This window comes from Symphalangus syndactylus, chromosome 17 (genome assembly GCF_028878055.3).
Source record: "Symphalangus syndactylus isolate Jambi chromosome 17, NHGRI_mSymSyn1-v2.1_pri, whole genome shotgun sequence".
Classification (NCBI taxonomy): domain Eukaryota; kingdom Metazoa; phylum Chordata; class Mammalia; order Primates; family Hylobatidae; genus Symphalangus; species Symphalangus syndactylus.
Window position 1 is genome coordinate 36,872,681 of NC_072439.2, and position 61,490 is coordinate 36,934,170.

Sequence of the window (61,490 nt, forward strand, 5' to 3'; positions counted from 1 at the left end):
TTTAGTAGAGACAGGGTTTCTCCATGTTGGTCAGGCTGGTCTTAAATTCCTGACCTCAGGTGATCTGCCTGCCGTGGGCTCCCAAAGTGCTGGGATTATAGGTGTGAGCCACCGCGCCTGGCCACCATCTGTTTTTAGGAGTGTGGCTTCAGCATGCCATGTAGTAACTGCTCTTCTTCCACATGAGTGACCACCAGAAGGGACCACATATCAGTCTTTTCCCTGAGAACTCCATAGAATGAGGGCCAGCACCAGCTTGAGACACACAACCAATAGTCACGGGGTAAGAGCCATTCCCCTGAGCTTAGCATCAGTCCCAGTTTATGCTGGAATCAAGAAATACAATTCAATATGGGACATACAGATAGGTCTGGGCTGAGGAATATGATCCAGGGCCTCCTTAAGAGGGCCCCCAAGCCCATACTCATGTCCTTAAATGCCAATTTTTGAAACTTCTGACTTGGGTCAATTAAATCTATAACAGAGGCTCAGCAGAACTCAGCAAATGCAGTGCAAAGCAACACAGCTCAAAGTGCAAGTTTGCCAGCAGGCAGCAACACAACTCAAAGAGCCCCCAGAGCCCCCTAGTCAGCACAGAGCAGCCCAGAGCAAGACAGCAGAGCCAGACTGGAAGCCAAACAAGAAAGAAAAGACTCTGGTGGTAGCAGTCATCATCTAGACATCTAGCAGGCTCACAGTGCTGATTGTCATGATCACTTTCCAGAGGCAAGATGGACAGCCACACAAAATTTCATTTAGCTATTGAGACTGACGACATCACACACACACACACACACACACACACACACACACACACACACACACACTCCAAGAGGGGATGAATGGATATTTAACTCAAATAATAAGGCTTTCTGAGGAAAGCAAGGCAGGACTTCCAAGCTGGTCCAAAAGTGGCTTGAGTGAGCAGGATTTTTTATGGCATCAGGTTTTTATGGTAATTAGGGGTGGGGCCTGCATGTGGTTTGAAGTTGGAAGTTGCTATCAGTGCCAAAGGAAGGAACACCTCAGTTTTCATATCAGTTTTCCCAGATATGAGCATAATAGGAAAGGGAGGCAAGGGGTTTGCTTAGAAGTTGTCAGCAGTCAAGCATCAGTGCAGTCAAGATGATTTAATGTTTAAAAAATCATGTAATACACAAAATGAATAGAATAAAGGGAGATAAATCAAATGGCCGCCCAAAAAAAACAAAAAATATTATACTTAAATAGTAAATGAAACTTTTCCATTGAGCAATAAGGGGGTAAGGATAACTATTATCACCACAATTATTCAACTTTATACTGGAGATCTTAGCCATTGCAATAAGACAAGACAAAGAAATAAGCATCTTCAGGATCAGAAGAAAAGCAAACTGCAGGTGATCACATATGACATAATTGTATATATAGAAAATCAAAATATTCTACAAACTACTAGAATTAATAAGTGAATTTATCAAGGTCACCAGAAAATCAATATACAAATATCAATTATACTTTTGTACACTAGAAAACAACAATTAGAAAACGAAATTTGAAAGATATTTTTAGTAGCATAAAAAATCTAATACCTAGAAATAAACTTAACCAAAGATGTGTAAGACAAAAACTAAAATGATCCTATTGAAAATTTTAAAGAAGACCTAATAAACAAAGGTATATGATACCTTCATGGATTGGAAAACTTAATATTGTAAATACATCAATTTCTCCAAATTGAACTATGGGTTTAATGCAATTTCAATCAAATTTTAGCAGATATTTTGTGGAAATTGATAAATCTATTCTAAAATTTGCGTTGAAATGCTATGATTTGAATTTATTGCCTCCAAAATTTGGATGTTGCCAATGTAATTATATTTAGAAATGGGGCCTTTCAGAGTTCAGAGGCTTCACACAGGATTCAGTTAGGTTGCTCTTCTGCTCTTCTGCCAGGTGAGGAGATAGCATTCCTCCCCTCCAGAGAATGTAGCCCTCATTAGACAACCAAACCTGTCAGTATCTTGATCCTGGACTTCCCAGCCTCCCGAACTGTGAGAAAAAAATTTTTGTTTTTTTTAAACTACCCAGACTCAGCTATTCCATTATAGCAGCACAAAATGAACTAAGACAGGAAATGAAAAGGAGCTAAAATAGTCAAAAAAACCTTAAAAAAGAAGAACCCGCTTTTACGCTGTTGGTGGGAATGTAAATTAGTTCAACCATTGTGGAAGACAGTGTGATGAGTCTTCAAAGATCTAGAACCAAAAATACCATTTGACCCAGGAATCCCATTACTGGGTATATACCCAAAGGAATAGAAATTATTCTATTATAAACATACATGCACATGTATGTTTACTGCAGCACTATTCACAATAGCAAAGACATGAAACCAACACAAATGCCCATCAACGATAGACTGGAAAAAGAAAATGTGATACGTATACACCACAGAATACTATGCAGCCATAAAAAGAAACGAAATCATGTCCTTTGCAGGGACATGGATGGAGCTGGAAGCCATTATCCTCAGCAAACTAATGCAGGAACAGAAAACCAAACACCACATGTTCCCACTTATAAGTGGGAGCTGAACAGTGAGAACACATGGAGACAGGGAGGGGAACAACACATGCTGGGGCCTATCAAAGGGGTTGGGGAAGGGAGAGCATCAGGATAAACAGCTAATGCATGCGGGGCTTAAAACCTAGGTGATGGGTTGATAGATGCAGTAAACCACCACGGCACATGTTTACCTATGTAACAAACTGGCAGATCCTGCACATGTACCCTGGAACTTAAAATTAAATTAAATTTTAAAAAATGATGAATAAAGTTGGAAGTCTTATAGTTCCAGATACTGAAACTTATTATAAAGTTGCAGTAATTAAGAAAGTATGGTACTGGGAAAATGATTGACAAACGGACCTATGAGATAGTATATAGAATCTAGAAGCAAACTACATATTGACTCAATTGATTTACAACAAAGGTACTATTACAGTGCAATAGAGAAAGGATAGTCTTTTCAATAAATGGTGCAAGGTTAGTTGGCTGTCTATATGGGAAAGATATATTATGATTTCTACTTCATCCCATAGATAAAAATCAATTTCAGTTGTATTATAGTCCTATATGTGAAAGGTAAAACAATAATTCATTCAGAAGAAAACAGAAGATATCTTTATGGAGTGAGGATAGACAAAAATTTCTTAAATTAAATAGGATAGAAAAAAAGCTTACCTTAAAAAATTGATAAACTTTGTTCATAAAACAACATGAAGAGAGCAAAACAGTAAGCCACAGCCCTGGAAAATTTTGAATATATATAAATATTATATATATATACATAATTTTTATATATATGTGAAATTGTATTCAGAATATACAAAGAACTACAAAACAGTACCCACAACAACATTCTTCTCAAGTGTACTTAGGACTTTCACAAAGATAAGTAATATGCTAAGCCACAAAACAGTCTCAATACACTTCAAAATATTGAAAACATATTGACTATGTTCCATGATCATGGCATATTAAATTAGAAATTAGTAACGAAATATATCTCAAACAATTCAAAAATATTTAGAAACAACAAAACTTCTAAGCAACCTATGGGTTAGTTAATGGGGATGATTTGGAGGAAGGGTCTTAAGCTTGGTCCTTGTCTATTGTCTGCCCCTTACAGGAGAAATCCAAAGCAGTAGCCCAACAAACAACCTGTGCCCTTGTCTGTGATTCCATATAAAGGCAGGATGACCTCATAGGCAGGGTTGCCAGATTTAGCAAACAAAAATACAGGATGTGCCATTCAGATTGAATTTCAGATAAACAATAAATAATTTTTTTTAGTATAAGTATGTTCCATGCAACATGTGGAACGTACTTACTCTATATTTTTTGTTGTTTATCTGAAATTTAAATTTAACTGGGCATTCTCTATTTTGTCTGAACAATCTTATTCACAAGTGACTGGGATGGCAATGCCTGCTCCAAGTTTCAAGACAACTGGCATCTATTTGGCCTCTCAGAGCTGGGTAAGGGTCTGGCGTTTACTCGAGGCTGGTGAGGTACCCTGCCAGTAGCCTGCTGTCCCAGAGCTTTTCAGCTGGGGAAAGACTTTGCCTGGCACACCGGGAACTTGTCCTAATAGCTTTTGGGGCTTATACAACATTGGTGATCATCCACCCAGAGTGTCCTACAGAATCACTGACTGACAGAGTAGGGTGTGGAGCATGGTGGGTTGTCGGTGTGGAGAGGGGCAGTTCCTCAAAGATGAGGAATGTTTGTGGGATGAGAATGTTTCTAAACCAGCACATGGTCAGCAAGGCAATCTAACAGAAAAGTTCGTATTCTCAATCTTCTTTATTCAACAGAACAAAAGAAGGCAAAGAGAGCAAAGAAAAGCAGTGCAGAAATGCAGACTGCATCAGAAGGTACATTACACACTATTCAGGGACACTGCAAGGGAAGATAAGGACAACTTATTTGTCAGATGGGAACTCCTGAGTGTAGTTATGATGGGCAGGACTGTTGGGAATTGAAGAGAGGACTGCTCCTCTGCAGCTGAACCCAGATTGAGCTTCAGTTTTTAGTGGGGCACATATGTCATTTTCATCTCAGAATTATGGCAGACTAATGTATCTGTAATAAGATGGAAGCATGAGAAGGATGTTTGCATGTCTGTGTGATAATGACCGTTGATCTTTTGATGGTGATCAGTGGGAGTTCAGTGGAGCAGGTATCAGCAGAGAGGGGAAACAAAGGGTAGAAAACCTCAGCTCTGATTTAAAGAGCAAGAGAGACCAGAGGGACTTTTAGTTTGGGGTTTGGCACATCAAGAGGTTGAAAGTCATCACTACATTCTAACAAAAAGTAAAAAACGGAACAAATGAAAAGCAACAACTCTTCTTCATCTGTCAGAGAACTGAGATTACAGGGCAAACCATCGCCTTCCAACTGGAGAGTTAAAGAGGCAATTACAGAGAATCCCAACTTACCAGAGTAGTAAACCATGAGCAGAAATCTCCACAGGAACCAGTATTTGGGTAGAAAACCCTGAGCCGTAATTGGTAAATTGCAGGAGGCTCCGTGTGGATAAGTTTGAGTGTTGAAAATTCCTGGGGAGCCCACTCTTAGAGGGGCTTCACCAGGTCCTCACAGAGAAAATGTGAGAAAAATCTCATGCTTCCAGTAGGGGGAGCAGACAAAGAACCATTTTGAAATAGACAGAGCAATCTGTTCTTAAAGCAGTCTGCCGTCAGTCAGGAACAACTATTTAACCACAGCCAGCCCTGCTGAGGTTTTATCAGAGCCTGGTCTAGCTGTAGAAAGGGAAATACCCAACCCCAGCTCCCTCCAGCTATGCTGGCCCTACTTAAAGAGGTGAAAAAAACCTCAGAAGCACTTGTGAAGTTCACAGCCAAGGGGCACAGGCTCACTAAGAGACAGACCTAATCCTAACATAGGTCTATAGAATACCTCCCCTCACCTCATACCTCATCACTACATTACTAAAGGCTTATTTATCAGTTTCTTCCATCCATTTTCAACAAAAAAATTACAAAGCACACTTAAAGGTAGAAAACAGTTTGAAAAGACAGAGCAAGTACCAGAACCACACTCAGATATGGCAGGGATGTTGGAATTATTAGATCGGGAATTTAAGACAACCATGATTAGCAAGCTAAGAGCACGAATGAGCAAAGTAGACAACATGCAAGAAGAGATGGGTAATGAAAGCAGAGTGATAGAAATTCTAATAATAAAAAATAAATGCTATAGATAAAAAACATTATAACAGAAATGACAAACGCCTTTTGTGGGCTCATTAGTAGACTAGACACAGCTGATATTAGAATCTGAGCTTGAGGGTATATCAATAGAACTGTTTTTTCAGTTCTTTCAAAACTGAAAAGCAAAAATAAAAAAAAACTGAGAAAAAAAGAACAGAATATGCAAGAACCGTGGGGAAACTACGAAAGATGTAACTTGTGTAAAAGGAATACTAGAACAAGAAATAGAGAAAGCAACATAATAAATATTGGAGGGAGTAATGACAGAATTTCCAAAAATTAGTGTCAGACATAAAAAAACCCTGTGTATATTATATTCAAACTGTAGAAAATGAAGGATAAACAACAAAAAATATTGAAAGAAGCCATGGGGGGGAAAACAGCTTATCTATAGCGGAACAAAGATAAGAATTAAATTCACTTCCTCACAGAAACCTTGCAAGCAAGAAAAGACTGGAATGAAATATTTACTGTTGGGTGAGAAAACACCAATACAGAATTCTATATCTTGCTAAATTATCCTTCAAAAGTGAAGAAAAAATAAAGACTTTCTCAAGAGAAACAAAAATGAAGAGAATTTGTTGCCAGTAGTCCTGCCTTGCAAGAAATGTTAAAAGAAGCTCTTCACCGAGAAGGAAAATTATATAGATCAGAAACTCGGATCTACATAAAGAAAGGAAAAACATTAGAGAAGAAATAAGATCTAACCGATAAATGTTCATTCAAAATATTAATAGCAACAATGTCTTCAATGTCTATACTTTATGTGTAAGTGAAATGAATGACAGCATTGATACAAAGGATGGGAGGGAGGAATTAGCGATATGGTCACCCCTTGGTATATGCCAAGGATTGATTCCAAGACCCTGCACATATACCAAAATCCTGGCATACTCAAGTCCCACTGTTAGCCCCATAGGACCCTCTACATGAAAAAAAAAGTTGACCCTTCGTAATACTTGGATATTGCATCTTGTTAATTCTACATATATGTGGATCCATGAAGTTCAAACCCATGTTGTTCAAGGGTCAACTGTACTTGATTATTACAAAGAACTTGCAATACCCATAAAGCAGTATAGTGTTATTTGAAAGTAGACTTGGATTAGTTGTAAATGTATATTGCAAACTCTAGGGCAACCACTGAAAGAGGTAAAAAAAAAATAGCATAACCGATATACTAAAAAGGAGAGAAAATGGAATCATATAAAATGCCCAGTTAAAACCACAAAAGATGAAAAAAGAGTGGGAGACAAAAAAGGAACAAAGAACAAGGGCAATAACTAGAAAACAGTAAGAAATATGGTAGATATTAATCCAACTATATCAATAATAACTTTAAATGGTGATGGTCTAAATGCACCAACTTAAAGATAGAGATTGTCAGAATGGATCAGAAAACAAAACCCAACTGTATGCTGTCTAAAAGAAACCCATTTTTAAATATAAAGACATATATGATTAAAAGTAAAGGGATGGAGAAAAAACATACCATGCTAACGCTAATTAAAAAAAAGCTGAAGTAGCTGTATTAATTTGGGACAGGACAGACTTCATAGCAAGGAAAATTATCAGTAAGAAAAAGGGGCATTACCTAATGATAAAAGTGTCAATAACAATCCTTAATTCCAAGATATAACTATCCTTAATGTGTACATGCTTAACAACAGAGCATCAAAATACGTGAGGCAAAAACCAATAGAATGGGGTGGAGAAACAGATGAATCCACTATTCTAATCAGAGACTTCAACACTATTTTATATTAGAAAATATTTATATTGTTTTTATTAGAAAATGAGTAAAGACATAGTTGAACTCAAAAACACCATCAATCACCTCAATATAATTGACATCTTTAGAACACTTCACCAAACAAGAGCAGAATACACATTCTTCTCAAGCTCACATAGAACATTCACATTCTGGCCATAAAACATACCTTAAAAATTTTTTAAAAATATAAATCATACAATGTATGCTCTCAGACCACAATAGAAGTAAGCTAGAAATCAATAACAGAAAGACAGTTTAAAAATCCCCAAATACAGCCAGGCATGGTGGCTCACACCTGTAATCCCAGCACTTTGGGAGGCTGAGATGGGCGGATCACAAGATCAGGAGTGAGAGACCAGCCTGACCAACATGGTGCAACCCCATCTCTACTAAAAATACAAAAATTAGCTGCGCGTGGTGGCACATGCCTGTAATCCCAGCTACTCAGGAGGCTGAGGCAGGAGAATTGCTTGAACCTAGGAGGCAGAGGTTGCAGTGAGCTGAGATTGCGCCACTGCACTCCAGTCTGGGGGACAGAGTGAGACCATCTCAAAAAAAAAAAAAAATCCCCAAATACATGGAGATTAAACAAGACACTTATGAATAACACATGGGACAAGGAAGAAATCTGAACATACATTTTTAAATATTTTGAACTAAATAAAAATGAAAATATGACACCAAAATTTATGGGATGCAATAAAAATAGTGTTCAGAGAGAAATTTATATTGAATGCATATATTAGAAAAGAAGATCTAAAATCAATAATCTAAGCTTCCACCTTAGAAACCTAGAAAAAAAGGAGGAAATTAAATTTGAAATAAGTAGAAGAAAAAAGTAATACAGATTAGAGCAGAAATCAATGAAATTAAAAGCAGGAAATTAATAGAGAAAATTAATGGAACCAAAAATGATTTCTTTGAAAATACCAATAAAATTGATAAGCTTCTAGCCAGGCTAAGAAAACAATAGAAAGGACACAAAGTTACTAATATCAGAAATTAATAAATCGACATCACTATATATTCCATGGGCATTGAAAGGGTAATGAAGAAATATTATAAACAACTCTACATCCTCAAATATGATAACCTAAATTAAATGAACCAATTTTTTGAAAGACGTGATCTGCTAAATTCACACAAGATAAAATAGACTAAAGAAATTGAACCAAAAATAAATAACTTTCCAAAAGTTATTTATTTACCCATCCAGGCCTGGATGGGTTCACAGGTGGATTCTACCAAACATTGACAGGAGAAATCGTGCCAATTCTCTACAATCTCTTTCCAAAGATAGAAACACAGAGAACATTTTCTGACTCATTCTATGAAGCCAGCATCACCTTAATACCAAAACAAGACAAAGATATTGCAAGAACAGAAAACCGTAGAGCATTATCTCTCATAAGCATAGCTGTAAAAATCCCCCATAAAATATTAGCAAATCAAATCCAACAATGCATAAAAAGAATTATAAAAGAATTATACACCATGACCAAGTGACATTTATTCCAGATATGTCAGACTGGTTCAACATTCGAAAATCAATTAATGTAATCAATCACAACAATAGGCTGTAGAAAAAAAATCACATGATTATATCAATAGGTGTATTGTGAAAAAACAATTTCACAAAATCCAACACCATTTATAATGCAAACTCTTAGCAAGCTTTGAGGACAGGGGAACTTTTACAACTTGATAAAGAACATTTACAGAAAACCTGTGCTAAGATTATACTTAATGGTGAGAAACTAGAAGCTTTCCTGCTAAGATCAGGAACAAGGCAAGGATTTCCCCTCTCATCACTACTTTTCAAAATAATTGGAAGTCCTAGTTAATGAAATAAGACAAGAAAAGGAAATGAAAGTTATACAAATTGGGCGGGAACAAATAAAACTTTGATCACATGACATAACTGTCTACGTAGAAAAAAAGATGCAATGAAAAACTACCCAAACTTACAAGTGGTTATAGCAAAGTTGCATGATACGAGGCTAATATAAAAAGTCAATCATTTTCCAATGTACTAGCAAAGAACAATTGGAATTTGAAATAAAAGACATGACACTATGTATATTAGCACCTCCAAAAATGAAATAATAGGTATAAATCTAACAAAATATATACATATCTACATAAGGAAAACTACAAACTCTGATGAAAGACATCAAAGAACCAAATAAATTGAGAGATATTACACGTTCATGGATAAGAAGATTCAATATTGTCAAGATGTCAGTTCTTCCCAACTTGATCTACAGATTCAGTGCAATCCCAACCAAAATCTCAGCAAGTTATTTTGTGTAGACCAAAAAATGGATTCTAAAGTTTTATGAAGAAGCAAAAGATCTAAAATGGCCCAACACAATATTGAAGAACAAAGTCAGAGGACTGTCAATACTTAACTTCAAGACTTACAGTGAATGTACAGTAATAAAGACCATGTTGTGTTGGTGAACGAGTTGACAAATAGGTCAATGGAACATGATAGAAAGGCCAGAACTAGACCCACACAAATATAGTTAACTGGTCCTTGACAAAGAAACAACGGCAATATGAGGGAGCAAAGACAAATGCTATTGGAATAATTGAATACCCCACATGCAAATGAATCTCAACAGATACTTTCCACTTTACACAAAATTAACTCAAAATGCATCACAGCCCTAAATGTAAAATGCAAAGCTATGAAACTCCTAGAAGATAACATAGGAGAAAACCTAGATGACCTTGGGTATGGTGATGACTTTTAAGATACAACACCAAAGCCATGATCCATGAAAGGAATAATTGATAAGCTGGACCTCATTAAAATCAAAATTTCTGCTCTGCAAAACACACTGCCAAAAGAATGAGAAGCCACGCCACAGACTGGAAGAAAATATTAGCAAAAGACATATCTGATAAAGGACTCTTATTCAAACTACAATGTATTAGATAACTCTTAAAATTAACTATAAGAAACAACCTGATTATAAAATGGACCAAAGTCTTTAACAGACACATCACCAATGCAGATAATACAAATAGTAAGTAAGCATATGAAAGATTTTCAACATCATAGGTCATCAGAGAAATACAAATTAAAACAACAATGAAGTATCACTACATGCCTATTAGAATAGCCAAAATCCAGAACACTGACAATGCCAGGTGCTGGCGAAAATATGCAGCAATGGAAACACTTACTCATTACTGATGGGAATGCAAAATGGTATAGCCACTTTGGAAGACAGTTTGGTAGTTTTGTACAAAAGTAAACATACTTGGCTGGGCACAGTGACTCACTCCTGTAATCCCAGCACTTTGGGAGGCAGAGGTGGGCGGATCACGAGGGCAGGAGTTTGAGACCAGCCTGACCAACATGGTGAAACCCTATCTCTACTAAAAATACAAAAATCAGCCACATATGGTGGCACACGCCTGTAATCCCAGCTACTCAGGAGGCTGAAGCAGGAGAATCGCGTGAACCCGGGAGGCAGAAGTTGCAGTGAGCTGAGATCACGCCACTGCACTCCAGCCTGGGTGACAGAGAGAGACTCTGTCTCAAAAAAAAAAAAAAAAAGTAAACATACTTTTGCCATACAATCCAGCACTTTCACTGCTTCATATTTACCCAAAGAAATGGAAAACTAACGCCCACATAGAAACTTGCACACATATATTAATAGCAACTTTATTCCTAATTTTCAAAACTTAGAAGCAACCAAGATAGGTGCTTAAATAGACAACTGGCTGAATAAATAGACAATTTGTGGTATATCCATACAATAGAATTTCATTATTCAGCACTAAAAAGAAATGAGCTATCAAGCCATGAACAGGCATAGAGGAGCCTTAAATGCATATTGCTAAGTGAAAGAGGCCAATCTGAAAAGGCTACATACGTGTGATTCCAACTACATGACATTTTGAAAAAGGCAAAACTATGGAGACCATAAAAAGCCCAGTGGCTGCTTACGGGGGAAGAAAGAATGAATAAGTGGAACAGGAGGATTTTTAGGGCAGTGAAACTATTGTGTATGATACTATAATGGTGGATTGTTGCAGGCCGAAAGAGTGAGGGTCGTGATCAACTCAGTATACCACTCATGGCTGTATGAGTAAACAGCAAACTAGTCTCATGAATGCAGGTTGTTGGCAAACTGACAAAACTGCATCTGCCACTTGAAGGAATGCTGAGGGCAGTCACGCTGGCAGTGTTTCTTGTGATTAAGCATAATTGACACCTGTTAACAGTAATGTGAACCTGTGATCAATTAAGCAGCTGACCAATCATTACCTCCTCCTCCCTGCTTTTTCTACACAATAAATACGAAGGGCTGTGGAAGCTCAGTGGGCTGCCTTTGCTCACTAGAAGCACGGAGCTCTCTTCTTCCCCGGACTCCTTCTTTAAAACAGTTTCTTTTGTCTTAAGTTTTCATTTCTACATTCGTCCCCCTTTGTTCAGTCCCATGGTAACCGTGGCAAACTGCCACAGTGGATATATGTTGTTATACATTTTTAAAAGACCCATAGAATGTACAAAACCAAAAGTAACCCTAATGTAAGCTATGACCTTTGAATAACAATGGCACATCAGTGTAGATTCACCAACTGTAACCAATGTGCCACTCTGGTGGGGGATGTGGATAATGAGAAAGCTATGCATGTGTGTGTGTAGGTGTGCAGTTTATATGAGAACTCTTTGTACTCCCTGTTAAATTTTGCTATGAACCTGAAGTTGTTCATAAAGTCTATTTTTAAAAATTGTACAATTAATTTGGAAAGCTAATACACGTTGACCCTTGATGTCACAATTCAATTTCTAGGTATTTATTTAAGCAAAATGAAAACATTTGCCCACAGAAATATTCACAAATATGTTCATAACTGCTTTATTCACAGTAACCCCAAACTGGAAATATCCCAGGAACTCATTTGTAGGAATGAGTAAGGAAACTGTGGTATATTCATACAGCAACACACCACTTAGCTGTAAAAAAGCATGAACTACTGATATGAACAACAACCTGGATGAATCTCAAAAACATTTTGTTGAGTGAAAAAAGCCAGACACATACAGCATGTATATAAATGGCACATGTGCAGTATGTATACACCCTATTATTCTTTGGTGGAAAAATCAAAACAGTATTTGCTTGGTGCAGTGGGATTCATAGGGAAGGTGCACAAAAGAGTTTTCTGGAGTAATGGGAATATTCTATACCTTGATAGGGTGTCACTTATAGAGGTGCATGGATTTTTCAAAATAGATTGAACTCTATACTTAAGAGCTGTACATTTCACTGTATGTAAATTCTACCTCAATAAACAAAACTGTTTTCTTAAAAAGAGAAAGTGGTTGGGCATGGTGGAACTTCCCTTTAATCCTAGCACTTTGGGAGGCTAAGGCCAGAGGATCACTTGAGCCCAGGAGTTGGAGGCCGCAGTGAGCTATGACCGTGCCACTGCACTTCAAGCCAAGCTGTGGAACAGGAAAAGACCTCCATCTCTAAAAAATGAAATAAAATGATATGCAATAAAATAAAAATAAAGAGAGAAAGAAGATTTCACTTTTCCTCTTTCTATAGTGGAGATAGGAAAGAAAGATGTGTGTTAGGAATGGAACCTCCTTGTGGATGGATTAGCCAATCTACAGTTTCTGCCACAAGGTCCAGGCTTTCCTAGTCATGTTGTGTGTTCTTCTGCGCCTATCTGGAAAAATTCAGGCTATTTCCCTGAAACAGCTGGGGGAAGGGAAGAGGAAAAAGAGAAGGAAATTAAATATATCAGATCCCCCCTGAGGCCTCACTTGCAACATGAGTCCCACAGACTTCTGCCAGAATATCAATGATCTGTCGCTAATCCTGCCCCTAGGCTTAAAGTGATATTATACAAGATTAACAGATGGAAGCAGCCAGGAAATTCCAGGAAATCTCAGAGGAGACTGGCTTGCTTTCTAGGGTATTTTGTACTCTAAGAGTAAAATGATTTGAAATTAAGTTTTATAGGTGGGAATTACTCCAGATCATTCCAAATGTGGAGGAATTACCTATTACCTCATAATTAATCAGACATTTTCCCTGAAATATTTTCCTGAATTAACCAAATATTTTCCTGAAATAAAGCGTGTTTGACCAGAAGGCCAATGGAGTGAGACACTCCTCTGTAAGAATGCACTTCATCCTATCTTTTACATTATTTAAGCCAGGCCCTGGGTATGTCACTGGGGGATAGTTGAAATATTTTTTCCCAAGTATACTTAAAAAAAATTACGCTGTATGGTGAAGGGAGCCCTGCAGCGGTGAGGAAGTAGAAACCAGAGTTCAAAGTGAAGATGGGATAAGAAGGGAGATGGGAACTGGGGAAGGCAGTGGAGAGAAAAGGAAACCAGTCCACTGGAAACTCTTCTTGGAGTTTTTACTGGTCTCTCTGGAAGGCTGGCAGGGCTCCCTCCAACCCTGTTCTTATCAAGGACCTCAGCCACGTGACAGAAGGAGAGCCTGGTCCCTCACCTGCACACTATCCCCTGCTCACAGAGGAGGGTCCCTGACTTGTCCTGTCGTGCAGCCTGTCCCTTTCTCGCCTTCTCATCTTCCCAAAAGCACTTCTCTGCACTTCCAACCTCCCTTCTTGCCTCCCATCATCAAAATGCCTCATTCATAAGACACACACTGCTCTTCCTCCTCTAGTGTCCCCACACGGATCAGGAAAGCCAAAGGTTGTCCCCTTCTTCCAAATATGCCCGTCAGTGCCCAGCCCAGTTGTGCGCTTTCCAGTGATGTAAACATCCATGTGCACCTACTTACCCAGTACCAGCATGCACAGGGTGAGTCAAGACGGATTGGACACATGCAAAATATGTCACTCAGTAACTACATTTTATATGAGCATGCGTCAAACTCAATGTGTAGGGAGCCATCAGAGTCATTTCTGTCATTGTACAAACACTCAATATTTGCCCACTCGAAGCACAGAACATGCATCAGTCCTGTAGGCTAATGATTGTTTCCAGTTCACTCCAGGCTCCTTGTCAAAATCCACCATTTTTTTTTTTTTTTTTTGACACAGGGTTTTGCTCTGTTGCCCAGGCTGGAGTGCAGTGGCCTGGTCACAGCTCACTGCAACCTCTGGTTCCCGGGCTCGAGCAATTCTCCTACATCAGCCTCCCAAGCAGCTGGGATTACAGGTGTGCACCACCATCCCCCACTAATTTTTGTACTTTTTGTAGAGAGTAGAGATGTGGTCTCACTATGTTGCCCAGGCTGCTCTCAAACTCCTAGACTCAAGTAATCTACCTGCCTCAACCTCCCAAAGTGCTGGGATTACAGGCGTGAGCCACCGTTCCCGGCATATAATCTACTTTTGATGGTTGAAGTGGCAGCTACAATGCTTCCCTCCATCCCTCAAGTCTGTGAGGAAGAGGTTCTTGATGTATGCTCAACGGGAAAGTCACATGGAGTGACATCTGGGGATTTAGGAACCACACTTTTAAGGGCAGGATGGCCTGTGCAAAATGTTATTCCATTGACCTCTGGACTCCACAACTGACCTGAGGTAGAGCCCTATCCCGCTGGAAAATGGAGTTGTGAGACTTCCTGCAGCTGTAGAGAAAGCCACTCATGGATCATATTCAGATAGGCAATGCTGTCAGTGTTCTCTGCAAAAAAAAAAAAAAAAAAAAAAATACACGGACCGTGTATGTGAAAATTGAGAAACAGAAGGGAAGCTCCAGAGCTAGGTGCATACTGAGTATTCATAAACAACATGATTACTAAGTAAAACAATTTTGAGGGTTTCAAGACTTTCTGAACCACTAGGTCTACCATAGAAGGCTGCACGTCTCACACTAGCCTTCGTGCTTCTGTCTATGTTGCTTACACATGTGGCTGCCGGTATTTCTCTTTCAGTGGGTGCTTCCTAGGGACAGGCCTGGCTCGCTGGGATTCCCTCTGAGCAGCATCATCCTAAATTGTGGCTTGCAGGATTAGGCACTGAGTCTTAAAGCTTTTGATGATGATGACAATAGCCTCTCCCTCATTCTCATCTGCCAACTCCACCCTGGGAGGCAGAACGCCTAGGCAAATCCTCTTTGAGGCAGACTTTCCATGAGCTCAGGCTTCAAGAGGTCCCTCCTGCCCTCCCTCCACACTGGGAACAACTCAGGAGTGCAGGTTAATCCCCGGGCCTGGAACAAAGGCATTCTGCATTGCAAGGCAATCAGAGACAGCTCCCACCTGAAGGGAGGCTCTCCCGGCAGAGGGAAGAGGCTGGGTTCAGCTGTCCCCTGGGGAGGAGGCTGGCTGTCATCCTGCTTACTCGTACTGCGTGCTTTGGTTTCTCTCACATAGTTGCCTGAACCATCACCCTTTGTTCTAATCTTCTTATGAAGGTTGTGCCTTCCCCACTCGGCTCTCTAGGGAAACAGAACACCTCTGGGCACCACCATGGGACATGAGCCTTGGTCACCAGAGAGGTTTCACCTGAGAATAACCATCCAGGGTAAATGGGGTGGCCTGCCTATGAACATGACCCTCTCCTGGGAGAGGTGGGAGCTGGCAGAGGTAGACTCAGAGGTAGAGAGGGCTGGACTCACAGGAGAGAAAAGAAACAGGGCCTAGCCTAGGGCAGCTGTCTGAAAGCAGGCCAGGAACAATAGCCACCTCCCACAACAGGACAAAGAAAGACATAGACAATCAATGGCAAATGAGCCAGGTGCAAACTTGCCCTTTTAGGGGTGGTGGGGGCTGGGAAGAAGTTGAATCAGAAATAGATCTTCCAGGGGCAGCAGGATTCCCTCCTCTCTAACTCCCCCTCCACTGTCTTAGAAGCCCCTCGTCACCTCTCATGAGTCCTTCCAGCTGACCTTACTCTATGGGGTCACTGGACTTGGTTCCCAGAGCATGCCTGGCAGGTGGGAATGGGAATTTTTTTAAAAAACCTCTTAGTAGATATATAAGAGAATGTCATATAAATCTAGCAAAAGGAGATAAACTTGTGTCAGGAAATTAAACATGGCACTTTATATTGCTGGTGCTGTCTGATGCACATGCCAAGCCTGGGACTGAATAAGATGTTGAAGCTAAACCATCTACTGATAGACTAAATGAATTACACTACATATTTTATTCAGGGATGAGTTCACCCCCACACTTAAAAAGACAGGAACTCATTAGTGAAAAAGGAACTGATGCAGTTGGCACTGCTGGTTAATAGCAGCTGCCCCTGTGTGCGTACCCCAGAGAATAGCCTGAGACCCAGAGGATGGGCGGAGGAACCTGACTCCAGAAGAGGGAGAGCAGCCTTCTGGGCTCCTGCCAAGAACTCAGAGGTTGGATCCTCTCTCCAACCACGTTTCCTTCCAATCACTCAGGCAACATGCTGCCTCCCCCACCAGGCAGAGCTCTGTCTGCCCCATGCTGCTGCTCAGCGGAGTGGCTGCAAGCTCGCAAATTGCTCTTCTGATCTTGTTGCTCTTCTGCCTTCTTTTTTTTTTTTTTGAGACGGAGTCTCGCTCTGCCGCCCAGGCTGGAGTGCAGTGGCGCGATCTCGGCTCACTGTAAGCTCTGCCTCCCAGGTTCACGCCATTCTCCTGCCTCAGCCTCTCCGAGTAGCTGGGACTACAGGCGCCCGCCACCACGCCCGGCTAATTTTTTGTATTTTTTTAGTAGAGACGGAGTTTCACCGTGGTCTCGATCTCCTGACCTCGTGATTCACCCGCCTCGGCCTCCCAAAGTGCTGGGATTACAAGCGTGAGCCACCGCGCCCGGCCTGCTCTTCTGCCTTCTGCGGCTCTGTGTGGCCTCTGGGAGCAGGGCAAACCTCTATACATGGCTTCCTAAGTCCTTACTAACTTGGCACAAGCCTGCAACATTGGTTTCACTTCCTTACCAGTCTCTAAACCACCCTCCTCCCCCACACACTTACCCTGCACTTGTGTCCCTGTTCTTGATGCTTCTTGTGGGCCTCTACATACAAAATGTCTTCATACTTCCCTATGATATTAGCTCACCTTCGGTGAGAAATTGTATGCCAGATGCCTTGCTAAGACCTTCAGTTAATTATCTCACTGAAGCCTCACAGTAGCACTCTGAGGCCAGTGCTATGTTCACTCCCAGTTTACAGGTGTAAAAACAAGGCACAAAGGGGTTAAGAAAGTGCATAGGGACACCCAGGTGCTTGGTCATGGACCTGAGCCCTCTGTCTCCAGAGTTCATGCTCTTAACCAGGGGTTGGCAAATGTTTTCTTTAAAGGGACAAATAGTGACTATTTTAGGCTTTGCAGGGCATACAATCTCTGTTGCAACTACTTAGCTCTGTCTTTGTAGTGTGAAAGCAGCCGTGGACATTGGACATTGACACAGACATAGCACACTGGGTAAATGCATATAGCTCCCACCTGACTTGCCAACCCTTCTTACCCATCCTAGCATCATTCATGCCAAGCCTAAAGCCTCTATCCCAAAAGAGTAGAGTGGGTCAGAGCACATACCAGAAGGAACACTTCTTTCCCAGAACTGGGTGGAAGCACATTCTTGGTCAACCATTGTGCAACCAGGGTGGAGGGAGGGGAGCTGCTTCCGTTGTCTTGAGAAGGTATCTCGTTCTTGCCAGACGCTGAGTTAGCACCTCCTTTAGACAGGGAACACCCTGTTCTCCTGGATGCTGTGTCCCCCCCTCCAAATGTTGGAGAAATGGGACTGCTTTTAAAATAGTAACAAGAGCTTTCCTGAGGCTTTTCTTAGTGTGGGAGTTTGTTCTTCCTCCTACGATTGCTCATTCATCCATAGGTTCTCACAGAACAAGATTGCCCAGGATTGCTCTCCATTCTCCTCATACACACTGCTTAGTGCATGGACTGGAAAAGTGAAGCTCATTCCTCTTTAAACCAAACACACTCACCTTTGACAGTCTGCCCCCCCTCCCAGAAGGTGTATATGGATTTGAGATTTCAAGCACTGAGATCAGAAATTAAAATGTGGAATTGACATGTTACATCATCACACTTGTAAGGGCACAGTTTTATGATTCACTGCTTCCATATGCCCCTCGACTTTCCCTACACACCCAACTGTCTGACTCTTGATTCTTAAGAAATGTCAAAATCTGTGGGAATAAAAATCCAGTGAATTCCTTAATGATTTTTATTCCACTCAATTTCAGTTGTTTAAATTAAGCTCTATGTAAATGCTCCAAAACAGCAGGGAGAATGTGTCTATGAATTTCAACTGGAAAGGCAGATTTACATGAGACTAAGCGCAATAGGAAAGCAAGCACTAGAGAGAGAGGTGCAGATATGGAAAGAAACTCCTGGCAGAAGTCAGGTGTCTGAGCACCCTGGGCAATGTCTGCTCCCATCATCTTAGGTAAACGCCATGTTGGCAGGAGATCACACAGCACACAGAACAAATGTTGCTCCTACAGTGTAAAGACTCAACTCCTCTGTCCCTCTTGCCTGACAAAGGAGGGTTAGATCCCCAAAGTAGACCCCGTTCCTATGTCCAGGACATAAGGGAGGACAGCCAGGAGCTCCAGAAGAACTGTTCCAAATGCAGTGGAAAAAACACAACAGGCTACTTCTTGCTCAGGCCATCAGGCAAATGCCCATACGCCCTCAGGAAGGATCCCACTCAGAGGGTGAGGCTGGTGCCAGTGGAGTTGAAAACCTGTGTGGGAAGGGGGCACACAGGGAGTGTCTGATGAAGAAGAAGGAGGAGACAATTATCACAGATCAGCTCCTTGTCTCCTTTGTTTGAGGACATGACTAACTCATGACTTCAGTGAATGTATGCCCAGGCTTATTGTGTTAGGATCAAGTCAAGGCTGCAAGGCAGGAGAATTTCTCTATGACTAAAGGAAGCCAAAAAGCAATCTTCATATTTCATACCTTTCTAGAAACTGGGTGTGATCTCACTGTTGGTAAAGCCCAGCCCTTCCCAACCTGCAAGCTCACCTTCCAGGACTGGGCCCAGCCCATGCTCTCCATATATAAGCTGCTGCCCCGAGCCTGATTCCTAGTCCTGCTTCTCCTCCCTCTCACCTCCAGCCTCTCACACTCTCCTCAGCTCTCTCATCTCCTGGAACCATGGCCAGCACATCCACCACCATCAGGAGCCACAGCAGCAGCCGCCGGGGTTTCAGTGCCAGCTCAGCCAGGCTCCCTGGGGTCAGCCGCTCTGGCTTCAGCAGCGTCTCCGTGTCCCGCTCCAGGGGCAGTGGTGGCCTGGGTGGCCCCTGTGGAGGAGCTGGCTTTGGTAGCCGCAGCCTGTATGGCCTGGGGGGCTCCAAGAGGATCTCCATTGGAGGGGGCAGCTGTGCCATCAGTGGCGGCTATGGCAGCAGAGCCGGAGGCAGCTATGGCTTTGGTGGCGCCGGGAGTGGATTTGGTTTCGGTGGTGGAGCTGGCATTGGCTTTGGTCTGGGTGGTGGAGCCGGCCTTGCTGGTGGCTTTGGGGGCCCTGGCTTCCCTGTGTGCCCCCCTGGAGGCATCCAAGAGGTCACCGTCAACCAGAGTCTCCTGACTCCCCTCAACCTGCAAATCGATCCCACCATCCAGCGGGTGCGGGCTGAGGAGCGTGAGCAGATCAAGACCCTCAACAACAAGTTTGCCTCCTTCATCGACAAGGTGAGCCAGGACCATGCCCTCCATGGGGCACTTCAGGGTCCCCAGACCAGAAGAGTAACACCTTCTTGCCAGGGAGACCTAGGAGAGAGGGAGAAGGGGACTCAGCCCAGCTCTGCAGAGAGTGCAGATGGCTGCTGTTGCCCAGCAGGCAGCAGGGATGGGCATCACTCCCCCATGGGATCTCTGGAGTGGCCCTCACTCCTGGCTAGGGAGAGCCGTAACTTTTCATAACCCTGAAGCACAGATGAGGCCATCAGAGAATGGAGTAGGTTAACTCTTCCCTTTGAAGCGTCAAAGAAAATGCCAGGAGTACACTGGCTGGTAAATTACACTCTGGGGTCTGGATAAGAGGAAAAAAATATTGGAAACAAAATAAAGGATATTTTGGCTAGATTAAGGAAAAAGAGACTTAAAACGTTTACACGTTATGTGGAAATGTTAATTAATCCTCAAAACGAAGAATGACCATAACATCAGGATGTTTTAGAAGAGAGACTTGCACAAATGGGAAATGAGACAGGAATTGAATCATTGGGCAACATTCAACATCTCTTCTAACTGAGGTCCTATCAGTAATAAAAGCTGTGTAAAATTTATCAGATGAATACTATTTTATAACTATGTTTGTAATTGTGGCTGGGAAAAGAAGGAAAAGACATGTTGAAACTCATTAATATGTTCAATAACTTAGAGAGTGAGAACACCTCAATGGTCTGTGGGACAATTTCTCTAGTGAGATTGGTGGGGTGCAAAGGAGAAAGGGTTGGGGGAGCAGAGCCCAGCCTGAGCCTTTCTACATGCACTGTAGTAGCCCAGCACCATGGCAACCTCCCGGACCTGCTAGGAAACCGGATACCAGACACTTTTTCTTCCTTCTTTTGCCTGGAAAATGATCATCTTGTCTCTCTTTCAGGTGCGGTTCCTGGAGCAGCAGAACAAGGTTCTGGAAACCAAGTGGACCCTGCTGCAGGAGCAGGGCACCAAGACCGTGAGGCAGAACCTGGAGCCATTGTTTGAGCAGTACATCAACAACCTCAGGAGGCAGCTGGACAGCATCGTCGGGGAACGGGGCCGCCTGGACTCGGAGCTCAGAGGCATGCAGGACCTGGTGGAGGACTTCAAGAACAAGTGAGTTAAACAGGAGAAATGGACTCAGTTTCCGGCAGCACAGACTTCAAGACTATTGGGTGAGCAGGGCCAGAAGGGGGTAAGATTCCTAACAACCCATGTCCATGGAAATGCAGAGCACAAATTAGTCCCTAGGAGCAAAACTGCAAGAACCACAGATGGTTATGGGAGGATGGGGAGATTAAAGAAGTGGCAAATTTAGTAGAAGCAAAAATAGTCTCTTAGGCTCTCTGTGGCAGGAAAGCCCAATTAGAATATATTCCATTCAGGAAAATGTTGAATCCCAGGCTGCTTTTCTGTTTCATCCTACCCACTGGCTCAAATACGTCCCATGCCTTTCTTCCCGTAGATATGAGGACGAAATCAACAAGCGCACAGCAGCAGAGAATGAATTTGTGACTCTGAAGAAGGTGAGCAGATGAAGCCAGGGGTTCAAATTCATTTAGAAGGAGAGAAGTGGCTCTGTGTCCTTGCTCACCTGGGAGAGGAGAATTGGCAGGGGGACTAGAAGATGGGTAGATTGGAAAGGCGCACTCAGGTAACTCCAGGTTGTTGGGTCTTTCCCCAGGATGTGGATGCTGCCTACATGAACAAGGTTGAACTGCAAGCCAAGGCAGACACCCTTACAGACGAGATCAACTTCCTGAGAGCCTTGTATGACGCAGTAAGCATCTCCACCCTCCTTCTGTTTACTCTGATGGGGTCTGCAAAGGGGAAAAGATGTATAGGGTTGGGTATCTCTGTAAATGTCAGAAGTGAAGCTGATCTTATGACCTTCTGTTCTGCAGGAGCTGTCCCAGATGCAGACCCACATCTCAGACACATCCGTGGTGCTGTCCATGGACAACAACCGCAACCTGGACCTGGACAGCATCATCGCCGAGGTCAAGGCCCAATATGAGGAGATTGCTCAGAGGAGCCGGGCTGAGGCTGAGTCCTGGTACCAGACCAAGGTGAACAGGGAGTGGGCAGCCGCTGAGGAATCCCTGTGTCCATCCCGGAATACCAGAGGTCTGCAGACTTCACTGGGGACATCTCCTGACAGGAAGCTGGGGTCCTCTCCCAGGATATGCACTCTGCACTATTAGAGTAGACATTTGCGGAACTTATGCCCAAGTCAAGGAGGAAAAAGAACCCAATGCAGGGGGAAAGCTGCCATAGACAAGGAAATAGTCATCTCTGCTTTTAGCTTCACCCTGATTGCTGACTTTTTGAAAATGGTATAGAACATTTCTACTCCCTAAAGAAACTAGGCAGGCAGTGGTGCCATAATGAGGATGGTCTGTGACTCCAGAGTTTAGCATCCACCTATCACATAACATCAACTTTTCCTCAAGTTTCTTGGGGAGAAGCCATTAAGTCCACTTCATGACATGCATGATACACAAGTGAAAGTCATCACTCCCAGGTAAGAACCCATAGACACTGTCTCTCTCTCAACCTCTGGGCTGCAGTATGAGGAGCTGCAGGTCACAGCAGGCAGACATGGGGACGACCTGCGCAACACCAAGCAGGAGATTGCTGAGATCAACCGCATGATCCAGAGGCTGAGATCAGAGATCGACCACGTCAAGAAGCAGGTACGGTGAGGGGCAATGGAGGAGAGAAGCATTTTCTTGTCAGGTCGTCAGGCAGTCATCAACCATTATATTAGGGAAAATTCCCTGGAACTCATCAAAACCAGGGAGAGGAGGCTATCAGTTCTTACCCTTAGTGGGTACCCACTGCTTAGGAGACATAGATCCTACCCATGGCATGACACAAACACATGAGAGAACCAGTCACGATGCTCAGAGTTGCAAAAACATGGTTTAGAGCAGGAGTGTCCAATCTTTTGGCTTCCGTGGGCCACAGTGGAACAAGAAGAACTGTCTTGGGCCACAGATAAAATACATTAATACAAACAATAGTTGATAAGCTAAAACAAAACAAAACAAAACGTACAGCCTTGTCCAGTGGCTCATGCCTGTAATCCCAGCACTTTGGGAGGCTGAGGCTAGCGGACCGTGAGGTCAGGAGTGAGAGACAAGCCTGACCAACATGGTGAAACACTACCTCTATTAAAAATACAAAAAAATTAGCTGGGCATGGTGGAGCGTGCCTGTAGTCCCAGCTACTCAGGAGGCTGAAGCAGGAGAATCGCTTGAGCCTGGGAGGCAGAGGTTGCAGTCAGCCGATACTGTGCCACTGCACTCCAGCCTGGGTGACAGAGCAAAACTCTGTCTTAAAAAGAAAAAGAAAAAGAAAAAACCCTCATAGTGTATTCAGAAAGTTTAAGAATTTGTGTTGGGCTGCATTTAAAGCCATCCTGGGCTGCATGTGGCCTGTGGGCTGTAGGTTGGACAAGCTTGGTCTAGAGGAATTGGATGTATTTCCATAGGAAGACTGACTTGGAAACTGCAAAGGAACAAATTGAAAAAGAAAAGGGCAGATTAGAAAGCACAAGGAACATTGTTTCAAATCTGCTCAAGGTAAAAGAGAGAGTAGAGGAAGGGCAAAGGACAAAGAAAAGTAGATGAGAGATTCTGAGGGGGAGGAAGGCAAGGTCTCAGCAGTCTCATGTGAAGACTCATCACCTCACTTCAGGATGGTCTTAATTTTGTGCATGTTAGTGTGGCATCTATATGAGGTAATCATAAGTGGTCTTGATTTGACTGTGGAGACAACACTCCAAACAAACCAGCAGGCCCATTTCTTCCAGCGTCTGTGTCCACTGCAGTGTCTCCCATTAGTAAATATCTACATTCTCCCACAGAATGGTTCACAAAAAGGGTTATGAGTTTTTGTTAAACGAACCAGACTGGACAAAAACTGCAAAATAAAAAAACAATAAATAGGAAGAGTCAAAGCTCATTCACCATCAATTCTGGGCTCCTGGCCCCTTCTTCACTAGGAAATAGCCAGCCAGGTTTAGTCTCCTCTGGAAGACCGGATGACAAGTTTCTTCTATTCCTTTCCTCTTCTAGTGTGCCAATCTGCAGGCCGCCATTGCTGATGCTGAGCAGCGTGGGGAGATGGCCCTCAAGGATGCCAAGAACAAGCTGGAAGGGCTGGAGGATGCCCTGCAGAAGGCCAAGCAGGACCTGGCCCGGCTGCTGAAGGAGTACCAGGAGCTGATGAATGTGAAGCTGGCCCTGGACGTGGAGATCGCCACCTACCGCAAGCTGCTGGAGGGCGAGGAGTGCAGGTGGGTAACTGACCTGACTTCCTCCAACAGCTGAGTCCATCTTCAAGGTGCCTGGCACTGAGCACAACTTTAGGGTGCACTGCCCATGGCCATAATTGCTCTTCCTGAGAGAAAACTAAAAGATCAGTTTCCCACGGACTCTTCCACCCACTGAGGCTGCCCACGCTGGTCCAGGGAAGGAAGAGCTCTCTGAGGTCTCACCCTCCCTGTGTTCCTCTCCACAGGCTGAATGGCGAAGGCGTTGGACAAGTCAACATCTGTAAGTACCTTTGCTTGCCTTCCTCCCCTGCCCTCGCACTCTTCTGACTGGGCTCAGGCTGACAGGATGAGCTCACCGTGGCTTCTTGTATCCTTGTCCCCTCCCCATCACAGCCGTGGTGCAGTCCACCATCTCCAGTGGCTATGGCGGTGCCAGTGGTGTCGGCAGTGGCTTAGGCCTGGGTGGAGGAAGCAGCTACTCCTATGGCAGTGGTCTTGGCGTTGGAGGTGGCTTCAGTTCCAGCAGCGGCAGAGCCATTGGGGGTGGCCTCAGCTCTGTTGGAGGCGGCAGTTCCACCCTCAAGTACACCACCACTTCCTCCTCCAGCAGGAAGAGCTACAAGCACTGAAGTGCTTCCACTAGCTCTTGGTCCCACAGTCCTCAGGCCCTTCTCTGGCTGCAGAGCCCTCTCCTCAGGTTGCCTGTCCTCTCCTGGCCTCCAGTCTCCCCTGCTGTCCCAGGTAGAGCTGGGGATGAATGCTTAGTGCCCTCACTTCTTCTCTCTCTCTCTATACCATCTGAGCACCCATTTCTCACCATCAGATCAACCTCTGATTTTACATCATGATGTAATCACCACTGGAGCTTCACTTTGTTACTAAATTATTAATTTCTTGCCTCCAGTGTTCTATCTCTGAGGCTGAGTATTATAAGAAAATGATCTCTGCTCACTTTCATTGTAGAAAATTGCCTGGGGCTTATTTCAGAACAACTTCCACTTACCTTCCACTGGCTCCCAAACTGTCTACCTTACAAGTGTTGTGAACCCCCACCCCTGCAGTATCCATGAAAGCACAAGTGACTAGTCCTATGATGTACAAAGCCTGTATCTCTGTGATGACTTCTGTGCTCTTCGCTCTTTGCAATTGCTAAATAAAGCAGATATATAATACAATGTATTCTTTTACTTTGCTTTGCTTTGGGACCAAAGTTTTGGGCTTAAACTTTTTTACCTGATAAGTGAATATTTATTTTTAAAAGATAATCCATTCTTTATACACATAACTCCCCTCCTTTAGAGAGGTTCATCAAACTTCAGCTTGGTATCATGACATTCAGAGTGTATTTCTAGATCAAATTCCATCTAAACTTTTGGCAAATGGAGTGGGAGGCATCTGGTCCACCAGCATTGTCCACTCCATTTTAACTGTCCATACCAGGAACTAGCATCCCATTCCTTCTGCCTTGGTTTCCAGGACCACTTTTCCCCTTATGCCAGGGCTCAGCCTAATTGTCCAGTTAAGAAACATATTATCGGCCAACTAGAGCAAATTATTTGACAAAAGAATCAGATATGTGATTAATCATTATAGTTGCCCTCATGAGCAAGAATCTTGCCTGACAACATGTATCAAGCATAATTAAAATGTGCATACACTGAACCATAATTATACTTCTAGAAATGTATCCTGAGGAAATAGAACAAATTCAGAAAGGTGTATGCACACAGATGTGCATCACAGGAATCTTCACAACAGGGAAAAGTTGGAGACATTCGAGCTGGTCAAATTAAGAGCTCAAAGACTCAGGCCAAAACTCAGGTGCTTATTCCCTGAAGAGTGAAGGCAGTAGAAGAGAAAAATTTCCTCCTTCTCATAGGAGAAGGCTCTGACAGAGATCCACAGATGGCAAGCCTAAGGCTCTGAGAGAGATCCAAAGAAACCAAATCCATGTTGCTCAGAAGAGATGGTCCTATTTTTCTCTTTGGTGTGAACTGTCCTGGTTTAACTTCTATGAATGGGGAAGGGAAAACTCAGGATAAGGTTCGAGGTTGGTCTATTGACTTGTCCTGTCCCCGGGCCACTTCAGTCTTTGTTGCCCCCATGAGTGACAATTATCTTCCTAACTCTAAGATTCTCATATCACTGAAGAAATTTTCTTGGATTATACTGGTGTTTCTGGCTCCTGCTGTATTGGTATCCAAATGTGTTCATCTCCAAAAGATCCCCCAGCAATATGGGAAGTTTTTCACATTGGCACTTCCTCACATTCTCCCCAGAACTTTCCTGACAGCAGAAAGGTGAAGACTGACTTCCAAAATCTAAGCAATCTTACCGCATATATATGTACCCTTCAGAAATAATGAAAAAGAAAATAATTGACAAGAAAAATTATCTAGAATATAGCAATACAGCAAAAGGAGGTTAAAAATTATTCATATAGGTTTAAATAAAATTAAAATCTTATAGTTCATGGGCATTAAAAATGTAATAAAGAAATACTACAAACAACTCTATTGGAAATTTGATAGCTTAGTTTGAGAAGAATTGTTACTAATTCTTCTGTAAATGTTGAGTAGAATTCAGTAGTAAGGTCATCTGCTCCTGGATTTTTCTTTGTTGGAACACTTTTTATTACTGATTCAACCTCATTATTTGTTATTGATCTGTTCAGATTTTCTAATTCTTCTTAGTTCAATCTTGGTAGGTGTTTATGTCCAGGAATTTACACATTTCCTCTAGGTTTTCAAATTTATTGGCATATAGTTGTTCATAAGTAGTCTCTAGTGATCCTTTCTATTTCTGTGTTGTCCATTGTGATGTCTCCTTTTTCATTTCTGATTTTATTTATTTGCATCTTCTCTCTTTTTTTCTTAGTCTAGCTAATGGTTTGTCGATTTTGTTTATCAGCTTTTTGTTTCCTTGATCTTTGGTATTTTTTAGTCTCATTTTTGTTATTTCTGATTTGATCTTTATTATTTATTTCCTCCTACTAATTTTGGGTTTGGTTCTTTCTTGTTTTTCTAGTTCCTCAATGTAGAACATTAGGTTGTTAATTGGAAACCTTTCTAGTTTTTTGATGTAGGCACTTATTGCTATAAACTTGTCTCTATATTAACTCTTCTTAAACTATTCCAAAAAAATTAAAGCAGAGGAAATTCTTCCTAACTCATTCTACAAGGCCAGTATAATCCTGATATCAAAACCAGACAAGGACACAACATGGAAAAGAAAATTAAAGGCCAATATCCCTGATGAACACAGAGGCAAAAATTCTCAACAAAACACTAGCAAACCAAATTCAACAACACATCAGAAAGAGAATACACTATAATCAAGTGGGATTTATCGCAGAAATGCAAGGATGGTTCAACATATGCATATATGTCATACATCACATTAATAGAATGGACAGAAACCATATGATCATCTCAACAGATGTAGAGAAACTTTTGATAAAATTCAACATCCCTTCATGATAAAAACTCTTAATAAATTAGGCATAGAAGGAAAGTACCTCAATATAATAAAGTCCATATAGGACAAACCTATAGCTAACATCTTACTAAACAAGGAAAAGCTGAAAGTTTTTCCTCTAAGAACTGGAACAAGACAAGGATGTCCTCTCACCACTTTCATGCAACATAGTATTGGAAGTCCTAGCCAGAGCAATTAGGCAACAAAAAGAAATAAAGGGCATCCAAACTGGAAAGGAGGAAGTCAAATTGTCCCTGTTTGCAGATGACATAATATTTTATATAGAGAAACCTAAAGACTACAAAAATGCTTAGAATTGATAAACAAATGCAGTAAAGTTGCAGGATACAAAATTAATAAGCAAATACCAGTAGCATTTCTATACCTAAAAACAAAACTAGCTAAAAAAATCAAGAAGGCAAACCCATTTACAATAACTATAAAAATGAAATAAAATTTCCAGGAATAAATTTAACCAAGGAGGTGGGAAACTTCTGCAAGGAAAACCACAAAACCCTGATGAAATAAATTGAAGAACATACAAACAAATGGAAAGATATCCCATGCTCATGGAATGGAAAAATTAATATTGGTAAAATGACAATACTACCCAAAGCAATCTATAGATTAATGCAATCCCTATCAAAATATTAATGATGTTCTTTACAGAAATAGAAAAAAAATTCTAAAATTTGTATGGAACCACAAAAGACCACCACCCCATGCCCAGTAACCAAAGCAATCCTGATCAAAAAGAACAAAGCTGAAGTTATTATACTACAAGATGTCAAAATATATCACAATGCCATACTAAAAAAATAGCATGATACTCGCGTAAAAACAGACACAGAGACCAATGGAACAGAATAGAGAACCTAGGAATTAATCTACTTATCTATAGCCAACTGATTTTCGACTAAGTTTTCAACAACACTCCTTGGGGAAAAAAACAGCCTTTTCAATAAATGATGCTGGGAAAACTGAATATCCATGTGTGAAAGAATGAAACTAGAGCCCTGCTTCTCACTTTATATAAAAATCAACTCAAAATGAATGAAAGACCTAAATGTAAGACCCAAAATGATAATACTACTAGAAGAAAACATAAGGGAATCACTTCAGAACATTTGTCTGGGAAAAGATTTTATAAATAAGACCTCAACAGCACAGGCAATGAAAGCAAAAATAAACAAATGGGATTGTATCAAACTAAAAAGCTTCTGTACTGCAGAGGAAACAATCAACAGAGTGAAAAGACAACCTACAGAATGAGACTAAAGTATTTGTTGAGTCTTCATCCAACAATATCCAGAATATATAAGGAACTCAAACATCTCAACAGCAAACAGCAAACAATTCAATTTAAAAATTGGCAAATGATCTGAACAGACACTTATCGAAAGAAGACATATGAATGGTGAACAAATATATAAAAAATGCTCAACATCACTAATCAACAGGGAAATGCAAATCAAAACTACAATCAGCTATCATCTCACCCTAGTGAGGATGACTATTATCAAAAAGACAAAAAATAACAAAAGCTGACAAGGATGCAGAGAAAAGAAAACTCTTTTACATTGCTGGTGAGAATATAAACTACCACAGCAACTATGAAGAATAGTATGGAGGTTCCCAAAACAACTACAAATAGAACTACTATATGATCCAGCAATCTCACTACTGAGAATTTATCCAAAGGAAACGAAATCATGATATCAAAGAGATATCTGAACCTCATGTTTATTGCAGCACTATTCACAATAGCCAAGATGTGGAATCAATCTAGGTGTCCAGCAACAGATGAATGGATAAAGAAAATATGGTATATATACACTATGGAATACTATCAGCCACAATAGAAAGTCAAATCTTGTCATTCATGGCAACATGGAGGGAACTGGAAGACATTATCTTAAGTGAAGTAAGCCACGGACAGAAAGTTAAACACCACATATTCTTGCTCATATGTGGAAGCTTAAAAAACTTGATCTTAGAGAAGTGAAAAGTAGGACAGAGGATACTAGAGGATAGGAAGGATAGGGGGAAGGGTGGGATAGAGACAGACTTGTTATAAGATGTAAAATTACAGCTATTTTGAAGGAATAAGTTCTAGTGTTCTATACCACTGTAGGATGACTGTAGTTAACAATGTATATAGTTTCAAACAGCTGGAAGGAGGATATTGAAAGTTAACAAAAAGAAATGCTAAATGTTTGAAACGATGAATATGCTAATTAACCTGATCTGATCACTATACATTATATGCCTAGAAACATCACTATGTACCTCATGAAGATGTACAATTACTATTCATCTATTAAAATTAAAATTTTAGAGGACTTTCATATTAAACACAACTTGTAAACTTAGATTAAATGGGCTAAACCTTGAAGACACAAAATACCAAATATCTCACAAGGATAAACTGACAATCTGAATATCCATATACCTCTTAGATAAATTGAATCAATAATATATAACCTTTCAATAAAGAAAGCATTGAGAGAGATATTTTCATTGGTTCACTCTAGGAGCATTTAAAAAATGAGATGACAACAATACTCTACAATCTCTTTCAGAAAATAGAAGCAAGACAGCACTTTCTAATTCATCATATGGAGGCCAGTATAACACTTACATTAAAACTAGATAAAGACATTTCAAGAAAGAAAAACTACAGATCAATACCTATTATAAACATAGACACAAAAATGTTCAAGAAAATATTACCAAATTGAATCCAACCAAGTATATAAAGAATTATATACTATGAACAAGTGGGATTTATTTCAGATATGCAAGCCTAGTTTAACATTGAAAATCAATCAATGCAATCCACTACATCAAAGGAATAAAAAAGGAAAATCAAGTGATTATAACAATTGATGCAACAAAGGTATAAAACACAACCTACCACCCATTCAAGTAAAAAAAAAATTAACTCTCAGAAAGTAAAGAATAGAGACAACTTCCTAAACTTGGTAAAGAATGTCTAGAGAAATTCCATAGCTAATAACATCACACTTAATGTTGAGAGACTGGACCTTTTTCCCCTAGACTAAGAACAAGGCAAGCATATCCTCTCCCACTGTTATTCATAATGTACTGGAAATCTAACTAGATCAAGAAGATGTGAAAAAGAAATAAAAGTTAGACAGAAATGAAGAAATAAAGCAGTCTTTGTTCTCATATTACATTATAATCTATGTAGAAAATTCTAAAGAATCTACCAAAAACCTCCAGGAAATAGTAAACAAAGATGGCAAAACTGCATTAAAAAAGGTTACTGTAAAAAGTAAGTACATTCTTTTTGTTTTGTTTTGTTTCATTTTTGTTTGTGTTTTGAGACAGGGTTCTGTTCTGTTATCCAGGCTAGAGTGCAGTGGCATGATCATGGCTCACTGTAGCCTCAACCTCCCTGGTTCAAGTGAGCCTCCCACCTCAGCCACACAAGTAGCTGGGACTACAGGTGCATGCCACCATGCATGGCTGATTTTTTGTATTTATTGTATAGATGGGGTTTCACCATATTGTCCAGGCTGGTTTTGAACTCTGGGGCTCAAGCAATCTACCTGCCTCAGTCTCCCAAAGTATTGGGATTAGAGGTGTAAGCCACCACACCTGGCCAAAAAGTAAGTACATTCTTATATACCAGCAATAAAGAACTGAAATTTGAAATTAAAAATCAATATTATTCACAATAGCACAACTAGAATAAGTACTTAGGCATAAATCTGACAAAATACATAGAAAAGAAGATATAGGTAGAAACTACTAAATAATGATTAAAGAAATCTAAGAGGTGAATAAATTAAGGGGTATTACATATTCAATATTATTAATTGAATTGACTCAATATTATTAAGCTGTCAGTGCTTTCTAACTTGATGTATAGATTCAACATAATTTCAGTACAAACCCCAGCAGGCTAGTTTCAACAAACTGAATAAAGATTGTATGTAAAGAAACTAGATCTTTGCAAGGTGAATAAGTGAAACAACTGTAGTGATGAAATAATGATATACATTTGCCAAAACCCACAAAATTTTTTGTTTTAAAATTAATGTTATTTTAATTGAAAAGGTAAGAATATAAATTTATGAAGTTCAATATGATGTTTATACATGTGTATACACACACACATACACAAAGTGGAATGATTAAACCAGGCAAATTAACATCTCATGTCATTTTTTGTAGGGTGAGACATTTGAAATTTACCCCTCTAGTTATTTTGAGATGTGCAGTATGTTATTACTATGGTCACACTGCTGTGAAACAGATCTCAAGACTTATTCCTCCTGTCTAATTGACCCTTTGACAAAGTTTGTGCCCTTTGACCCATCTCTAGTAATCATTGTTCTATTCTCTATTTCCATGAAATTTGACTTTTTAAGATTTCACATATAAGTGTGATCATGTGGTATTCCTACACCTGCCTTATTTCATTTAGCATGATGTTCTCCATCATGTCTTTTGTATTAGTCCATTCTTATCCTGCTTTGAAGAAATATCCAAGACTGAGTAATTCATAAAGAAAAGGGGTTTAATTGACTCACAGTTCTGCATGGCTAGGGAGCCTTCAGGAAACTTACAATCATGGTGTAAGAGACCTTTTCACAGAGTAGCAGGAGACAGAGTAAGTGCAAGCAGAGGAAATGCCAGATTCTTATAAAACCATCAGATCTCATGAGAACTCACTCACTATCATGAGAACAGTATGGGGGAAACTGCCCCCATGATCCATTCACTTCCCACTGAGTCCCTCCCACAATATGTGGGGATTATGGGAACTACAATTCAAGATAAGATTTGGGTGGGGACACATCCAAACCATATAATTCCACCCCTGGTCCCTCCCAAATCTCAAGTCCTCGTATTTCAAAACACAATCATGTCTTCCCAAAAGTCCCCCGAATTCTTAACTCATTCCAGCATTAACTCAAAAGTACAAGTCCAAAGTCTCACCTGAGACAAGTCCCTTCCACCTGTGAGCTGGTAAAATCAAACATGAGTTAGTTCCTTCCAAGATACAATGGGAGTATAGGCATTGGGTGAATACAGCCATTCCAAGTGGGAAAAATTGGCCAGAACAAAGGGGCTACATGCCCCCTGCAAGCCTAGAATCCAATAGGGCAGTCATTAAACTTTAAAGTTCCAAAATGTTCTCCTTTGACTCCGTGTCTCACATCCACATCACACTGATGTGAGAGGTGGGCTACCATGGCCTTGAGAAGCTCTGCCCTGGTGGCTTTGCAGGGTACAGCCCCTCCTCCTGGCTGCTTTCACAGGCTAGCATTGAGTGCCTGTGGCTTTTCCAGGCACACAGTACAAGCTGTCAGTGGATCTATCATTATGAGGTCTGGAGGATGGTAACCTACTTCTGACAGCCCCATTAGGCAGTGCCTCAGTGGGGACTCTGTGTTGGGGCTCCAACCCCACATTTCCCTCCCACACTGCCCTAGCAGAGCTTCTTCATGAGGGCTCCACTCCTACAGCAAATTTCTGCCTGGACATCCAGGCGTTTCCATACACCCTCTGAAATCTAGGCAGAAGTTCCCAAACCTCAATTTTTGACTTCTGTGAACTCAACACCACATGGGAGCCACCAAGGTTTGGTGCTTGTATCCTCTGAGACAATGGCCTGAGCTGTAGCTTGACCTTTTTTAGCCACAGCTGGGGCTGAAGCAGTTGGGATGCAGGGCACCATGTTCCAAGGCTGCATAGAGCAGGGGCACAATGGGCTGGGTCCTTTTCCTTCCTAGGAAAATGGTCTATTTTTCCTTCCTAGGCCTCTTGGTCTGCTGCTGTGAAGGTCTCTGACATGCCCTGGAGACATTTTTCCCATTGTCTCGGTGATTAACATTCACCTCCTTGTTACTTATGCAAATTCCTGTAGAGGGCTTGAATTTCTCCCCATAAAATGGGTTTTTCTTTTCTACTGCATCATCAGGCTGCGAAATTTCCAAACTTTTATGCTTTGTCACCTCTCGAATGCTTTGCTGCTTAAAAATTTCTTCTGCTAGACACCCTAAATTGTCTCTCTCAAGTTTAAAGCTCCACAGATCTCTAGGGCAGGGTCAAAATGCCTCCAGTCTCTGCGAAAGCATAGCAAGAGTGGCCTTTACTCCAGTTCCCAACAAGGTCCTCATCTTTATCTGAGACCACCTCAGCCTGGACTTCATTGTTCATATCACTGTCAGTAGTTTGATTAAAGCCATTCAACAAGACCCTAGAAAGTTCCAAACTTTCCCACATTTTTCTGTCTTCTGAGCCCACCAAACTGTTCCAACCTCTGCCTGTTACCCAGTTCCAAAGTCACTTCCACATTTTCAGGTATCTTTATAGCAGCACCCCTCTTCCTGTGGTAACAATTTACTAGTGCTTTCTTTTGCTGCTATGAATAAATATCTGAGACTGGGTAATTCATATAAAAAAGAGGTTTAATTGGCTCACAGTTCTTCATGGCTGGGGGCGGTCTCAGGAAACTTACAATCATGGTGGAAGGCACCTCTTCACAGGGCTCAAGGAGAGAGAATGAGTGCAAGCAGGGGAAATGCCAGATGCTTATAAAACCATCAGATCTCATGAGACTCACTCACTATCTTGAGAACAGCATGGGGTAAGCCACTCCCATGATACAATCATTTCCCACTGAGTCCCTTCCATGACACATGGGGATTATGAAAACTACAATTCAAGATGTGATTTGGTTGGGGACTCAGCCAAACCATATTATCTTTGTTTCTTAGAGCAGTTTTAGGTTCACAACAAAATTGTCCAGAAGATACAAAGACTTAGCATATATCCCCTGCCCATACAAATTCATAGCTTCACCCATTAACAACACCAAACAGAGCAGTACATTTGTTGCAACCAATGAATCTACATTGGCATGTCATTATTATCCAAAGTTCATAGTTTACATTAGGGTTCATTCTTAGTGTTGTACATTTTATGGATTTTGAACAATGTATTATGAAGTTTATCTATTATTATTGTATAATACAGGTTAGTTTCACTACCCTAAAAAATCCTCCATTCTAAGCCTATTCATCCTTCCTTCCCCACTAACAGCCAATAATCTTTTTGCTGTCCTCATAATTGTGCCTAAAGTATGCCTTCTAACAGGAATCATACAATATGTAGCCTTTACAGATTGGCTTTTTTCACTTGGTAACATGCATCTAAATTTCCTACATGTCTTTTCATGGCTTGACAGCTCATTTCTTTTTAGTGTTGAATAATATTCCATTGTCTTGATAGGCCACAGTTTGTTTACTATTCACCTATTAAAAGACATATTGGTTGCTTCCTAGTGTGAACCCCAAATATCTGAGACAGGTCTCAGTTAATTTAGGAAGTTTATTTTGCCAAAATTAAGGATGCACACCATGACACGGCCTCAGGAGGTCCTGACAACCTGCACCCAAGATGGTTGGGGGACAGCTTGGTTTTATACATTTTAGGGACACCTGAGACATCAATCAATATATGTAAGATGGTACATTGGTTCAGTCTGAAATATGGGACAACTTGAAGCTGGGAAGGAGGCCTCCAGGTTATAGGTAGCTAAGAGACAAATAGTTGCATTCTTTTGAGTTTCTCATTAGTCTTTCCAAAGGAAGCAATCAGATATACATCTATCTCAGTGAATACAGACGGTTGACTTTGAATAGAATGGGAGGCAGCTTGCCCTAAGCAGTTCCCAGCTTGACTTTTCCCTTTAGCTTAGTGATTTGGGGATCCCAAGATTTATTTTCCTTTCACACTAGTTTGGGCAATTGGTAATAAAGCTACTATAAATATCTGTGTATTAGTCTGTTCTCGCACTGCTATAAAGAAATACCTGAAACTGGATAATTTATAAAGTAAAAAGGTTTAATTGGCTCACAATTATGCAGGCTCTATAGGCCTCTGCTTCTGGGGAGGCCTCAGGAAACTTACAATCATGGTAGAAGGTGAAAGAGAAGCTGGCACATCTTATATGACTGCAGCAGAAGGAAGAGAGAGAGAAGGGTAAGGTGCTACATACTTTTAAACACCAGACCTCATGAGAACTCACTCACTATCATGAGAACACAAAGAGGGGAGTTTACCCCCATCATCTAATCACCTCCCACGAGGCTCCTCCTCCAACACAGGGGATTACCATTCAACATGAGATTTGGGTGGGGACACAAATCCAAACCACATCAATCTGTGTGCAGGTCTCTAAATGGGCATATACTTTCAATTCATTTGGGTAAATACTAATGAGTTCAATAGCTCAATTGTATGGTAAAAGTAGGTTTAGTTTTGGGAGAAACTGCCAAACTGTCTCCCAAAGTGGCCATGTCATTTTGTATTTCCACAAGCAATGAATTCTCATTCCTGTTGTTCCACATCTTCACCAGTATGCGGTATTCTCAGTGTTCTGGATTTTAAACATTTGAATAGGTGTGTAGTGTTATCTCATTTTGTTTTTAAATTTTAACTTACCTGATGACATATAATGTTGAACATCTTTCATATGCTTATTTGCCATTTGTATATCTGCTTTCGTTATGTATCTGTTAAACACTCTCTCCCATTTTATAACCAGGTTGTTTCTTATTGTTAATTTTAAGAGTTCTTTGTATAGTTCTGGTAACAGTCCTTTATCAAATATGTCTTTTGCCAATATATTCTTACTCTGTGGCTTGACTTCTCATTCTCTTGGCAGTGTTTTATGCAAAGTCTCATGCATTGAAATTTTGATGAAGTTCAGCTTATACACACACACACACACACACGCATAAATATAGAAAGAGATATCCTTTTGGTTATACACACACACACGTATATAGATAGATGATACATAGATAGATGATAGATAGATAGATAGATAGATAAGAGAGAAAGAATTATTATTATTAACAATCAGCTGATGTAATCTTGGAGGCTAACAAGTCCCAAGATGGCAAGTTGGAGAGCCGATGTTCTAGTTCCAGACTCAATCCCAAGGAATCCAAAGATTTGATGGTGTAGCTTCAATCCAAAACACCACAGGCTTGAGACCCAGAACAAGCAGATGTTTTAGATAAAATCTGAGGGCAATATAAAAACAAAAATCCAATGTTCCAGTTCAAAGACAGTCATGCAGGAAGATTATCCACTTACTCAGTCTTTGTATTATATTTATGCCTTCAACTGACTAAATAGGCCCACCCACATTAGGAAGGGTAACCTGCTTTACTCAGTCTAACAATTCAGATTCAGATTTTAATCTCACACAGAAGCATCCAAAGAGACATAACCAGAATAGTGTTTAAGCAAATATCTGGGCACCCTCTGGCCCAGTCACGTTGATAGCATTTTGTTGCCCATTGGCATCATTTTGTTGCTAAGGCAAAGAAAGCAGAGAACCTGTGATTTGTGAGCCACTCTGCAGTGATCTTTGCTGGCTTTTTTGCATTGATGTTTAAAATAATTATTCACACAGCCTTGTGTCATAATGAGAATTCCAACCCACCTGAACATGCCCCAGGACCTTCCTCCCAGAATACGTCCTGTAAATGGCAGCCCAAGAGGATGCTCATCTCATTAAAAACGAGCACCAGTTGGAAAGGAACCATTCCAGAATCCACAAAAGATCTACGTATTTAAAAGTGAAAGGAGTGAGGGAAAAAAAGGCACTTAACGCTCAACAGAAAAAAGGCACAATAAAGTGTTAGCAAAAAAATTTCAATGAAATGATAACCTCCATAAATTAAGAGAACTAAGGGACAATATATTGAAACAATAAAGAACAAAAGAAACGAAGACCAACTGAAAGCAGCACAAAGAGGAAAGAAAGATATTGCTGAAGGCACAGTAATTGACATATAGGAAAAGATGGAGAAATCAAACAGAAAAAAAGGGATCAGAGTGGTAAAAGAGAATAAGGAGAAAAAAATAGATTTGGAAGGCAAAGTAGAGACACCACAAACTTAACTGGAAGATAATACATGTGTATGTATTTAATATATATAATTTTAAAATATTTTATATATGTATGCAAATTTAATATATAAAACACACAGACAAACCTCTCTCTCTCTCTTTAGCTATAATTCACCTACACAATAACTTTCTGGGGGCCTTACTCTATATATAAAACTCCCCCTCCTCTCTCACCCTCTGTCTTCTCTCACATACACATGCACACACACACACACACACACACACGCAAATACACACATCCCACATATTCCCCAGAAAAAGCTCAGAAACGTATCCAAGTAAAGTTACTAGAAGGATACACAAGGACCTGATAACAGTCCTTACTTCCACATAAAAAGTTTGCATGGCTGGGGAATGGCTTTAGTAAGTATTTCCTCCTTAAACATTTATTACATATTCAATTTATAAACATATAAATAAACGTGTAAATAACAATTTTCAATTTTTTAATTTTAATTAATTTATTTTTTTGAGACAGAGTGTCGCTCTGTCACCCAGGCTGGAGTGCAGTGGTGCAATCTCGGCTCACTGCAACCTCTGCCTCCCAGGTTCAAGGGATCCTCCCACCTCAGCCTCTGGAGTAGGAGCTGGGATTACAGACATGCACTACAACACCAGCTAATTTTTGTATTTTTAGTGGAGATGGGGTTTCACCACGTTGGCCAGGCTGGTCTAAAACTCCTGACCTCAGGTGATTAGCCCGCCTCGACCTCTGAAATTGCTGGGATCACAGGCATGAGCCACTGCACCCGGCCAATTTTCAATATTTAAATAGGCATTCTACTACCTCCACATCTGGAAAGTCTAAATATATGAGAGTCTTATTAAGCTTCAAGTTTTAATGATCAGTTTGCAGGAAATATAGAGGACACAGTAGCATCTTAAATGAAACACTGTGAGTAAGCAATGAGGAAATCCCAAAGACTGAAACACTACCCAGGACAATTAACCTGGTCTCATCAACAAATGAATTGTAAACAATAAGGAAATAAATAAACAAGGACATTGGAGAATTGAATAGACACATTGATGTTAATAAATACACAGATTGGGTGGGAGCAGTGGCTTATGCTTGTAATCCCAGCACTTTTGGAGGCTGAGCCGGGTGGATCACCTGAGGTCAGGAGTTCCAGACCAGCCTGGCCAACATGGCGAAACCCCATCTCTACTAAAAATACAAAAAATTAGCCGTGCTTGGTGGTGGGCACCTGTAATCTCAGCTACTCAGGAGGCCGAGGTGAGAGAATCTCTTGAACCTGGGAGGCGGAGGTTGCAGTGAACCTAGATCGCACCACTGGACTCCAGCCTGGGCGACAGAGCGAGACTCTGTCTCAAAACGAAAAAAATAATTACCATTCCCCACTGTCCCCTCTACACCCCCTCTCTGTGCTCTTTTCTTCCTAGTAAAGCATTACTTTCTTTCTAGCTCAGTGATGCCACTAGATGTGATGTCTTCTATTTCCTTTTGTGTTATTTGTCATCTTTATTAGAGTCAACTCCTTGAGGGCGAAGACTTAATAAATACATAAATTTTTAAAATACAAAATAATATTTCAGTTATATTTTTTAAAGGCCGATCATTTAGAGATTAATATTGAATTAATATTGAATTAAATCCCAAATATTTTGGGGATTTAAAAAAATTTAACATTGATAAGGGAATTGGGTGGAAGTATACAAGAAATAAGACTGGCCATACGGTAATCATCATGGAAACAGGTAATAGGTATATACAGGCCCATTGTGTTGTTCTGCTCCTCTACACGTTTGAAAAAATAATTACAGGGAAAGTGTTAATATTTCTGTTAAGGCATTTGCAATACAGTGCTTGTGATCTCCAACAGCTCTGCTGGAAGAAAGTCAGACTGGGAAGAGGAGAGCACTGGAGGCATGTTGATAAACAGCCTAGCATGCAGAACCTTTGCTGAAGACAGTGACTAACTCCAACTTCATGAACTGAGAATGCTCTTACTGTGCTGAAATCTCAAGTCAAAGCTGGAGGCAGGAACATTTTCCCTGACTAAAGGAAGTGAAAAATGCCATCTCGGCGTTTCATAACTTTTCTAATCCAGGTGTGATCTCACTATTTGTAAAGCCCAGCCCTTCCCAACCTGCAAGCTCACCTTCCAGGACTGGGCCCAGCCCATGCTCTCCAATAATATATAAGCTACTGCTGGAGCCCGATTCCTTGTCCTGCTTCTCCTGCCTCTCTCCTCCAGCCTCTAACGCTCGCCACAGCCCTCTCATCTCCTGGAACCATGGCCAGCACATCCACCACCATCAGGAGCCACAGCAGCAGCCGCCGGGGTTTCAGTGCCAGCTCAGCCAGGCTCCCTGGGGTCAGCCGCTCTGGCTTCAGCAGCGTCTCCGTGTCCCGCTCCAGGGGCAGTGGTCGCCTGGGTGGCCCCTGTGGAGGAGCTGGCTTTGGTAGCCGCAGCCTGTATGGCCTGGGGGGCTCCAAGAGGATCTCCATTGGAGGGGGCAGCTGTGCCATCAGTGGCGGCTATGGCAGCAGAGCCGGAGGCAGCTATGGCTTTGGTGGCGCCGGGAGTGGATTTGGTTTCGGTGGTGGAGCCGGCATTGGCTTTGGTCTGGGTGGTGGAGCCGGCCTTGCTGGTGGCTTTGGGGGCCCTGGCTTCCCTGTGTGCCCCCCTGGAGGCATCCAAGAGGTCACCGTCAACCAGAGTCTCCTGACTCCCCTCAACCTGCAAATCGATCCCACCATCCAGCGGGTGCGGGCTGAGGAGCGTGAGCAGATCAAGACCCTCAACAACAAGTTTGCCTCCTTCATCGACAAGGTGAGCCAGGACCATGCCCTCCATGGGGCACTTCAGGGTCCCCAAACCAGAAGAGCAACACCTTCCTGCCAGGGAGACCTAGGTGGGAGGGAGAAGGGGATTCAGCCCAGCTCTGCAGAGAGTGCACAGGAGGCAGCACAGATGGACATCGCTCCAACATGGGATCTCTGGAGTGGCCCTCACTCCTGCCTAGGGAAGCTGTAACTTTTCATAACCCTGAAGCACAGATGAGGCCATCAGAGAGTGGAGTAGGTTAACTCTTCCCTCTGAAGTGTTTAAGAGATTACAAAGCAAATGTCAGCAGTATATGGGCTGGTAAATTACACTCTGGGGTCTGGGTAAGAGGAAAAAGATTTTGAAAGAAAAGGAAAAGATAATCTGGCTGGATTAAGAAAAAAAGGGCATAGAAACAACTGTAAAACATGGATAAATGCTAATTAATTTTAAAAACAGAGAATGGCCATAACATCAGAATATTTGAGAGGAGACACTAAATGGGAAGGTAGACTAAAATGTAATCATGAGTCAACATCTAATATCCCTCCTAACTGAGATCCTATCCGTAAAAATACTGTGTACAATATATCAGGTAATTAGTATTTTTAAACTAGATTTGTGATTGTGCTCGGAAAAAGAAAAGAAGAAATGTTGAAACTCAATGATATGATCAATAGCCTACAGCGTGAGAACACCTCAATGGTCTGTGGGACAATTTCTCTAGTGAGACTGGTGGGGTGCAAAGGAGAAGGGGTTGGGGGAGCAGAGCTCAGCCTGAGCCTCTCTACATGCACTGTAGTAGACCAGCACCATGGGGACCTCCAAGACCTGCCAGGAAACTGGATACCAGACACTTTTTCTTCCTTCCTTTGCCTGGAAAATGACCATCTTGCTTCCCCTCCAGGTGCGGTTCCTGGAGCAGCAGAACAAGGTTCTGGACACCAAGTGGACCCTGCTGCAGGAGCAGGGCACCAAGACCGTGAGGCAGAACCTGGAGCCATTGTTCGAGCAGTACATCAACAACCTCAGGAGGCAGCTGGACAGCATCGTCGGGGAACGGGGCCGCCTGGACTCAGAGCTGAGAAACATGCAGGACCTGGTGGAGGACCTCAAGAACAAGTGAGGACTCCATTTCCCACAGCACATATTTCAAGACTATTGGGTGACCAGGGCCAGACAGGGGTGGGATTCCTAACAACCCATGTCCATGGAAATGAAAAACACAAATTAGTCCCTAGGAGCAAACCTGCAAGAACCACAGATGGTTATGGGAGGATGGGGAGATTAAAAAAGTGGCAAATTTAGCAGCAGCAAAAATCATCTCTTTGGCTCTCTGTGGGAGGAAAGCCCAATTAGAATATATTCCATTCAGGAAAATGTTGAATCCCAGGCTGCTTTTCTGTTTCATCCTACCCACTGGCTCAAATATGTCCCATGCCTTTCTTCTGGTAGATATGAGGATGAAATCAACAAGCGCACAGCAGCAGAGAATGAATTTGTGACTCTGAAGAAGGTGAGCAGATGAAGCCAGGAATTCAAATTCATTTAGAAGGAGAGAAGTGGCTCTGTGTCCTCGCTCACCTGGGAGAGGAAAATTGGCAGGGGGACTAGAAGATGGGTAGATTGGAAAGGTGCACTCAGGTAACTCCAGGTTGTTGGCTCTTTCCCCAGGACGTGGATGCTGCCTACATGAACAAGGTTGAACTGCAAGCCAAGGCAGACACTCTTACAGATGAGATCAACTTCCTGAGAGCCTTGTATGATGCAGTAAGCATCTCCACCATCCTTCTGTTTACTCCGATGGGGTCTGCAAAGGGTAGAAGATGTATAGGGCTGAGTATCTCTGTAAATGTCGGAAGTGAAGATGATCTTATGACTTTCTGTTCTGCAGGAGCTGTCCCAGATGCAGACCCACATCTCAGACACATCCGTGGTGCTGTCCATGGACAACAACCGCAACCTGGACCTGGACAGCATCATCGCCGAGGTCAAGGCCCAATATGAGGAGATTGCTCAGAGGAGCCGGGCTGAGGCTGAGTCCTGGTACCAGACCAAGGTGAACAGGGAGTGGGCAGCCGCTGAGGAATCCCTGTGTCCATCCCGGAATACCAGAGGTCTGCAGACTTCACTGGGGACATCCCCTGACAGGAAGCTTGGGTCCTCTCCCAGGACATGCACTCTGCACTATTAGAGTAGACATTTGCACAACTTATGCCCAAGTCAAGGAGGAAAAAGAACCCAATGCAGGAGGAAAGCTGCCACAGACAAGGACATAGTCATCTCTCCATTTAGCTTCACCCTGATTGCTGACTTTTAGAAACTGGTACAGAACAGTTCTACTCCCTAAAGAAACTAGGCAGGCAGTGATGCCATAATTAGGATTGTCTGTGACTCCAGAGTTTAGTATCCACCCATCACATAACATCAACTTTTCCTCAAATTTCTTGGGGAGAAGCCATTAGGTCCACTTCATGACATGCATGATACACAAGTGAAAGTCATCACTCCCAGGTAAGAACCCATAGACACTGTCTCTCTCTCCCCCTCTGGGCTGCAGTACGAGGAGCTGCAGGTCACAGCAGGCAGACATGGGGACGACCTGCGCAACACCAAGCAGGAGATTGCTGAGATCAACCGCATGATCCAGAGGCTGAGATCTGAGATCGACCATGTCAAGAAGCAGGTACAGTGAAGTGCAATGGAGAAAGAAGCATCATTTTTTGCTAGACCCATCAGGCAGTTATTAGCCATTATTTGAGATAATTCCTGAAGTGTAAACCAATACTAGGGTGAGGAACATGTGTAGTTCTTGCCCTCAGTGAGAACTCAATAAAGAAGTGAATCCCACCCAAGAGGATGAGCCTCTGAGGCACGAGCAAGGCCAGGTCTCAACAGTCAGGTAAAAAGTCATCACCTCTCCTACAGATGGTCATAATTTTGTATATTTTAATGTGGCATCCAGATGTATTCCTCAAAATTATTCTTGTTGTAGTTTTGAAAACAGCACTCAATACAAACCGAGCATTCATCTTCCATATGGCTTGTATTTGCGTCCATTGTAGTGTCTCCCATAAGATGCAAAGCACATTCTCATGCAGGTGCATAATACAAGGGGCATAGGACGTTGTCACTTGACTCCCAGACTAGACAAATATTGCCAAATTAAGAAATACTGGACAGGAATAGTCAGAGCTCATTCTCTGTCAATTTTGGGTTACAGGACCCTAGTTCACTAAACCAGAGCCAGCCTCTTCTGGAGGAGGAGACAAGAAGTTCCTTCTATTCCTTTCCTCTTCTAGTGCGCCAATCTGCAGGCCGCCATTGCTGATGCTGAGCAGCGTGGGGAGATGGCCCTCAAGGATGCCAAGAACAAGCTGGAAGGGCTGGAGGATGCCCTGCAGAAGGCCAAGCAGGACCTGGCCCGGCTGCTGAAGGAGTACCAGGAGCTGATGAATGTGAAGCTGGCCCTGGACGTGGAGATCGCCACCTACCGCAAGTTGCTGGAGGGCGAGGAGTGCAGGTGGGTAACTGACCCGACTTCCTCCAACAGCTGAGTCCATCTTCAAGGTACCTGGCACTGAGCACAACTCTAGGGTGCACTGCACATGGCCGTAATTGTTCTTCTTGAGAGAAAACTAAAAGAGCAGTTTCCCATGGACTCTTCCACCCACCGAGGCTACCCACGCTGGTCCAGGGAAGGAAGAGCTCTCTGAGGTCTCACCCTCCCTGTGTTCCTCTCCACAGGCTGAATGGCGAAGGCGTTGGACAAGTCAACATCTGTAAGTACCTTTGCTTGCCTTCCTCCCTTGCCCTTGCACTCTTCTGACTGGGCTAAGGCCGGCAGCATGAGCTCACCGTGGCTTCTTGTGTCCTTGTCCTCTCTCCATCACAGCTGTAGTGCACTCCACTGTCTCCAGTGGCTATGGCGGTGCCAGCGGCGTCGGCAGTGGCTTAGGCCTGGGTGGAGGAAGCAGCTACTCCTATGGCAGTGGTCTTGGTGTTGGAGGTGGCTTCAGTTCCAGCAGCGGCAGAGCCATTGGGGGTGGCCTCAGCTCTGTTGGAGGTGGCAGTTCCACCATCAAGTACACCACCACCTCCTCCTCCAGCAAGAAGAGCTACAAGCACTAAAGTGCTGCCACCAGCTCTCGGTCCCACAGTCCTCAGGCCCTTCTCTGGCTGCAGAGCCATCTCCTCAGGTTGCCTGTTCTCTCCTGGCCTCAAGTCTCCCCTGCTGTCCCAGGTAGAACTGGGGATGGATGCTTAGTGCCCTCACTTCTCTCTGTCTACACCTGCCCCATCTGAGCACCCATTGTTCACCATCACATCAACCTTTGATTTTACATCATAATGTAATCACCACTGGAGCTTCACTTTGTTACTAAATTATTAATTTCTTGCCTCCAAAATTGTTATCTCTGAGGCTGAGCATTATAAGAAAATGATCTCTGCTCCTTTTCATTACTGAAAATCGCCTGGAGCTTATTTCAGAACAACTTCCACTTATTTTCCATTGGCCCCCAAACTCCCTGTGTTAAAAGTATTGTGAACTCCCCTGCAGTATCCGTGGAAGCAAAAGTGACTAGTTGTATGATGTACACAGTCTGTCTCCCTGCGATGATTTCTCTGCTCTTTGCTCTTTGTAATTTCTAAATAAAGCAGGTTTTAAAATAATGCATGGTACCAATATTTCTTCAGCTTTTTCAGTTGACAAACGCCTTTTTATTTTTAACTGATAATCCATATCCCCATGTGCTTAAAACTTCTCCTTTAGAGAGGTTCAATTAACAGCACTATCGCATCCTGATATTCAGGTGTCTTCTCAGATCAAATTCCTCCTAAATGTTTGGCAAGTGGAGTGGGAGTCATCTGGTCCACCATGATTATCCACTCTGGTTTTACTGTATGTAGGAACTGGCAGCCCAGTCCCTCTGACTTGGTCTCTAAGACTACTCCTCCTTATACACCAGTGCTTGGCCTAAATGCCCAGTGGAGAAACATTTTTGGCCAAATAGAGTAAAAGTCATTTGGGAAGAAAATAAGATACTTTATTTATACTTAGAATTGCCTCATGACTAAGAAAATTATTTGACAAGGTGTATCAACAGCAATCAATATGTGCCTACTTAGAACTGGAATTACACCTCTGGAAATGTATCCTGAGGAGAAAGTGCAAATGCAGAAAGCTGTACACACATGGATGTGCACCACAGTTATCTTCACAACGGGGAAATGGGACATTAAAGTTGATACAATTAAAAATCCAAACAGCTGGGGGTGGTGGCCCATGCCTGTAATCCCGGCACTTTGGGAGGCTGAGGTGGGTAGATCACCTGAGGTCAGGAGTTCGAGACCAGCCTGGCCAACGTGGTGAAACCCCATCTCTACTAAAAATATAAAAATTAGTTGAACATGTGGTGGGCGCCAATCCCAGCTACTCAGAAGGCTGAGGCAGGAGAATCACTTGAACCCGGGAGCAGGAGGGAGGTTGCAGTGAGCTGACATCACACTACTGCACTCCAGCCTGGGCAACAGAGCAAGACTCCGTCTCGAAAAATAAAAAATAAAAATCCAAACAGCCAGGCACAAAACTCTCATGCTTATTCCTTGAAATTCGAAAGCAAGACAAGAATGGAAATTCCTCCCTTTCGTACTCTAAGCCTCTCACAGAGATTCCGTGAAACCGAGTCTGTTTATTGGAAGAGACAGTTATATTCCTCCTTCAGGAGTGAACTGGCCTGTCTGTGAACTGGGCTGGCATCTGTGAATGGCTAAGGAAAGTCTCAGGATATAAGTGGATGGTCAGTGAACTAGTGTTGCCTTTGGGCCACCTCAGTTCCTGTTTTCCTCAGGAGTGACAATTATCCCCCCAACATTCTGGCTCCCACATCACTAGAAACATTTTATTTGGTTGGCAAATTCACAGAAGGTGTTTCAGGATCCTACTCTGTCAGATTCCCACTGTGTTCACCCCTAGGCTTTTCCTCAGCAACACGGGCAGCTTCTGACGTTAACGTCTCCTCACTGCCCTCCAGATCTCCCCAACAGCACGCATGTGATAACTGACCTAAACCCACTGACCATGCATACAGTTATATACTCATGAGGCATAATTAAAAGGAAAATAACTGACAAGGTAAATTATCTAGGATGTAGAAATATACCAAAAGGAGGTTAAAAACAATGTGCACGTATGTGTACCTATATAAAAAATAAAAATCTTACAGTATATGAACATTTAAAGTATAATAAAGGAAAACTACAAATGAACAAACTTGAAACTTCAATGAAATGCACCAAATCCTTGAAAGACACAGGTTACCAAAATTTACACAGGGAGAAACAGATAATTGGAATAGTCACATATCTATTAAATAAATTGAATCAATAATTTATAGCCTCTCTAAAAGAAAGCACCAAGCCCAGATATTTTTACTGGTTAATTCTATTAACATTTAGAAATGATACCGATTGTCTACAATGTCTTCTGGGAAACAGATGCAGAGAGAACACTTTATAACTTATTCTATGGAGATCGGTATTATTCTAACACCAAAACTAGATAAAGACATTTTGAGAAAAGAAAACTATAGACCAATACCTCTTATAAACATAGATGCAAAATCGCTCAACAAAATATTACCAAATTTAATCCTACCAGTACTTAAAAGTTATACACCACAACTAAGCAGGATTTATCCTATATATGCAAGGCTAGTGTAACATTCAAAAGCCATCAATAAAATCTACCATATCAGAGGGCTAAAAAAGAAAAATCATATAATTATATCAGTTGATGCAGAAAAAGTTTTTTATATAACCCAACACCAATTCATGTTTCAAAGAAAACAAGCCTGTCAGCAAACAAGAAATGGATGGCAACCTCCTCAACTTGGTAAAGAACATCTGAAAAATAAAAAATCCCATAGTTAACATCATACTTAACAGTGAGAGACTAGGCCGTTTTCACAGTTCTAGAGCAAGGCAGACATGTCCCCTCTCTCCACTGTTACTCCCATTTTACTAGAAGTTTAACTGCAGCAGTAAGATGAGAATAAGCAATAAAAGTAACATATATCAGAAATAAAAAAACTCTGTTTATCCTCATAAGACATTTAGTCAATGTAGAAAATTTCAAAGAATCTACCAAAACTTTCCTGGCAGCAACAAGCAAAGACAGCAAAGTTGCAGGCACGAGGTTACTAGACAAAAGTAAGTACTTTCTTATATACCAGCAATGAGGAACTGAAATTTGAAATTAAAAATCGATACCATTCACAATAACACCAAAAGATTAAATGCTTAGGCATAAATCTGACAAAATATAAAGAGACTCCATAGGTGGAAAACTACTAAATAATGATGAAATAAATCAAAGATGTAAACAAATGAAGACATATTCCAGATTCGTAGATTGGAAGACTCAAAATTATTAAGCTGTCAATTCTCTCTAAATTGATACATAGATTCAACACAATCCCAATTAAAATCCCAGCAAGCTATTGTTTAAATATCAATAAACTGGATAAAGTTTATATGAAAAGGCAAAGGATCATTGCAAGGTGATAGGTGAAACAATTGTAGTGGTGAGGTCACATTATGCATTTGTCAAAATCCATAGAATTTTGGGGGGATTTTAAAAATTAATATTTTAAATTGACAAAAACAAAATTGCATAAATTTATGAGGTACAATATGATGTTTTTATATATGTACAAAATATGAAATGATTAAATCAAGCTACTTAATATATCTATCACCTTGCTTTATCATTTTCTGTGGTGAGACATTTGAAATTTACTTTCTTAGCTATTTTGAAATATGCAATATATTATTATTGATGATTGTCACCCTGCTGCACCACAGATCTCAAAATTTATTCCTCTCATCTAACTGAAATTGTGCTCTTTGACCAGCAATTCCCATTCTGTCCCATCCCCACCCCCTCCCCCATTCTCTGATAACCATCATTCTACTCTAAACTTCCATAAGTTCTTCTCTTCTACATAACACGATGAAGTGAGACTATGCAGTATTTCTCTTCCTATGTCTGGCTTATTTCACTTAGCATAATGTCTGCCAAGTTTATCTATATTGTCTTTATTTTTTAGAGCAGTTTTAGGTTCACAGTAAAATTGTCCAGAGGCACAAAAACTTAGCATATACCCACTGCCCACACAAATTCATAGCCTCACTCACTATCAACAGCCCCCACCAGAGTGGTACATTTGTTACAATCAAATCTATGTTGATGTGTCATTATTACACAAAGTCCAAGCTTACGGTAGGGTTAACTCTTGCTGTTGTACATTCTATGGTTATGAAAAATGGATAACATGTATCTACCACTATAGTATCACACAGATTCATTTCACTGCCCTAAAAATCTTCTGTGCTCCACCTATTTATCTTTCCCAACTAAGCCTTGGCAGCCAATGATCTTTTTACTGTCTTCATAGTTTTTTCCCTTTTCCAGCATGTCATAGAGTTGGCTACAGTATGTAGCCTTTTCAGGTTGGCTTCTTTCACCTAGTAATATGCATTTAAGTTTCCTCCATGTGTTTTCATGGCTTGATAGCTCATTTCATTTTAGTATTGAATAATATTTCATTGTCTTGATGGGCCACAGTTGACTTACTATTCAACTACTGAAAGATTTGTTGGTTGCTTCCTAGTTTGGGAAATTAGGAATAAAGCTGCTATAAATATCCATGTGCAGGCTTTTGGATGGGCATAAGTTTTTAACTCATTTGGGTAAACACCAAGGCATGCAGTTGCTGAATTGCATGGTAAGAGTATGTTTAGTTTTGTAAGAAACTGCCAGATGCTCTTCCAAAGTAGCCATACCATTTTGCATTGCAATGAATGAGAGTTCCTGTTGTTTCACATCCTTGCCAGCATTTGGTATGGTCAGTGTTCTGGATTTAGCTATTCTAATAGGCATGTAGTGATATCTCATTGTGCTAATTTGCATTGCTCTGATGACCTATGCTCATCTACCATTTGTATATCTGCACTGGTGATGTGTCTGTTAAAGACTTTGGCCCATTTTATAATCAAGTTATTACTTATCGTTAATTTTAAGAGTTCTTTGTACAGTTTGGATAACAGTCCTTTACAGAATATGTCTCTTACCAATATTTTCTTCCAGTCTGTGGCTTGAATTCTCATTCTCTTGGTAGTGTGTTTTGCTGAGCAGAATTTTTATTAATAATTTTAATGAAGTCCACATTATCAATTATATCTTTCATGGTTCCTGACTTTGGTATTGTATCTAAAATGTCATTGTCATACCTAAGGTTATCAAGGCTTTCTCCTATGTTATCTTCTAGGAGCTTTACAGTTTTTCATTTTACATTTAGAGTTATGATCCATACTAAGTTAATTTTTGTGGTGAGTATAAGCCCTGTATCTAAATTCGTTTTTCTACATGTAGATATCTAGTTATTCCAGCACCAATTGTTGAAAAGGCTGTCTTTGTATTGCCTTTGCTTCCTTGACAAAGATCAGTTGATTATATTTATGTAGATCAAATTCTGGGCTCTCTATTTTGTTCCTTGATCTATTTGTTTATTCTTTCACCAACACCACAGTGTCTTTGTTACTGTAGTTTCATAGTAAGTCCTAAAGTCGGATGCTTGTAGTCCTCTGACTTTGATCTCCTTCAATATTGTGTTAGATATTCTGGGTCTTTTGCCTCGCCATAAAAACTTTAGAATCAGTTTGTTGATATCCACAAAGTACTTTGCTGGGATTTTTATGGTGGAAAACTCATAGAACTTTATACTGTGGAATTTTTATTAGGGAAAGCTCACAGAATTTTATACTGCGGAGTAAACCTTACTGTTTGAAATTAAAGAAAATTATTTATGAGATTGAGAGATCCTAGAATGGAATGTACAATGTGGCAAAAGGATCTAACTATATTACAAATGTATGAAATCACCTCCCTGAAGTGGATGGGGAGAAAAAAGGCTGACATTAGGAACTCTGCAAGTGAGTGGAGTCTATGAGACTAAAGGCAAAGAATCTTGTAAGAACTGTATGTCAGTATTGCACTTGAGTTGATAAGGTTGCTTCCTACGGTGGCGTGACTAACAATTCTGAAACCACTATGCCTGTGCTTTAGTCAGTGTTCTCCAGAGTAATGGAAACTATAAGGTATATATATATGTGTATCTATATATATACACACACACACATATATATATATATATATCTGTATCTATCTATCTGCATCCATCAATCTACTTACCTATGTATTTAGAGAGAGAGAGAGATTATAAAGTATTGGTTGATGTGGTTTAGGTGGCTGGCAAGTCCCAAGATCTGCAGTGGACAAGCAGGAGACCCAAGAAAGCAAATGTTCTAGTTTGAGTCTAAAGGCAGAAAAAACCCAGCTCTAATGCTATTAGGCAAAAGGAATTCTCTCTTACTAACCTGTTTGTTCTATTCTTCCCTTTAACTAATTTAATGATGCCCACTCACATAAGTAAGGCAATTTGATTTACTCAGTATATATACTCAAATATTAATCTCATCCAGAAACATTCTCACAGACACACCCTCTCCCTGAATAATGTTTTACCAGATATCTGGGAATTCCCACAAAAATATTCTACGATAATTTAAATTTTTTTTTCTATTCTGCAAGATATGTTTAAAAAAAAATTCAAGAGTTTTGGGGGAATAGGTGGTGTTTGGTTGCATGGAAATATTCTTTAGCGGTGATTTCTGAGATTCTGGTGCACTCATCACCCAAGCAGTGTACAATGTACCCAATATGTAGTCTTTTATCCCTCACCCCACCTCTACCCTTCTCCCCAAGTCCCCAAAGTTCATTATATCATTTGTATGCCTTTGTGTCCTCATAGCTTAACTCCCGCTTATAAGTGAGAACATGCAATGTCTGGTTTTCCATTCCTGAGTTACTTCACTTAGGATAATGGTCTCCAACTTTAGCCAGGCTGCTACGAATGCCATTATTTCATTTCTTTTTATGACTGGTGGAGGTGGCAGGGGTGTGAAGTAGACTCTGTGAGAGTCTTTGATTGTCGATATGTTTAGTGTGCTGGTTTCCTCAAATGCTGGTTATGCTAGCAGTGAAGTTGTCACATAGACAGACCAGAATGTTGCAGGCAGTGGAATGAGCCTTGTTTTCTCCTTCTTTGGAGCAGGGTTGTTCTGTCCTGAGTTGCTGTATTGTCCTGAGTTGGTTGGCCTCCAGCCAGGAGGTGGCACTTTTGAGGGAGCACCAGCTGCAATAGTAGAAGGGGAATATAAGCTTGCCCTAAGTTGGCCAGGATAAGTATTCAGGTTTCTCAAGTGATAGTTGGGGTCATAAAGCTCTCAACAGTTTATGTCTTTTGTGACTGGAGTTCTTCGTCTGTCTTGCGGAATTTGCAAAGGCCTGCTCCTTTCTTCAAAAAATCTCTGATTTCTTTCTGTTTTCATGGTATGCTTCTGCAGTGGTTCCTGGAGCAAAAGTTCACAGTGTGAGTCTCCATGTGATGTTCTGTTAATCGAAGTGGGAGCTGCAGGTCAGCCCTGTCTCCAATCCGCCATCTTCCCTCTAATTTTAATTCTATTCCACAACATATGTTCTGATGATTAATTTTATGTGGCAACTTCAATGGATGTTATGTGTCCCATTCGTTTTATATTGTCCCATCAAAATATATACTGAGGAATAGAACAATTAAGTAAATGGATAGCAGATAGTCGCAGCCAGGGTTTTTGCTGTTGTTACGTGAGGTTGTAGGTAAGCAAAGGAAGATGCTAGAATGATCCATGTGGTAATGAATTCAAGTTGGAGACTTGAATAGATAGATACAAATGGTTACATATAATAATACATAGAAATATATTTATTGTCACCTAACAGGGCCCAGAAGCAATGACACCCCAGTGGCAATGAGCACATCTTGTACCTAGATCTTGGTTGCTAATGCTATTACCCACTGTTACCCACTGTTAACATGATGGTTAATTTTATGTGTCAACTTAACTGGGCTACAGGTGCCTATATATTTGGTCAACACTATTCTAAGTATTTCTGTGAGGACGTTTTGGATGAGATTAAGATCTGAATCCATAGACTGAGTAAAGCAGATTGCCCTCCCTATTGTGGGTAGGTCTTATTCAATCAGCTGAAGGCCTGAACAGAACAAAAGGCTGACTGACCCTCCCTCTAGTAGGAGAGAATTCTCCTGCCTTATAGCCTTCAAACTGGGACATTAGCTCCCTCTGGTTCTACAGCAGGTTCCAGCCTTCAAAATCAAACTGACACATCAGCTCTGCAGATTTTGGATTTGCCATTCTCCATAGTTATATGAGTGAATTCCTTAAAATAAATCTCTTTATATATTTATCTCCTATTGGTTCAGTTTATCTGAAGAACCCTGACTACGAGCCAGTGGTTATTGGAGAAATGGCTGATTTTAGGACTAGGGCAGGAGACATAAAAGATGATCCTGGAGCATCTTGCCATGTCAGAAAGTAAGGAAGCTTTTTAAATAACAAAGAAGCAAACAAAAATGAAAAAACACCATGTGTCAATTAAAAGTCCTGCCAATGGCCAGATTGGAAAAAGTTGAGCAATGAAGTAAATAAATACATATATGTATTGGATTATAGTGCAAAGTACAAAATAAATACCCATAAGCCTATAGTGCTATACATAAATGATTGAGTAAATCAGTAAGAGAGGATAGACAACTGTCACATGGAAGAATTCCAAACAATTTATGTAAGTACTCCCCCAGAATGAGGTAGAGTGTAACTGCTCCCCACTTAAGTGTGGGCTGTGACTAATGACTTCTTTCCAAAGAGTAGAGTATGAAAAGGAGGTTCAGTAGTCCCCCCTTACCCATGGGGATAGTTCTAAGACCCCCCTTGGATGCCCCAAATCTCAGATATTATCAAACCGTACATATACTGGGTTATCTCCTATACACACATACCTATGATAAAGCTTAATTTATAAATTAGGCACAGTGAGAAACCAACAATAACCAATAATTAAGTTATTATTAGTATTTTAAGTAAAATAAGGGTCCCTGAACACAAGTACTGTGATACCCTGACAGTTGATCTGAAAATCAAGCCAGCTACAAACAGTATCACGGACCACAGCACAATCAAATTATGAATCAAGACTAAGAAATTCACTCAAAAACAGACAATTACATGGGATTTGAATAACCTGCTTCTGAATGACTTTTGGGTAAATAATAAAATTATGGCAAAAATCAAGTTCTTTGAAACTGATCAGAACAAATATACAGAATTTCTGGGATGCAGCAAAGGCAGTATTAAGAAGGAAAGTTATAGGACTAAATGCCCACATCAAAAAGTTAGAAAGATCTCAAGTTAACAACCTAACGTCACAACTAAAAGAACTAGAGAACTGAGAGCATACAAATCCCAAAGCTAGCAGAATACAAGAAATAATCAAAATCAGAGCTGAACTGAAGGAGATTAAGACACCAAAAACCATTCAAAAGATTAGGGCCAGGTGTGGTGGCTCACACCTGTAATCCCAGCACTTTGGGAGGCCAAGGTGGGCAGATCACCTGAGGTTGGGAGTTCGAGACCAGCTTAGCCAACATGGTGCAACTCCTATCTCTACTTAAAAAATAAAAATCAATCAATCAATAAATTAGCTGTGTGTGGCAGCCAATGCCTGTAATCCCAGCTACTGGAGAAGTTGAGGCATGAGAATCGCTTGAACCTGGGAGGTAGAGGTTGCAGTGAGCCAAGATCATGTCACTGCACTCCAGCCTGGGTGACAGAGTGAGACTCTGTCTAAAAAAAAAATAAATAAATAATAAATATAAATCCAGGAGCTGTTTTTTTAAAAAAATTAATGAAATAGATATGCCACTAGATGGACTAATAAAAAAGAAAAGAGAGAAGATTCACAGCTGAATTCTACCAGATGTACAAGAAGAGCTGGTACCTTTCCTACTGAAACTATTCCAAAAACTTGAGGAGGAACTCCTCCCTAACTCATTCTAGGAGGCCAGCATCATCTTGATACCAAAACTTGGCAGAGACACCACAAAAAAAAGAAAAGTTCAGGACATTCTCTGTGATGAACATTGAAGCAAAGATCCTCAATAAAATACTGGCAAATCTAGCAGCACATCAAAAAGCTTATCCACCATGATGAAGTAGGCTTTATCCCTGGGATTCATGGTTGGTTCAACATAAACAGATCAATAAATGTGATTCATCACAATAACAGAACTAAAGACAAAAACCACATGATTATCTCAATTGATGCAGAAAAGGCTTTCAATAAAATTCAACACCACTTCATGTTAAAAATTCTCAATAAACTAGGTATTGAAGGAACTACCTCAAAAAAAAAAAGAGTCTTCTGTGGCAAACCCACAGCTAACATCATACTGAATGGGCAGAAGCTGAAAGCGTTCTCTTTGAAAATCTGTGCAAGACAAGGATTCCCTCTCTCATCACTCCTATTCAACATAGTATTGGAAGCCTTGTCAAGGGCAATTAGGCAAGAGAAAGAAATAAAGCGCATCCAAATAGGAAGAGAGGAAGTCAAACCATCCCTGTTTGCAGATGACATGATTCTATATCTAGAAAACCCCATAGTCTTGGCCCAAAAGCTCCTTCAGTTGATACACAACTTTAGAAAAGTTTCAGGATACAAAATCAACATACAAAAATCATTAGCATTCCTGTACACCAACAACAGCCAAGCCGAGAGCCAAATCAGGAAAGCAATCCCATTTACAATTGCCACAAAAAGAATAAAATACCTGGGAATACAGCTAACCAGGGAGGTGAAAGATCTCTGCAATGAGAATGACAAAACACTGCTCAAAGAAATGAGAGATGACACAAACAAATGGAAAGAACATCCCATGCTCATGGATAGGAGGAATCAATATCATTATAAAGGCCATACTGCCCAAAGCAATTTGAGCAGATTCAATCACATTGGATTATATTCAGTGTGATTCCTATCAAACTACCAACAACATTCTTCACAGAACTAGAAAAAAATTATTTTAAAATTCATATGGAACTAAAAAAGAGCCTGAACAGCCAAGGCATTCCTAAGCAAAAAGAGCAAAGCTGAAGGCATCACACTACCCAATTTCAAACTATACTACAGGGCTACAGTAACCAAAATATGGTACTGGTACAAAAACAGACACATGGAACAGAATAGAGAATCCAGAAATAAGTCTGCATACCTACAACCATCTGATCTTTGACAAACCTGACAAAAACAAGCAGTGGGGAAAGGATTCCCTATTCTATAAGTGGTGCTGGGATATCTGGTTAGCCATATGCAGAAGGCCGAAACTGGACCGTTTCTTTACACCATACACAAAAATCAACTCAAGATGAATTAAAGACAAATGTAAAACTCAAAACTATAAAAACCCTGGAAGACAACCTAGGCAATACCATTATGGACACAGGAACAGGCAAAGATTTCATGACAAAGATGCCAAAAGCAAATGCAACAAAAGCAAAAATTGACAAGTGGGGTCTAATTAAACTAAGCTTCTGCACAGCAAAGGAAACTATCAACAGAGTGAACAAATAACCCACGGAATGAGAAAAAATTTTGCAAACTATGCGTCTGACAAAGGTCTAATATCCAGCATCTATAAGGAACTTAAACAAATTTATAAGAAAATAACAATCCCATTAAAGAATGGCAAAGGACATGAACAGACACTTTTCAAAAGAAGACATACATGTGACCAACAGTCATATGAAAAACAGCTTAACATTACTGATAATTAGAGAAATGCAACTCAAAACCATAATGAGATACCATCACACACCAGTCAGAATTAAAGAGTCAAAAAATAACAGTTGCAGAGAAAAAGGAATGGTTATGCACTGTTGGTGGGAATGTAAATTAGTTCAACCATTGTGGAAGATATGTGGATTCCTCAAAGGCCTAAAAACAGAAATACTATTTGACCCAGCATTCCCATTACTGGGTACATACCCTAAGGAATATAAATTATTATCTTGATACTATTATAAGTATGTTGTAGGATAAAGCAAATAAACAATATGTTAATGTCATTTAGAACCAAATTTATCAGTGTGAGAAAATTTAAATACAGGTATACATTATTCTATTAGGTTGGGGCAAAAGTAATTACTATTTTTGCCATAACTTTTGCACCAACCTAATATAATCTTCCATTTGAATTGAAATATTAGTATAAACTTCTCATTTGCTATCTTTTTAAACATATTTGTACATTTTCCTAGCTCTGTCCATTGAAAAGACTTCACAGCAAAGGCAACTCAGTAATAAAAAGGGCTCCTAGCATCCGAATTCTAGTTGATGTATATCATTTCCCAATAAAAGCAAGTAGATCTACGAGGACAAATAGTTGATTTCATGTCCACTGCATGATGAGTACAAAGTAGGCCTGAGACATCTGGTCCTAGAAAACAAGGAACCTATCAAAAGCAAATGAGGTCCTGTCAAAGGACCGAAGCCAGTCTAAAGAACTTCCATTGCTTCAAATAGGACCATTTAAATGCCAAAAGAATTAATGACTGCAGTGGACTGAAACATATCTAATACATTTTTTGTTAAACTGTGAATTTATAATTATATCAAAACAAAAATACCTTCTTGGTTACCTTTGAAGATTGCTAGAGAACCAATCTATTATCTGAAAACTGATAAAGGGAAATAGTCAAACACTTATTCTAAGTTTCTTGTATGAATTAAATGTTAGGTTACCTAAAAGGTAAATGATAAGAGTTCTTCTTTGTAGAGGAATCCCAACTAATAAACACAGAAGGCATGATAAAATCAGAAAGATGCCATTTTGCAACCCCTAATGAAGTAGTGAATCTGGAAATTGATGGAGTCAATGAATATTAATATATCAGATGAAAATTGTATTGTGTGCAGTGGTTTATAATGGAGGGATTGGGTTGAAACCACTGAAATCCCCTAATCAGTCTTAACATCACAAAAAGTAGGCAATTAGTATTACATATCTTATGATATGGTGCAAGAGGATGTACATAGCACCAGCTATTGCATAATCTTGCCTGCTACAATGGGAACAAATCTAATCAAGTGTTCACTACAACTACCAACACATAGGAAAAACTAGGGGAGAGAAGGCGTTATGTGATACCAACAGGAAGCAATGAGTCAAATCCAGAATATGAACATTCTATAGAAACAAACAAACAAAACTTCCACAAATCGATGGCAAATAAAAGAAAAAGACAGCGTTCATTACAGAATAAATAACCTTAAAAGACATGGCAGTCAAATGCAATATATGAACCTAGTTAGGATGTTGCTTGGAGCAAGCCAGCTACAAAGAGAAATTTTTGAGATAATCAGAGAAATGAGAATATGAAGGAGGTATTGGATAGATTTAATACTGTTACACAACTAGATTATAAATTCACTATTACTCAGATAAAAATACAAATATTGACAAGTGAAATGACTTGATGTCTAGATTTCCTTTAAGATACTTTAAGAAAAGATGTAGGGGAGTTAGATATAAAAAGACTAGGGGAGTTAAATGGAACAATAATCAGGAAAATGTTGATAACTGTTTAATCTGCGTAATTCATTCATGGAGGTTTATATACTGTTTTCTTTACCTGTTGGAAATTTTCAATAATACAAAGTTTATTTCAGCAATGAAGTGGCTTATTACACTGAGGAAAACACAAATATATTTTGAGATTAAATTTCTAGCAATAGTGAAAATGATGTTTTATGGAAAGCGTTCAAGTTACTCAAAAATAGCTCGAGGGAAGATAGAGGCCCTACAGAACAATGAGACATCTATATTAACAAAGTGCAAGAGAGGAAAAAATAATATTTCTAACTTAGGTTATTAGATTAACATTTTACATAATATGATATTTTAAATATAAATGAGTGGCTTCTGAACTTAATCTAGTGGAAGAAAGGGAAGCACTTTCCTCTTCTCAGAAATTACCTAAAAACAACAAAAAGAGAACAAAAAACATAAAGGCAGACTCTACCCTCAAACACCAGAAGTAAAAGATCTTAAAATCCCTAAACCGACTGATGATGATGATGATGATGATGATGATGATGATGATGATGATAGAATGTCCTCACATAAACAGAAAAATACAAACAAGGTTGTTAGGAAAACTCAGCAGATGCCATGGCTGCCAATCTCAGAAAAAGCCAGTGGAGAACACTCACAAATAAACAGATCAAAGTCAAACAACACAGTAACCGCAAAGGAAAACCAAACACAGCCTAACAGTGAGGTTTCACTACATGCCAGGCACAGTTGACTCATTTCCCTCAACTAAATCAATGTAAAGGGCATGTCCTCATGTGAAAATCCAAGAATCCCTTATTTGCAACCATCACAACTGGGTGTGTAAGCACGATCCAGGACCCTGCTTGTCATGAAGTTTCAAGAAACTACGAAGGCAAAGTTGAATAAGAAGAGAGACAAGGTCAACTAGCAGCATTTTGTTGTGAGGCAAAGAAAACAGAGAGGCTGTGAATTGTGAGCCACTCTGCAGTGATCTTTATTGGTTTGGCTGAATGAAAGAATAAAAGAACTATTCACACAGCCCTGTGTCACAATCAGAACTCCTGTTAGCCTGGATATGGCCCTGGCTCCTCTGCTCATAATACTTTCTACAAATGGCAGGTCCAGAGGGGGCTCATCTCATTAAAAATAAGCACTAGTCAGAAAGGAACCATGCCAGGACTCACAAAAGATCTGTGCATTCAAAATTGAAAAAAATAGGCAAAAAAAAAAAGACTCATAAAGAACACTCAACAGAAAAAGGCACAATAGAATACTGAAAAATAAACATTATAAAGTGGGAAAAAGAAGACAAAATATAGTGAGACAGTAAAAGATAAAATACTCGTTTGTGGAGCGCAGAAAAGGGGTAGAGAAAACAACAAAGTCATGCTTAGAAATGAAGGCCAAATTGGCCAGGTGCGGTGGCTCACGCCTGTAATCCCAGCACTTTGGGAGGCCAACACGGGTGGATCATGAGGTCAGGAGTTCAAGATCAGCCCGGCCAACATGCTAAAAACCCGTCTCTACTAAAAACACAAAAATTAGCAAGGCATGGTGGCGGGTACCTGTAGTCCCAGCTACTCGGGAGGCTGAGGCATGAGAATCACTTGAACCTGGGAGGCAGAGGTTGCAGTGAGCTGAGATCATGCCATTGCACTCCAGCCTGGGTGACAGGGCAAGACTCTGTGTAAAAAAAAAAAGAAAAGAAAAAAGAAATGAACGCCAAATTTTTTTTTTTTTTTTTTTTTTTTTTATTATACTTTAGGGTTTTAGGGTACATGTGCACAATGTGCAGGTTTGTTACATATGTATCCATGTGCCATGTTGATTTCCTGCACCCATTAATTCGTCATTTAGCATTAGGTGTATCTCCTAATGCTGTCCCTCCCCCCTCCCCCCACCCCACAACAGTCCCCGGAGCGTGATGTTCCCCTTCCTGTGTCCATGAGTTCTCATTGTTCAATTCCCACCTATGAGTGAGAACATGCGGTGTTTGGTTTTTTGTCCTTGCGATAGTTTACTGAGAATGATGTTTTCCAGTTTCATCCATGTCCCTACAAAGGACACGAACTCATCATTTTTTATGGCTGCATAGTATTCCATGGTGTATATGTGCCACATTTTCTTAATCCAGTCTATCGTTGTTGGACATTTGGGTTGGTTCCAAGTCTTTGCTATTGTGAATAGTGCCGCAATAAACATACGTGTGCATGTGTCTTTATAGCAGCATGATTTATAGTCCTTTGGGTATATACCCAGTAATGGGATGGCTGGGTCAAATGGTATTTCTAGTTCGAGATCCCTGAGGAATCGCCACACTGACTTCCACAATGGTTGAACTAGTTTACAGTCCCACCAACAGTGTAAAAGTGTTCCTATTTCTCCACATCCTCTCCAGCACCTGTTGTTTCCTGATTTTTTAATGATGGCCATTCTAACTGGTGTGAGATGGTATCTCACTGTGGTTTTGATTTGCATTTCTCTGATGGCCAGTGATGAGGAGCATTTCTTCATGTGTTTTTTGGCTGCATAAATGTCTTCTTTTGAGAAGTGTCTGTTCATGTCCTCTGCCCACTTTTTGATGGGGTTGTTTGTTTTTTTCTTGTAAATTTGTTTGAGTTCATTGTAGATTCTGGATATTAGCCCTTTGTCAGATGAGTAGGTTGCAAAAATGTTCTCCCATTGTGTAGGTTGCCTGTTCACTCTGATGATAGTTTCTTTTGCTGTGCAGAAGCTCTTTAGTTTAATGAGATCCCATTTGTCGATTTTGGCTTTTGTTGCCATTGCTTTTGGTGTTTTAGACATGAAGTCCTTGCCCACGCCTATGTCCTGAATGGTATTGCCTAGGTTTTCTTGTAGGATTTTAATGGTTTTAGGTCTAACATATAAGTCTTTAATCCATCTTGAATTAATTTTTGTATAAGGTGTAAGGAAGGGATCCAGTTGCAGCTTTCTACATATGGCTAGCCAGTTTTCCCAGCAGCATTTATTAAATAGGGAATCCTTTCCCCATTTCTTGTTTTTGTCAGGTTTGTCAAAGATCAGATAGTTGTAGCTATGCGGCATCATTTCTGAGGGCTCTGTTCTGTTCCATTGATCTATGTCTCTGTTGTGGTACCAGTACCATGCTGTTTTGGTTACTGTAGCCTTGTAGTATAGTTTAAAGTCAGGTAGCGTGATGCCTCCAGCTTTGTTCTTTTGGCTTAGGATTGACTTGGCGA

General features: G+C 40.8%; 2 protein-coding genes across 2 annotated transcripts; both read left to right on the forward strand.

Moving 5' to 3' along the window:
- Window positions 1-19,558: 19,558 nt before the first annotated feature.
- Window positions 19,559-25,636, forward strand: KRT6A (keratin 6A). The gene is made up of 9 exons (XM_055248447.2): window positions 19,559-20,167; window positions 21,081-21,295; window positions 21,645-21,705; window positions 21,864-21,959; window positions 22,084-22,248; window positions 22,750-22,875; window positions 24,262-24,482; window positions 24,707-24,741; window positions 24,855-25,636. The coding sequence occupies exons 1-9, from the start codon at window positions 19,628-19,630 to the stop codon at window positions 25,088-25,090; spliced, it is 1,695 nt and encodes a 564-aa protein (XP_055104422.2). The 5' UTR covers window positions 19,559-19,627; the 3' UTR covers window positions 25,091-25,636.
- A 14,458-nt stretch (window positions 25,637-40,094) lies between these two features.
- Window positions 40,095-45,370, forward strand: LOC129465429 (keratin, type II cytoskeletal 6C-like). The gene is made up of 9 exons (XM_055247505.2): window positions 40,095-40,702; window positions 41,604-41,818; window positions 42,152-42,212; window positions 42,371-42,466; window positions 42,591-42,755; window positions 43,257-43,382; window positions 43,999-44,219; window positions 44,444-44,478; window positions 44,592-45,370. Exons 1-9 carry the CDS (start codon window positions 40,163-40,165, stop codon window positions 44,825-44,827), a joined length of 1,695 nt encoding a protein of 564 aa, XP_055103480.2. The 5' UTR covers window positions 40,095-40,162; the 3' UTR covers window positions 44,828-45,370.
- The last annotated feature ends 16,120 nt before the right edge of the window (window positions 45,371-61,490 follow it).

Excerpts from the sequence above, each read along its gene's own strand:
- KRT6A (XM_055248447.2), top strand. The coding sequence starts at position 19,628 with ATGGCCAGCACATCCACCACCATCAGGAGCCACAGCAGCAGCCGCCGG. Across the intron at positions 21,706-21,863 it reads AATTTGTGACTCTGAAGAAG|GATGTGGATGCTGCCTACAT; the intron begins GTGAGCAGATGA and ends GTCTTTCCCCAG. Across the intron at positions 22,876-24,261 it reads TCGACCACGTCAAGAAGCAG|TGTGCCAATCTGCAGGCCGC; the intron begins GTACGGTGAGGG and ends TTCCTCTTCTAG.
- LOC129465429 (XM_055247505.2), top strand. The coding sequence starts at position 40,163 with ATGGCCAGCACATCCACCACCATCAGGAGCCACAGCAGCAGCCGCCGG. Across the intron at positions 40,703-41,603 it reads TTGCCTCCTTCATCGACAAG|GTGCGGTTCCTGGAGCAGCA; the intron begins GTGAGCCAGGAC and ends CTTCCCCTCCAG. Across the intron at positions 41,819-42,151 it reads GTGGAGGACCTCAAGAACAA|ATATGAGGATGAAATCAACA; the intron begins GTGAGGACTCCA and ends TTCTTCTGGTAG.